The sequence below is a fragment of the Planococcus citri genome, chromosome 4, assembly GCF_950023065.1.
Source record: "Planococcus citri chromosome 4, ihPlaCitr1.1, whole genome shotgun sequence".
Taxonomy (NCBI): Eukaryota; Metazoa; Arthropoda; class Insecta; order Hemiptera; family Pseudococcidae; genus Planococcus; species Planococcus citri.
This window is the reverse complement of record NC_088680.1, coordinates 5,071,022-5,139,025: the sequence shown is the minus strand read 5'-3', so window position 1 is coordinate 5,139,025 and position 68,004 is coordinate 5,071,022. Positions and strand designations below refer to the sequence as shown.

The 68,004-nt window shown below is 35.6% G+C and overlaps 5 protein-coding genes across 15 annotated transcripts in view; 2 read left to right on the top strand and 3 right to left on the bottom strand.

Moving 5' to 3' along the window:
* Window positions 1-826, bottom strand: part of VhaSFD (V-type proton ATPase subunit VhaSFD) — a 3,800-nt gene extending 2,974 nt beyond the window's left edge. The window contains exons 1-2 of the mRNA XM_065360596.1: window positions 664-826; window positions 69-150 (exon numbers count right to left, since the gene is read on the bottom strand). Coding sequence (XP_065216668.1) covers window positions 69-150; window positions 664-709 — 128 coding nt within the window. The 5' untranslated portion in view covers window positions 710-826. The remainder of the gene's footprint in view (window positions 1-68; window positions 151-663) is intronic.
* Window positions 827-5,432: 4,606 nt separating this feature from the next.
* LOC135843496 (zinc finger protein 717-like) lies at window positions 5,433-8,052 on the bottom strand. Of its 3 annotated transcripts, none has more exons than XM_065361413.1 (7): window positions 7,870-8,052; window positions 7,468-7,741; window positions 7,132-7,284; window positions 6,783-7,043; window positions 6,535-6,710; window positions 6,231-6,455; window positions 5,433-6,146 (listed from the first exon to the last, which is right to left on the bottom strand). In XM_065361413.1, exons 3-7 carry the CDS (start codon window positions 7,252-7,254, stop codon window positions 5,921-5,923), a joined length of 1,011 nt encoding a protein of 336 aa, XP_065217485.1. In that variant the 5' UTR covers window positions 7,255-7,284; window positions 7,468-7,741; window positions 7,870-8,052; the 3' UTR covers window positions 5,433-5,920. The 3 variants fall into 3 exon arrangements, with proteins under 3 accessions (XP_065217485.1, XP_065217484.1, XP_065217486.1); XM_065361412.1 differs by having other exon boundaries at window positions 7,511-7,741; XM_065361414.1 differs by lacking the exon at window positions 7,870-8,052 and having other exon boundaries at window positions 7,511-7,842.
* A 407-nt stretch (window positions 8,053-8,459) lies between these two features.
* On the top strand, window positions 8,460-22,095 carry LOC135844600 (microprocessor complex subunit DGCR8-like). Of its 7 annotated transcripts, none has more exons than XM_065362840.1 (8): window positions 8,460-10,697; window positions 10,868-11,050; window positions 11,127-12,244; window positions 15,649-15,818; window positions 16,594-17,845; window positions 18,334-18,457; window positions 20,865-21,018; window positions 21,516-22,095. In XM_065362840.1, exon 1 carries the CDS (start codon window positions 8,593-8,595, stop codon window positions 10,120-10,122), a length of 1,530 nt encoding a protein of 509 aa, XP_065218912.1. In that variant the 5' UTR covers window positions 8,460-8,592; the 3' UTR covers window positions 10,123-10,697; window positions 10,868-11,050; window positions 11,127-12,244; window positions 15,649-15,818; window positions 16,594-17,845; window positions 18,334-18,457; window positions 20,865-21,018; window positions 21,516-22,095. The 7 variants fall into 7 exon arrangements, with proteins under 7 accessions (XP_065218912.1, XP_065218907.1, XP_065218908.1 ...); XM_065362835.1 differs by having other exon boundaries at window positions 10,868-12,244; window positions 16,594-17,626; window positions 17,711-17,845; XM_065362836.1 differs by having other exon boundaries at window positions 10,868-12,138.
* Window positions 22,096-29,076: 6,981 nt separating this feature from the next.
* On the bottom strand, window positions 29,077-31,929 carry LOC135844599 (lysine--tRNA ligase-like). The gene is made up of 9 exons (XM_065362833.1): window positions 31,570-31,929; window positions 31,420-31,498; window positions 31,179-31,344; window positions 30,823-31,103; window positions 30,503-30,748; window positions 30,262-30,424; window positions 29,920-30,182; window positions 29,621-29,833; window positions 29,077-29,539 (listed from the first exon to the last, which is right to left on the bottom strand). The coding sequence occupies exons 1-9, from the start codon at window positions 31,665-31,667 to the stop codon at window positions 29,291-29,293; spliced, it is 1,758 nt and encodes a 585-aa protein (XP_065218905.1). The 5' UTR covers window positions 31,668-31,929; the 3' UTR covers window positions 29,077-29,290.
* A 1,024-nt stretch (window positions 31,930-32,953) lies between these two features.
* Med (Smad/Smad4 homolog Medea) lies at window positions 32,954-56,688 on the top strand. Of its 3 annotated transcripts, XM_065362830.1 has the most exons (12): window positions 32,955-33,251; window positions 33,460-33,599; window positions 33,705-33,809; window positions 33,876-34,050; window positions 34,129-34,293; window positions 34,527-34,706; window positions 43,737-43,952; window positions 50,828-51,071; window positions 51,174-51,342; window positions 51,458-51,599; window positions 55,019-55,140; window positions 55,236-56,688. In XM_065362830.1, the coding sequence occupies exons 1-12, from the start codon at window positions 33,200-33,202 to the stop codon at window positions 55,311-55,313; spliced, it is 1,788 nt and encodes a 595-aa protein (XP_065218902.1). In that variant the 5' UTR covers window positions 32,955-33,199; the 3' UTR covers window positions 55,314-56,688. The 3 variants fall into 3 exon arrangements, with proteins under 3 accessions (XP_065218903.1, XP_065218902.1, XP_065218904.1); XM_065362831.1 differs by lacking the exon at window positions 34,527-34,706 and having other exon boundaries at window positions 32,954-33,251; XM_065362832.1 differs by lacking the exon at window positions 43,737-43,952 and having other exon boundaries at window positions 32,956-33,251.
* The last annotated feature ends 11,316 nt before the right edge of the window (window positions 56,689-68,004 follow it).

The following is a 68,004-nucleotide window of genomic DNA, read 5'->3' as shown; positions in this document are numbered from 1 at the left end:
AAACGCCCAAATTCGCCATTATCGTCGTATAATATACGATTCTCGAAGTGAATAAAGTGTCAACTTACTTTGCATAAGATTGCCAATTAGGTTTCTGAGTTCTGATCTCAGTGACTTGCTGTTGAAGTACGCTGGTAGCCGCCAACATATCTGCGAAACAGGATAAATTACGTGTGATGAGTGTCGAATGTGATGAGAGAATTGTACAAGGCGTGATTTTAGAACCGAATTAACAATATGATTGATACAATCGAGTCGACCTTTACTCCCATTGATTATTCCATTATTATCGGTTCGTGATAAACACTTTAGGGTACCTATTCTAATAAACGGTGTTTGCATTGTTCAAACGTGTTCGAGAATCCATGTGATGGATGGAATTTTGAATTTTTTGGTCGAAATTTGGGAAAATGAACGCCCCAAAGTGACATTATTGTGAGTTGGCTCGTCAGTGTCGATGTTGGTGTGTTTATTATCGGAATAGGGGAATTTTTTAGGATGATGGTTGGTTTGGTTTGGATTTAGAACTGTGTTTGGAAGATAATCCATCGTAATTAAGGGCGATTTAGCGAAATATGGGGTAATTTAGCGTCAAGGGTGGATGTAAAATTTTCCTCGGTGGTTACGCCCTTTGCTAATTCGTTCGATTGTCGTCCAACTTACCGATATTTTCCTCCGGCAGGTTTGGTAGTATTTCCTTCATTGTCATAATTTAATTAAAACGTTATAAAACAAATAATATATTCACTAATTAAAATAAATTTAAAATTTTTATTCAATTTGAGCTCGTTATCAATGAATAATTTTGCTGCGAAACATTTTCCTTCCTATCGATTTTCGCGCTGCGTTTTGATTGGTCGAAGCCGATAGGTAGGTGAAATGAAGGCGACCAATCAACGCGTTGCTTGGTTTTCGTAATTCTCGGTAATTACCGTAAAATTTTGAATTGCTGTTTTTCTTCGGCGAAATTTTTTTCTGAGGGGAAATTTTTTGCGTTGAGATTTTTTTTTGATGTAACTTTGTTGAAAGTGTTGTAACCGGTTTGAGACGTTTTTCAGATGAATATTTCATGAAATGAGATCTAATTTATTTATTTGTTGGGAACTTTGGAAATTTCGACTTCGAGCGATTTAATTTAATTTCCTGGTTTATTATTGACCAATGATTTTGAATAATTTTTGACGACGACGTGATATGATATGAATTGATCAAAAGTGAAAGAGACTGAAATTCAACGATTGCAACTTTTGAGTTGAAAAGTCGTCTCTTTCCCCTGAATGAATTTTTTCCCAAAAAAGCAAAAACTTACATAATTTGATCATGTATTTTCCAAGTACATATAAGAATTTCTTGGAATTTTTTAACGAAAACAACACTGAGGCAATTTTGAATTTTGGTATGAAACGAGTAAGGAGTCTTCCCTGCAATTTTCAATTTTTAATGAAAAGATAAGAGACAGGACTACCGTAATAATTTTGCAATTTTGGCAAATAAAATAAGACTATTAGGTAGCCTTTTTAGTTTTTTAGGCAAATTATGACTAGAAAAAAATAGATCTTTCTGAAATGTTGGTTTAAAAAAAGTGAGCGAATTTGATCAAAAAAGAAATGGCCTCTTTGGCAATTCCGATGTTAAAAATAGAATTTTTTGGCAGTTTTGGCGAAAAAAATTTCTCGCGACAAAAAAGGCATAACTTTTAGGAATTTTTGACTAAAAAAAAGTATTTTATGGAATTTTGGTTTTGGTTTTGGCAAAAAAAAACTAAAAGCTTTTTTCACCGTTTTTACATAATCTTTTGCAAATTATGGCTGAAAAAAAGTGATTTTTTGCATTTTTGGTGATTTTTATAAAACTTAAATTTTTTTCCTTGCACTTTTTGACACAAAAAAGCATATTTTTTGGGGACAAAAAGCAATATTTTTGAGAAATTTGAACAAAAAAAAATTTTTATGCAATTATTATTTTTGGCAAAAACGAAACTTTTGCAAATTGATCCAAAAAAATCAGATTTTTGGCGACAAAGCACAAAACTTTTACGAAATTTTGGCACGAAAATAGGGTTTGTTCTGCAATTTTAGCAAAAAACAAGACGTTTTGGAAACTTTAATATAGAAACGATTTTTTATGTCAATTTTGTCAAAATTTGGTCATTGTTAGAATTTTTTTTACAACAATGGGAATTTTTTTGCAATTTTGTCACAGAAGTAAATTTTTTCAGTTTTGTCAAAGAAAGAAAGATTAATAAAAATCTGATTTGGGGGGGGGATTTTTTACAAAAACCCTTCTGGAAATCGTGACGAAAAAAATATAGAGTTTCTGCATTATTTTGGCTGAAAAAACTCAACACTTTTTAGCAATTTTGAGAAAAAAAGAATTTTTTGCCAATTTTAACCTAAAATGTGTTCTTTCTCATAGTTTTTACGATAAAATGAAATATTACGAAATTTTGGTCAAAAAAGTTGAATTTTTTGATAATTTTGATAAAACATCGATTTTTTTTCTTGCAATATTTTGACACGAAAAGCAGATTTTTGGCGCCAAAAAAGCAATACTTCTGGAAATTTTGACAAAAATATACTTTTTTTGAAATATTTTTTACAATAATGTAAGATTTCTTGTAATTTTGAAAAAGAGGCGGGATTTTTTTTGGTAATTTTGATAGAAAATTAATTTTTTGCAATTTTCACCAAAAGAAAGTAAAACTTGAGATTTTGATCCAAAAGAAATTTTTTTCTGCAATTCTGGCGATAAACGAGGTTTTTTGGGCAATTTTGATGAAGAAAAAATACCAGCCAGTTATTTTGATGATTATTCTGAAAATTGTTCTTGAAATATTCATTCTGCTTTTTTTCAACAATTTTTTATGAATTTGGGCAAATTTCATAGAAATTTTAGCAGTTTGGTAATTTTGAATGATTTTAATGTTTTTTGAAGCATTTTATTATTGTTTTGGCGCACTTTCAGTAACCTTTTCTTGCATTTTGAGAAAATGTTACTGAATAATTTTTCGTGATTTTGATCTAATTTCAGTGTTGTTACAGAATTTTCAAGTGTTTTCAATATTTTTTCATTTTTTTTTGTAATTTTTAAAAATTTTTATCAATATTTTACCGTTTTTTGGTAATTTTTAGTGATTTACAATTTTTTTAGTACTTTTTTTTTATTATTTTAGCTCATTTTCATGTCTTTTTGCATTTGAGAAAATTTTATCAAAATTTCGTAATGTTTATTTCGAAATTTTAGTAGTTTTTGGTCATTTTTAACAATTTTAATACCTTTTCGAATGATTTTACTTGATTTTAAGGAGTTTGCAGCACTTTTTCATGGCACTTCTAGATCTCCTTCCTGATGCACATGCCTAGTTTTAGTTTCTTCAGTCAATTTGGAGGAGAGGGTGGCGTGACGAAAATTTTCAAGGTGAAAAACAAACACGAAAAAACTTGTTTTTTCCTCTGGGTCATTCCATGTCAATTCGACCAACGTTTTTGAGTCATGTCTTTCGATTTCGCTCAAATTTTTTTTACAATATCTACCCACCCAGTAAGTAAGAAACCCGCAGCCCGCAATCAGTTCGGTCCCAGCCCCCTCAGGGGGTGGGTAGGGGGGCTTCCATTATTTTCACATTGTCTCGAGGTACTCAACTTCAGCAGCGCATTCCTCCAAAACTATGATATTTTGATCAAAACTGATTTCACAGTTCAAAAGGGTATTGAATTTTGAACTTTTTAAGCATTTTGAAATTTTCAAAATTTGAAAGTTGAACTTTCAAATTATAAGTTCAAATTTCAAAATGGCGCTGTAAGTGGGAGCTGCCATTTAAAATTCTGAAAAAATTTCCATAGATGTACCTTTTGATGCTCTTTCGAAATATTTAATTTTCAAGAAGAGATCTTTCAATGGTAGGGAGCACCCCCACCCCCAATTTTGAGCAAAACTTTCAAAAAAAAATCTGGGGCATGTGATATATCGAATTGTATGTTTTTGGTAACGCTGAACACGAATATGACGTTAGATTTTCGATTGGACCCCATCCACGGCCCCCAGCACCTACCCAAATGTGGTAAAAGTTCAAAATTGGGTTTTTTCGTGCGACACATCCAATAGTATGTCTTTGGCGACGCTGAATACGAATATGACGCCAGATTTTTTATTGGACCCATCCACGGCCCCCAGCACCTCCCGGGGGGGGGGGGGGTAACCTAAAAAAAAAATAGTTTCGATCGTGTGACACATGAAATAGTATGTTTTCGATATCGCTGAACACGAATATAGCCTTAGTTTTTTAAATTAACCTCACCCATGGCTCCGAGAACCTCCCCCAATAGGTAAAAGTCCAAAAAAATTGTTGGAGGCCCCGTAGATGGGGTCCAACCAAAAATCTGACGTCATATTCGTGTTCAGCGTCACCAAAAACATACTATTTGATGTGTCGCACGAAAAAAACCCTGTTTTGAACTTTTACCCCATTTGGGGAGGTGCTGGGGGCCGTGGATGGGACCCAATCAAAAATCCAACGTCATATTCGTGTTCAGCGTTACCAAAAACATACAATTCGATATATCACATGCCCCAGATTTTTTTTTGAAAGTTTTGCCCAAAATTGGGGGTGGGGGCGGGGGTGCTCCCCCTCCATTAAGAGATCCCATCTCGAAACTTGAATATTTCTAAAAAGCATCAAAAGGTACATCTATGGAAATTTTTTCAGAATTTTAAATGGTAGCTCCCACTTACAGTGCCATTTTCAAATTTGAACTTTCAAATTGAAAGTTCAACTTTCGAATTTTGAAAATTTTAAAATGCTTAAAAAGTTCAAAATTCAATACCCTTTTGAACTGTGAAATCAGTTTTGATCAAAGTATCATAGTTTTGGAGGAATGCGCTGCCTGAAGTTGAGTACCTCGAGACAATGTGAAAATAATCGAAGCCCCCCCCCACCCACCCGCTGAGGGGGCTGGAACTAAATTGATTGCGGGTTTCTTACTTACTGGGTGGGTAGATATTGTAAACAAAATTTGAGCGAAATCGAAGGACATGACTTTCAAAATCGCACTTTTTGGTCGAATTGATATGGAATGACCTCTCTCCTAATTTTGCTCTCGGAGGCTGATTTTTGGATATATTTAATGTTATACAATTTTTGATCTTCTTTCAATTATGTAGTTCTTCAACTCCACCATCTCCCAAAAATTTAGACAACACGAATTTTGGGTCAAGGTCATCCCCACTCCAATCCCCTGCAACTTAATACCGAATTAGAGTGGATTTCGTTGAAGCTCCTCCGGCTGAGATATTTTTCTATTATGGTCTGGGAAGGAAAAAATCCGATTTTTGAAAAAAAATGCCTTACATTTTTTGTATTTGATGTTTTTTTTTTTTTTAAATAAGGAATAACTAAAAATCCCAACTCGATCAATGAAAAAAAAATACAACGCTTTCACGAAAAATATTTATTGCTCGAAGCGATTACACAATAGAAAAAAAAACCACATTATCACAAAAATTCAACAGAGCTACTCAACACACGCAATTCACTGCTTTATAATAATTATTACAACATCGTCGGGGAGGCAAAAACTATAACCTAAGCAAAGCGATAAACAAAACAAACGCAGTTTGAATGGATCAGTATACTTATAGATCAAAAGCGTCAAAAAATCTTACACCCTACGAAGAAGCGATACTATAATTTACACAAATGTTCGGTTCGTGTTCGTCGTCGTGATAAATCAACGTATTAATTATTTCTCTTTTAAGCATATTACACGAGATCATATAGATTAAATAGAGGTTATAGTATAAAAATAAACAATAAAAATGAATTTGAAAAATTACAATACAAAAACTACAATATGCTAAGGGTAGGTAATATTAGGATGATTTTTTTTTCTCAAAAAAAAACAAACCAATGTCAAGCTGAAAGTTACAGTTTGGCTAACTGATTCGACGAACTTTGCACGTACGATTCGATACTTTCTCTAATCACCGGTGAAATGGAAGGCATAGATACTAGACTCGAAGCGTTGACGAGTTTACGTATAATCCTCGGTTTTTCTTCTTTGATCTCGGTCATCGGGGTGCTGACTCGGGTGGCCGGAGAATGCACATCGTATTCCTCTTTTTTATCTAAAGAATCGTCTGATACATACCTATCGATCAAATACGAGTTACGATGGATAAAGGTAAGGGGTGGGGGGATACACGATTATCGAAAAATGTATTTATAGACTTACACCGGGTGAAAACTCAGATCGGGAATCGAGTGATTGTCGCCATTACCGTGTACTTTAATTTGGTGTCTGATTAGATAACTATCCTTGGTAAAAGTACGACCGCACGGGCATTCGTAAGCCAACGATGTCGAATGAGATCGCATATGCAATACGTATTGACTTCTCGAATTGAATGGTATTTTGCATTTTTCGCACGATAGCGGTTTCTCGAATATATGAGTCCATCTAGAAAAGCGAGTCAGATTACAAGATTGTAAAGAATAAAAGAAACGTCTACGAAGCATTTTCCAATTCCATTACCAACCTGTGAGCGTCGACGTAACTCTTGACTGCGAATTTTTTATCACAGATGTCGCAAGAATAAGGTCGTTCTCCGGTATGCGCTCTTTTGTGTATATTTAAACTACTCTTTTGAGTGAATCGTTTCAAGCAGACGGCGCATTGAAACGGTCTTTCACCGGTATGTGTTCGCATATGGACCTGAGGTGGAAGAACTCAGTATGAGAAACGATGCTAGGAATTAGCTCGAAGATGCTGGTACTCGGTACTCACCTCTAAGTAAGGTTTACGACAGAAACTGACGTCGCACATTGGACAATGATAGGGTTTATGACCCGAATGTTGTTTCATATGAACGTAATAAGAAGATGTGGAAGATAGAACTTTACCACAAACGTAACACGAATGAGTTTTGTACTCGTTGGTCGTCTTTTTCACCGGTTTCGTTGTACTAGATGCGGGAGGAGCCGGTAGACTATTCAGTATACTTTTATCAGTCATCGTAGATTTATCTTCTATATGAAATAATGGTATCTGCGAAAGAGAAAAACGTATCGTTAACGTGAAGTATCGTGTTTCTAGCTCGAGCACCGAATACTACTTCGTATAGAAGAACACTTACTTCCGGTTTGATTTCGTATTGACGATCCAAATGTTGGGTTAAAAATTCCATAGAACGATATGTATTCAACGATGCGAATCCAATAGGCATTTGAAGTATAGAATTGTGGAATTGTGATTCCATTTTTATCCTACTACGAAACGACCGAACAGCCTGCAAATGCAAAACACGATAGTGAAAGTAAAACCAATCGACGTACACGAGATTTAATTTCGTCGTCTACGAATAAATTAATAATCATTTTCTAAAAACCGAACACTAATCTCGATTGAATAGATTAATGTTTTCGTACGAGTGAGAAAAAAAATAATAAACTCGAAAAAATTCCCAACTTACTGGTATTGGAACAGAAAACAACGATTTTATCAAACGCACGTACCTTCGTCAAACATGTTACATATTGTTCTGGCGATTTTCATGCTTATGTGTTTCAGTCTCAGTCCATTATGCAAGTCATATATATATAGGTATAATTTATCGATATGAAATTATTAGCGGCTGATGGAACAACAATACCGAACGAAGCACGAAGGAATGGTAACTATTGTAGCAGTTGATCGGTCCACCGCTCGATGATATTAACGTCGAGTGCAGGGTTTTTCAAAATACACTGAAAATTTACGTTCTAATTAAGTACAGTTTTGTTATTGGAAATGAAATATTAAATCAATGTCGTTTCAGGAAGAAGGGTAGGGTAATTAGGGAAATGCATTGATAGAGACAGATTTAACCACAGACCTATTTCGACATCGTCGATAACTATTCATCCGTTTATTGGCCTATTACGGTGTTATGTAATCGAAAGCACTTATTTTTAGGTTAATAGAATACACTGGCGCGATTTAATCGTAGATATTGGCCGATTTTTAGATCAATTTTGGCTACAGAACGTCGATTTTTATCAATTTTTGTGATTTTTTTGGATCGGCCATTATCGGTGATAAAAAAAATGAATTTTGGTGATTTGTATTCGGTAGTTAGCGCTCCAAGTGGCGTTTTAGTGAAACATTACAAGGAAAATTGAAAATCAGTGTTGCCACGTTCATAATAATAAAAGGAATACGAATTTTTTTTGCGAAAAATAAAAATCACGAAATTTAAAATTCTTCAAAATTAAGTTAGATTTATATTATTATTATTAATTACTCTGTCAATACTTATCAGAGTGGGATTTAACACACCATGAATAATGAATATTCAGAATATTCTATTTATTTTCCATTTGATGAAATTTGAAATGGATCCAAAATTATTTTCTACTAAATATTTTGGTTGGTCACAGTGATTGATAATAACGAAAGCACATGATTGGTTGTTGAACTGATTCGATAACATTCCACCAATCACATGCATCTATTTCACGCACCCAGTCTCAACCTGTATTTATTTTTTAAAGACCAAGTTACTCGATATTTTGAATATTATTTGAATTGATAATCTTACAAATGCCCTGGAACCAATATGTCTGAAGATGGTAGACATCAAGAAGACCAGTTCGACTTCGACGATTCTAAAGATGAAGAACTACACGCTTCCAGCAAGCCTTCCTCCTGCGTAACTTCGAAGCAAGTAAACCACTACTACATAGTAAGCGATAGTGAAAAAGATACCTCTTACGTCGACGAACCTCCTTATATTTACGAACAAGAATGTAAAGATAATCCCGAACCTGGCGAAGAAACCATCGAATGTCAGGTTACCGAACCACCCGAAGAATTAAACGAAAACAGCCCTTTACCGGCGGGTTGGAAGCAGATATTCCACGAAAGCGGTCTACCTGTATACGTACACATCGAAACAAACGTATGTTCTCTATCTCGACCGTATTGCATCTATAAAAAAGGTACAAAATCTCATCTCCTACCCGAATCAGCTGTACCTTGCTTGTACGAGAAAAGCGTAAAAAATCCGGACTCTTTCAACGAAGAATATTCCGGCGACGCTGCTCAAGCTAGTCAAAGCGACACTACGATCACCAGACGTCCGAAACAAACGAAAATATCTAACTATTGCGAACGTTTGTTTAAATTCAAGAAAGTCAAGATTTTGAAATTCCGTTCGTGGGGCGTTCGTCGGACTCATTTACGTACTTTGCGAAACGAACGAAACCATCGCAAACGACTATTTTCTAATAAAAATAAACTCATCACGTTTCCTATAATCAAGAAAAACGAACACGGTAAAATAATATCGAGTAAACAATGGGTGATTAACCGTCGAGGTAAAAGTTACGTAGCCATATTGCACGAGTATCTGCAGCAGTTATTGAAAACCGCACCAGTGTACACGTTTAGCGAAGTAGATAATACCAGAACACCTTACGCAGCTACGGTAATGGTGAACGGTGACGAATACGGTAGCGGAGTAGGTATTAGTAAACGAGAAGCTAAAATCGCAGCAGCCAAAGCTACTTTATTAGTACTTCTACCGAAGCTGAAAAAATCCTTAATGAAGGCCTGCGAAAAACGAAAGAAAACTGTCACCGAACAATCAGACTCTGAAGAAGAGGAACAAAATATCGCCTCGGTTTTCGACGATATTGAAATAACAGATCCTAGAGTGAGCGAGTTATCAAAGGAGACGACCGAACCGACACCTTATGAATTGCTGATGAAATGCGTTCAGCGTAGATCGGATTCTGCAGATTGTGATTCGCAACAGGTGGAAATAAATTACGACGTTGAATCGAACGAGTATACGATGAGTTTGGGTGATCATTCGGTCACAGTGAAATGTACGAATAAGAGAGATGGGAAACAACAAGCTTCGCAGGCTCTTTTACAAGCTCTGCATCCGTATATTAATAATTGGGGTTCGTTGCTAAGGCTTTATTGTAATCGTACCACAGATCATTACCGATTCGGTCCTCGTAATGGTACCGAAGATGCTGCAGATATCGAAGAAATCAAGCAGCGTTCGCCTGATACGAGTTTATTGAATACGTTACGAGAGAGAATGTTAAGATTGTGGGAAACAGAAAAAGATGTCTGAGTCCTCGACGAAGAAAACAATTAGTCAGTGTAAACGTGTTCAGATTTATTATTTTATGTTTTTTTATTTTTTGTACGTGTTTTTTTTCGAATGATTCTTTTTTATGTACTTAATTCGAACAAATATTATACATTTTACATTAATTAGTAACGATGAGTTTTCTTTTACTCAATGAATCTACAATGCAAAGATAAATTTAGTATTTACACTAAAAAAAACAAATTATTAAATTTCAACTTTTAAATTACTTTTGCTGGTTTCCAATCAATCAATCATCAATTTATAAGCGAGCCTTTAATTCATTTTTAATTTAAAAATATCAGAGGTACTTGTAGATAAATACAATAATCGCTCGATCAGCTGATGTTGTTGATATCCCTGAACTTTTTGCTGCTTCTTTTCCGCCAACGAACGTATACGTAGACTTACTATCTATTAGTGCCTTTTCAAATTCTTCTTCAAGATTTCGAATAGTGGAAAACAGTATACCTGAAAGTGAAACACGATGAGAATTTCTGGTGTGTATTTCTTCGTTTTGTGCGTTGCAGTATTTGTTTTATTGAGCCGCAGTGAGGGTGAGTCCACTATTACAAAATACTTAATGCATAACCCCTCCCTTTATAAAAAAAATTCTGATGCTTTTCAGTTCATGGTAAAATTAAAAATATCCCAGTAGACGATAATGTATAGGATAAGATTCGTCGCCTGATTCAAGTTCGAGTACCTATATACCTACATGTTTCAGACTCTCCTGCTGGAGTAAAAATTCGATGGGATTTTCAGTGCCAAAAGGAAGGAGAATGCATAATTGAAAGCCCGGATTATAACGTTAAACGAAGTCCTGGATTACATGGTTATCAGTCATATTAGAACCGTTGAATTTGTCAAAAGATGATATTATACTCGTTTAATTTTATTAGTTGAAGTGGTACAGCATTCGCAGACTAGGAAATATTTGCATAAGTCTTACTAACGTATTAGTGAATACAACGAAATTGTTTCAGGGGTGTTACCCTTTGTTGATCTAGATCATGATCAATGTCCCAAATGGCCTCACTTTGATTCAAGTGAAGTACGAGTAGATGGAAATAAGAAAATATAACTAAAGCTATAGCATCATTCCTTATTTGTACGTAGATTACCGATTACCTACTTGAGTTATAAAATTTCTGTAGTGTCTTTTGATTGAATAAATATATGTATAGATTTTTTTCACAAAGTTTTTTTCTCTGGATAAATTTACTTAATCCAAATTGGAAAGTGAATCATTTCGGAGACTTTCTGGTGCCGCATTGTCTCTTACTGTTTTGTAAAACTCTGGTTATTTACAAAAAGTTGTTAAGAAGTCTTACTTTTTAAAGCTTTTTAAACAAAAATTGCTGAAAAGTAAGTTGCTTGTGGGCAGAAACTGAAAAAATATCCTTTTTTCAAAATTGCTAGAAGGTCTGAATTTTTTTACCAGAAATTGCCATATAGTTTTACTTTCTTGCAAAAACACGTCTTCTATGTCCTAGAATTGTCATAGCATTGTGTGCAGCCAAAAATAGCAGAAAGTCGCCATTTGTCAAATTTGTCATGAAGTATTAGGTATAAATAAGTATCGTTTAAAAATTGCAAATTAGGTACCTATTTCAGAAAGTTGCGAAAAAGTACCACTTTTCAAAATAATAATATTGTAAAAATACATCTCTGTTTCGCCATTAATTGCCAGAAAGTCCTGCTTTCTGTTAATTATCAAAGTCCTAATCAAGTTTTGTTATTAAATGTTAATTAAAATGTTTGTTTCGAAGTTTTTTTGATGTAGGTAGTTAGGTACATAATTTTTTTTTCATTATCTATAGGCCTACTTGTAGATAAATACTGTAATCGCTTGATTAGAATTTAGATGTCCTTGTTGAAATGATATCTTCAACTTTTTGCTGCTTGTTTTCCGCTAAGGAGCATATACATATAGACATACCACCTATTAGTGCCTTTTCAAATTCTTCCAGATGCTAGAGTAGAAAGTAGAAACCAGTAGGTATCAGAAAGTAAAGTATGATGAGAATTTCTGCTTTGTACTATTTCTTCTTATTGTGCTGTGCACTATTTGTTTTAATGACCTGCGGTGTGGATGAGAAGGGTGAGTCCACTATTTTATAATTACATATAATTTGGGTACAAAATTACAAATATCACCCCTTGTGAGGCCACTGAGGCTATTGTTAGCATTCATCATCATCATCATCATCAACGTCATAGTCGCAAGCGACTAGTGTGCCCCCAACAACAACCGCCACTCCTCTCTGTCTTGAGCTAGTGTGGCCCCATCCGCAACTGAGCCAACTTTCCAGACTATATCAGTCAACCTTGTTCCAGATCTTTCTCTCCCTCGTGTTCCAAGGACCTTGCCAAAGAGAATTCCTTTTTCGATGTTTTCTGGTCCTCTTCTGGCTATGTGTCCAAAATAACTCATTATCATGGTTTCACATATTTTATTTACCCAGGTTGGTTCTTGCAATTGTTCCACAATTGATGCATTTGTTCAGTGGGCAGTGTATACATCCTGCGCCATACCCACATTTCAAAGACATCAATTCTTCTTCGATCATCTTGCTTCAATGTCCAGGTCTCTGCTCCGTATAAGAAAACTGGAAAAACTAGCGTCCTGATTAGTCTCTTCCTTGTTTTTATGGAGATTTTCCAGTTGGTGATGACTTTTCTCAACCGAGACATTGCTGCTTTTCCAAGATCTATTCTTCTTCTAATTTCCTCAGCTGATCCTCCATCAGCATCCACAAGTGAACTCAAATTATAGAGCCCTGAGCCAATGATGAAATGATTGGCAGCAGTTACAGCAAGTACAACACCGTGGCTGGTGGCAGAGCCGATTCCAGCAGACGTTTTTGGCAGGCAGGCAGGCTGCAAAAATTTTACTTTGCAGTGGCTCAGCCAGCTACAAAACTGAAATTTTGCAGTAATTTTTTGTAAATTACCTTATGAAAAATTAAATTCAACTTCTCAGTCTCAAAATAGAAAATACGCATTCTTTTCTGAGCTGAGAAGAGAGACCTTTTTTGATTTTTGTAGTATATGGCAATACTGAAAAATGTTTTCCACTTGAAAAAATCAAAATACACAGAAAATCACCCTGAAAAGTGAAATTTATCATTTGAGTGAGTTAAGCCGGCTGAGCCGAACAGATTACTCAGTGGCGGGTGAAGGAATTTTTTTTTAAAAGGGCGGCAGCAGGGTAAAAAATATTTGATAAATTGGAGGGCTCTTCCAAATAAATAAATAAGTTCACTTTTTCAAATTCATTCAAGGTTTCAGATTCTGGTCAGTATCCAGCTCTATCAACTGACATGACCTTGGTTTTCCCCACATGTATGAGGAGTCCCATGTCCTCACTGACCATCCTGACCCTCTTGATCAGTTCTGTCAGTTCCTCTTCACATGCAGCTATTAAGGTGGTATCATCAGCATAACAGAGATTGGAGATTCTTCTTTCTCCTATCTTGATGCCGCCTTCCCAGTTCTCCAAGGCTTTTCGCATTTCACATGATGTACTCGCCATAGATGTTGAACAGCAGAGGCGAGAGTATGCAGCTCTGTGTTACTCCCCATTCTGACTGAAATGGGTTTGACTCTTCTCCACCTACTCTCACCATCATCTTGTTCTTGTCATACAGCAATTAGATCAGCTGAATTAGGTGCTCTGGAACTCCCATCTCGCGTAGTATCTCACATAGGTAGCTTTGTCCAATTGACACAGTCAAAGGCCTTTACAATTACATATGTAATTTTGTGTGCTTCTCACACATTTAGAAAAGCTGTGAGTGTGACTCAATACTTTGCAAATGGAGTCAGTTCACGGGGTCGATGATAATCTTCTTGGTTCTTGCTCTAGGTCTAGATCCTTTTATTCTACCTTGCACAAATATTGTCTCCATAGCACCCACTCTTATGACCCATTTAAAGTTGAACTTTGAAGTAATTAAGTATCCAGTCAAGAACTAAGACAGATAGTTGTTTTGTCACACCATCCAATTTCTCTGAGTATCGAAGCATTAGTTGTTACTGTTGTTAATTCTGTTGTTGTCCAAGGGACTCTCAGCAGCAGCCTCCAGCACCACATTTCCATTAGATTGATGTGTTGACTGATCCCTTTTGTGAATGGTCCAAGTCTCTGATGCGCATAGGAACACTAATAGTCGTTTCAAACAAGTTATGGCAGAGTTTTCCATCTGCCAGTATTCTCAATGATGGATCTGAGGTAGGAGAATTGCTTCATAACTTTGATTGTGCATGTTGACCTCTTGGGGTTCTGGCAAGTTGTTGGTTGGCCCGTCAATTATCATCATTTTTAATGTTGTCCTGTTGATCAGTAAGCTGTATCTTGCCCTGACTTCCTCCATGCACTTGAGCAGCACACTCCACAGACGTGTATTCCACACTTGAGGCAGTTGAGGCTGCCAAAGTTATGCCATCAATATTCCAGAGGTTGGTGGTCCATCAGCTACCTATCAGGAAGGTAGGAAGGACACCTTCTTGCCATTCATCAGCTCCATTTGAGTCATCTATGATCTAAAGACAAAGAGAGTTACTCATTTGGCATTTTGGCCCCTAGAATTAGATTTTTTCAATTGAAGAAAATTATGTTTGATTTCTTCATTTGTTTTGTCAATGTGGTAATTAAAATTACAAATTAGATCACCAAAATTTTGTTGCCTGATTTTCCAAAGTGTGTAGTTAACGTTAACCCGCCTCCCCAACTTACAAAAATGTCATTGACTAATAAATTTTCCTGCGCCAGTACGAAATATGGTATGGCATTGGGATATCCAGAGGGGGTGTATAGAGGTTGCACCATTAATTTCTCATGTTGAGCATTTTGCCTACTTTTTCATTTTAAGGGGCAAACATTTTTTTTAAATTTGTAATTTCCACATTTATCGATTCTTTATTTTTTTAAATTTTTTTTATAAATTAAAAACCGGTGGAATCATTTCAACTCCTCACTGACAATTGTGTGTCCTTGTCCAACTTGCTCATGCACAGCAGTTTGCCTATCCTTTTAATTTAAATTATTCAAGGGGGGAAAAAATTTCGAGCTTCTGGCCTGTACAAATTAAAAAAAAAAAAATTCTGCCCCTTAAAATAAAAAAGTAGGCAACCTTCTCCACACGCAAATGAACGGTAGAGCATACACGTATGTGTACCAGGAGTCGTTACTACCCTATCACTTGTTCCTGCGGAGCGATCGCATGAAGAAACCGGTTTGTGACAATTGTCACCATGTTGGGGTCGCCGGGTTAAGGGTCAGACAGACTCAGTCAGAGAACTGTGCTAAAATTAACGCCGAACGTTCCCCTCATGCGCACCCAGGAAAAAGCTTGTAATGGCGAAAAATATTTTTTTCTGGTGCTTTTCAGTTCGTGTTAAGAATAAATTGATAAAATTAAAAAATTTTCCAGTACTTAGACAAAAATGTGTAGGATTAAATTCTTTACCTACCTAATAATTCGAGTTACCTTCATGTTTCAGATCTTGATGCAGAAAACCCCACCAGTGTTCCGGAATTCTCTGAAGAGTCGAACAAAATTTACAATGCCCTCCCCGAAGATTTACAACTCACTTATTTTAAACAAAAATCAAAAGCGGCCAAGGAGTTGGATACAGCAAAACAGGAGGAAAAAGATGCAATCGCTTTAAAAGTGAGTATGATAGCGAAATTAGCTCTAATGTTAGAAATTATAGGTACTGGTAATAGGTATGTTTTACATGAGTACTAGTGTACCTTATTTTGCAAGTTAAAATCTTCCACCTCCCACTACCTCCCAAAGTTGTTACGTCGGGTGAGAAAACAATTCCTCATTTTTTATTTTTCCCCTATCTGCAAAAAAACGGTGCCGGTAACCCTCCCCCCCCTTGAAAAAAATGAAAAAAGTTCAATTTATCAAAATGTTTTGTTTCTGAGTCAAAACTTTTCTAAATAGTTCCCTTTTCAAGAATAAATTTTCCCCGGCCCTTCAAATGATATTGGCCCCCAATTAAGGAGCCCTCAAAATTGAAAAAAATCAGAAAAAATGAGAATAAGTCGAAAATTTAAAATCAGGGGAAATTTATTGATTCTTTTCAAGTAAAAACCTTCTGTGCACAATTGACGAATTATGGGGCCGTGAAGTCATTTAGAGTTACCCCCACTCCAAAAGTTACATTGACATTTTTTCTCTCAAAAAGTACCCGTGCGACCTATCAAAATGTATTAAAATTTCGCGTAGAATCCGAATATACCATTAATTTTGAATTCCAACCCTTCTGTGCCCCTCCCCTCCGCCCTAAAGTGTAGTTCGACAACTTGTTCATGAATATTCCCAAGTGTGTTTTTTCCTAAACATTCGATTCTTTATCTTTACAAAAAATACTTTTTCGGTATTGCAAATTTTTGGATTCAAGAATGCTGATATTAAAATTGTGGAATTTTTACAGACTTTTCTCATGTTCAAATGTGCAACTTCAAATATGAAATCGGATTGCGAAGAATTTTACCCAAAATTTGTGGGTGAAGGTGGAAAATCTCAAAACGCAAATGTTAGAGAATTCGTTAAATCATTTATGCGAGATATCAAGACTGATTTTAACATCACAATCGAACTTGGGGATATGATTAACAATTTTTCATTAACAGACGCATACTATGGTGTTGATGAACGATTTCAGGCTAAAACAAAAATGACTACCTAATTATTTTTACGATATATGCGCGTACCTGTGGAGATATAACAAACCGAGATATAGAGACTATTTGACAGATGATTCTTACGAAAACGCTAAAGCCCTTATGTGTAAAATCATCAAACCGGAGTTTAACGAAATAGATCAGAAGAACGAAATTATCAAATTTGCAACATTTTATGCCCGCATACGTCATTGGTCCAACCATTTTGCACACAATTGCGATGGTATTTTCAATACGAAAAGCGTGGAATTAGCCAAAAAGAAAGGACGGGATGTAACATTATATGAAGTACTGGATTACATGCGCATGTTAAAACCATTGAATTTTTCTAAACATGATATAACAATTTTAAATTTATTAGTTGAGGTAGTACATAATTCGCAGACTAGAAAATATTTTCATAAGTCTTACCAACATGTAAATTTATTCGATGAAAAAATTCAAGGAGTGTTACCCTTCGTTGATCTAGATCATGATCAATGTCCCAAGTGGCCTTACTTTGATTCAAGTCAAGTAGGTACCTAGATGGAAATAAGAAAACATAACTAAAGCTATAGCATCATTCCTTATTTGTAGATTACCTAAACTTGGGGTATAAAATTTCTGTATTGTCTTTTGAATAAATCTATAGAATGATTTTTTTTTCAAAGTTGTTTTCTCTGGATAAATTTACTTAATCCAAATTGGACTGGTGCCGCATTGTCTCTCACTGTTTTGCAAAACTCTGATTATTTACAAAAGATTGCTAAGAAGGCTTGCTTTTTAAACAAAACTTGCTGATAAGTAAGTTTCTCACTTTTTTGCTTGTAGGCAGAACTGAAAAATATCCTTTTTTCAAAATTGCTAAAAGGTCTGAATTTTTTATAGGTACATACCAGAAATTGCTATTGTGCAATACTTTCTTGCAAAAACACCTCTTCTACTAGAATTGTCATAGCCTTGTGTCCAGCTAAAAATAGCAGAAAGTCTCGCCATTTGTCAAATTTGCAATGAAGTACCTAGGTAAATATAGTTTAATAAAAATTCCTAGTTTTTTGCAAATTAGGTACCTCTACCTATTCCAAAAAGTTGCGAAAAAGTATCACTTTTTAAAGTAATAATTGTAAAAATGCATCTCTGTTTTGCCATTAATTGCCAGAAAGTCCTGCTTTCTGTTGAAATTCTCAAAATCCGAATCAAGTTTTGTTATTAAATTTTAATCAAAATTATTAATGTTCTGTTTTGTAATTTTCTGAAATTCTCAAAATCCGAATCAGTTTTGTTATTAAATTTTAATTAAAATTAATGTTCTGTTTTGTAATTTTTTTGATATAGGTATTAGGTACATATTTTTTTCCATATTATCTATATTTGTATAGATAACGATAATCGCTTGATTAGAATTTAGATGTTTTTGTTGATATGATATCCTCAACTTCATGCTGCTAGTTTTCCACTAAGCAGCATATTATAGACCTACCACTTATTAGTGCCTTTTCAAACTCTTCCAGATGCTAGAGTAGAAACCAGTAGGTACCAGAAAGTAAAGCATGATGAGAATTTCCGCTTTGTACTATTTCTTCTTATTGTGCTGTGCACTATTCGTTTTAATGACCTGCAGTGTGGGTGAGAAGGGTGAGTCCACTATTTTATAATTACATATACTTTGGGTACAAAATTACAAATATCACCCCTTGTGAGGGTATTGTTAACATTCATCATCACCATCACCACCATCATCAACGTCATAGTTGCAAGTGACTAGTGTGATCCCAACAACAACAACTGCCACTCCTCTCTGTCTTGAGCTAGTGTGGCACCATTTGTAACTGAACCAACTATTTGCTGGACTGTATCAGTCTACCTTGTTGGAGATCTTCCTCTCCATTGTGTTCCAGGGACCTTGCCAGAGAGAATTCCTGTTTTTATGTTTTCTGGTCGTCTTCTGGCTATGTGTCCAAAATAGCTCATTATCCTGGTTTCACATACTTATTTTATTTAGCCTGGTTGGTGTTCTTGCAGTTGTTCCACAATTGCTGCATTTGTTTGGTGCACAGTGTATGGTATCTTCAACATCCTGCGCCATACCTACATTTCAAAGCCATCAATTCTTCTTTGATCATTGCTTCAATGTCCAGGTCTTGACTCCATAATAAGAAAAAGAAACTGGGGCTGGCGGCAGAGCCAATTCCAGCCGAAATTTTTGGCAGCTGCAAAAATTTTACTCAGTGGTGGCTCAGCCGGCTAGAAAACTGAAATTTTGCAGTAATTTTTTGTAAATTACCCCAACGCAAAATGCGAATTTTAATGAAAAATTTAAATTCAACTTCTCAGTCTCAAAATAGAAATAGGTATTCTTTTCCGAGCTGAGAAGAGAGACCTTTCTTGATCTTTGTAATGCACTTGTGTGGCAATATTGAAGAATTTTTGCCACTTGAAAAAATCAAAATATGCAAAAATCACCATGAAAGTCATTTGAGCGAGTAAAGCCGGCTGAGCCGAGCCAAACAGATTACTTGGCAGCTGCTGAAGGAATTTTCAATTTTTTAAACAGCAGCAGCGGCATAAATAATGTTTGAAAAATTGGTGGCGGGGCAGGGCTCCACCTAAATAAATACATGAGAGTTCACTTTTTCAAATTCATTCAAGGCTTTGGATTCTGGTAAGTATCCAGCTCTATCAACTACCATGACCTTGGTCTTCTCCAATTTTATGAGGAGTCCCATGACCTCACTAACCATCCTCATTCTGACCCGCTTGATCAGTTCTGTCAGTTCTTCTTCACTTGCGGCTATTAAGGTGGTATCATCAGTGTAAGGGAGATTGAAGATTTTTCTTCCTACTATCTTGAATCTTGATGCCACCTTCCCAGTTCTCCAAGGCTTTTCGCATGATGTACATGCCATAGATGTTGAACAGCAGAGGCGAGAGTATGCAGCCCTGCCTTACTCCCTATTCTGACTGAAACAGGGTTGACTCTTCTCCGCCTACTCTCACCTCACCATCATCTTGTTCATGTCATACAGCAATTTGATCAGCTCAATTAGGTGCTCTGGAACTCCCATCTCGCGTAGTATCTCACATAGGTAGCATTGTCCAATTGACACAGTCAAAGGCCTTGTAATTCTGTGCGATTCTCACACATTCAGCAAAGCTGTGGCTCATTGCTTTGCAAAGATTGATGTGTTGGACTGATCCTTTTCGTGAATGGTCCAAGTCTCTGATGCGCATAAGAACACTGAGAAGACTAGCACATTTACCTTTCAAATTTTGAAAAAACTGCTCATTCCCAAATCGCTCCATAGTCATTTCAAACGAGTTATGGCAGGTTTAGTAAGCTGGCAGCAGTGATGTATCTTGGTTTCCCATCTGCCAGTGTTCTCAATGATGGATACGAGTTAGGAGAATTGCTTCATAACTTTGATTGTGTCGACTTCCTGGATTTCTGGTAAGTTGTTGGTTGGCCTGTTTTTGTCCTGTTGATCAGTAAGTTGTATCTTGCCCTGACTTCCTCCTAGCACTTGAGGCAGTTGAGGCTTCCAAAGTTGTGTCATCAGCATTCCAGAGGTTGGTGATCCATTAGCTACCTATCAGGAAGGACACCTCTTGGCCATTCACCAGCTCCATTTGAGTCATCTATGATCTAAAGACAAAGCGAGTTATTCATTTGGCATTTTGGCCCCTAGAATTAAATTTTTTCAATTAAAGAAAATGATGTTTGATTTCGTTGTTTTTTTTCGTCAATGTGGTAATCAAAATTAGATCACCAAAATTTTGTTGCCTGATTTTTCAAAGTGTGTGGTTAAGTGTCAGACTCAGTCAGGGAACTGTGCTAAAATTGTAACGCCAAACGTTCCCTTCATGAACGCCCAGGGAAAAGCTTGTAATGGCGAAAAATAGTTGTTTCTGGTGCTTTTCAGTCCCTGTTCAGAATAAATTGATAAAATTGAAAATGTTCCAGTAGATGAAACAAAAATGTATGAGATTAAACTTGTAGGTTTGTTGCCTATTTTACTTTAATTTATGTATGTACATGTTTCAGATCCTCCTCTTCCTGAAAAAAGCGAGCCCTCGAAGCTAGATAACCGTGAAATACTTTCTGCAGGGTCGAAAATTTTTTACGACGCCCTCCCCAAACAGTTACAACCCAGTTTTATAGATCTATACAAAAACAAAGACGGAGGAAACTGGAAAAAGTGAGTGTGGTAGAAATATATTAGCTCCAACGTTGGAAATTAGGGTACCTACTACCTAATTAGCCATCTTAGCTTAGCTTTTGGCATTTGGCAGATTAGAATCCACGAGAATCCGCTAGGGTAGTAGGTTTTGAAAATGGATTTTGAATTTTACTTAGAAAAAGAAGACTTTTATGGTTTTGCGTTTTGCCAGTTGATGAATGGAATCTGAAAAGTGCTTAAAAAAGAGGTTTTCAAAAACATCCAACATTCTGATTCTCAAAAATCTGCCAAAAAATCAAAATCCGTGTAAAAAACACATCTATCAACTATTATTATCATTCACTGTGACTAACAGAAACAATAATTGGTTAAAAAAACTTTTTTGTTCAATTTCTGTACACCCACATACCTACAAAAATCTACGTCTGCCATTCTACCCACCGCCGGTTAATATTATGAAATCGACCTGAATATATTTGTACCAAGCTGACACTAAAATTGTGAAATTTTTACAGATTCTTCTCATGTTTGCATGCGAAACTTCACACATGAAATCGGATACTGAGAAATTCTACCCAAAATTCGTGGGTGAAGAAGATACGAAATATCATAAAAAGGCAGCTAAAATATAGCTTATAGTTTATTGATGCAGGGTGTCAAGGAGGAGTTCAGGATTCCAATCGAACTCAGGATTTAATTAAGGATTTTGCTGGAGAAGAGCCGCAGTTTGATGGTGAACCACAATTTGTGGCAAAAGTTAAGATGATAAATTATTTTTACGATATGTGCGGTTATTTATCGAGATATACTGATGAAAAAGTTATACCATATTAATTTGACGGTGCGATAGAATTTTCAATGCGGAAAGCGAGGAATATACCAAATTGAAATGCTGGAATGTAATGTTGAACGAAGTACGATTAATGTCCCAAATGGTCTCACTTTGATTCAAGTGAAGTACCTAAATGGAAATAAGAAAACATAACTAAAGCTGTAGCATCATTCCTCGTTAGTTGTTTGTAGTGTAGATTACCTACCTACTTAGGTTATAAAATTTCTGTAGTGCCTTTTGAATAAATCTATAGATTTTTTTTCTCCAAGTTTTTTCCTCTGGATAACGCAGTGGCATAGGCATTCGCCTCACCCTGTTAGGGTACCACAAAAATGCGGTTTCTAATGTCCTGCAACGTTCAAGAAACCACAACAACAACAAAATTTAATCCAAATTGGAAAGTGAATCTTTTGAGAGACTTTCTGCATGGTGTCGCATTGTCTCTCACTGTTTTGCAAAACCTTGGTTAGGTATTTACAAAAGGTTGCTAAGAAGTCTTGTTTTTTAAACAAAAATTGCTGAAAAGTAAGTTTCTTACTGTTTTGCTTGTTGGCAAAACCTGAAAAACATCCTTTTTTCAAAATTGCTAAAAGGTCTGAATTTTTTTATCAGAAATTGTCATAGTTTTACTTTCTTGGAAAAACACATCTACTATGAATTGCCATAGACTCGTGTCCAGCCAAAAATAGCAGAAAGTCTAGCCATTTGTCAAATTTGTCATGAAGTAGGTAAATATCGTTTAAAAATTCTTATGTTTTTTGCAAATTAGGTAGTAGGTACCTATTCCAAAAAGTTGCAAAAAAAGTAAGTATCACTTTTTATAATAATAATTGTAAAAATGCATCACTATTTTGCCATTAATTGCCAGAGGCAGAAAGTCTTGCTTTCTGTTGAAATTCTCAAAGTCCTGATCAAGTTTTGTTATTAAATTTTAATTAAAATATGTATTATGTTTCGTAATTTTTTGATATGGGTATTGGGTATAGGTACATATTTTTTTCCATATTATCTATACTTGTAGATAAATACGATAATCGCTTGATTAGAATTTAGATGTCCTTGTTGATACCCTCAAATTTTTTCTGCTTGTTTTCCGCTATAAGCAGCATAATATACACCTACCACCTATTAGTGCCTTTTAAAATTCTTCCAGATGCTAGAGTAGAAACCAGTAGGTACCAGAAAGTAAAGCATGATGAGAATTTCCACTTTATATTTCTTCTTATTGTGCTGTGCACTATTTGTTTTAATGACCTGCAGTGTGGGTGAGAAGGGTGAGTCCACTATTTTATAATTACACATAATTTGGGTACAAATATCACCCCTTGTGAGGATATTGTTAGCATTCATCATCATCATCAACGTCATCGCAAGCGACTAGTGTGCCCCCAACAACTAGTGTGTCCTCATTTGCAACTGAGCCAACTATTTTCCAGACTGTATCCTGTATCAGTCCACCTTGTTGGAGATCTTCCTCTCCCTTGTGTTCCCAGGACCTTGCCAAAGAGAATTCCTTTCTCTATGTTTTCCAGTCCTCTTCTGGCTATGTGTCCAAAATAACTCAGTATCCTGGTTTCACATACTTATTTTATTTAGCCTGGTTGGTTCTTGCAGTTGTTCCACAATGGATGCTTCAATGTCCAGGTCTCTGCTCAGTATGAGAAAACTGGAAAAACTAGCATCCTGATTAATAGTCTCTTCCTTGTTTTTAAGGAGATTTTCCAGTTGGTAGTGACTGTTCTCAACCTAGACATCACTGCTTTTCCAAGAGATATTCTTCTTCTAATTTCCTTGGCTGATCCTCCATCAGCATTCACAATAGAACTCAAATAATAGAGCCCTGCGCTGACAACAAAATGATCAGTGGCGGCCATGGCAAGTACGGCATTGTGGCTGGCGGCAGAGCCGAATCCAGCAGCCATTTTTGGCATATGCAAAAAGTTTACTTGGTGGCAGCTCAGCCGGCTAAAAAACTGAAATTTTGCAGTAGGTAATTTAATTTTTTGTAAATTTCCCCAAAATACAAATTTTTATTAAAAATTAAACTCAACTTCTCATTGTCAGTCTCAAAATAGAAATACGTATTCTTTTCCGAGCTGAGAAGAGAGGCCCTTCTGATTTCCATAGTGTATGTATGGCATACTGAAAAATTTTTGCCACTTGAAAAAAATCAAAAAATACGCAAAAAAAAACACCTTGAAATTTATTTTTTGAGTGAGTTAAGCTGGCTGAGCCAAACAGATTACTTGCTGGCAGCAATGTGAAAAATGTTTGAAAAATTGGTGGCAGTGTGGCGGCGCAACTGCGCAAGGCTCTACCAAATAAATAAATGAGTTCACTTTTTCAAATTCATTCAAGTCTTTGGATTCTGGTAAGTAAAGTATCCAGCTCTATCAACTACCATAACCTTGGTTTTCTCCACATTTATGAGGAGTCCCATGTCCTCACTGACCATCCTGACCCGCTTGATCAGTTCTGTCAGTTCCTCTTCACTTGCAGCTATTAAGGTGGTATCATCAGCATAATGGAGATTGGAGATTCTTCTTCCGCCTATCTTGATGCTGCCTTCCCAGTTCTCCAAGGCTTTTTGCATTATGTACTCGCCATAGATGTTGAACAGCAGAGACGAGAGTATGCAGCCCTGCCTTACTCCCCGTTCTGACTAAAATGGGTTCAACTCTTCTCCACCTACTCTCACCATCCTCTCGTTCTTGTCATACAGCAATTTGATCAGCTCAATTAGGTGCTTTGGAACTCCCACCTCGTGTAGTATCTCATATAGGTATCTCATAGGTAGCTTTGTCCAATTGACATAGTCAAAGGCCTTTACAATTATGTAATTCTGTGTGCTTCTCACACATTCAGCAAAGCTGTGACTCAATGCTTTGCAAATAGAGTCAGTCCACCGGGTTGATGATAATCTTCTTGCTCTAGCTCCTTTTATTCTTCCTTGCACAAATATTGTCTCCATAGCACCCATTCTTGTTGTCTTGTGAGTTGTGATCCATCTGAAGTACTTAATTATCCAGTCAAGAACCAAGACTGATAGTATAGTTGTTTTGTCACACCATCCAATTTCTCTGAGCATTGAGGCATTAGTTGTTAGTTCTGTTTGCTGTCCAAGGGACTCTCAGCAGCAGCCTCTATAGCACCACATTTCCATTAGATTGGTGTGTTAGACTGATCCCGTTCATGAATGGTCCAAGTCTCTGATGCGCATAGGAACATTGAGAAGACCAGCACATTTACCATTCAAATTTTGAAGGAACTGCTTATTGCCAAATTGCTCCATACCATGGTCGTTTCAAACGAGTTATGGCAGGTCTAGCGAGCTGGCAGCAGTGATGTACCTCAGTTTCCCATCTGCCAGTGTTCTCAATGATGGATCTGAGGTAGGAGAATTGCGTCAGAACTTTGATTGTGTTGACTTCCTGGATTTCTGGCAAGTTGTTGGATGGCCTGTCAATTATCATCATTTTTGTTTTTGTCCCGTTGATCAGTAAGCTGTATCTTGCCCTGATTTCCTCCACTCCACTCATCCTCCAGGCACTTGAGCAGCACACTGCATAAATGTGTATTCCACAGTTGAGGCTGCCAAAGTCGTGTCCTTGAGTGTCATCAGCATTCCAGAGGTTGGTGATCCTTCAGGTATCTATCAGGAAAGTAGGAAGGACACCCCTTGCCATTCATCAGCTCCATTTGAGTCATCTACGATGTAAAGAGGGTTATTCATTTTGTCCTCTAGAATTCGATTTTTTTTCAATTAAAGAAAATGATGTTTGATTTCGTCGTTTGTTTTGTCAATGTAGTAATCCAAATCCAAATTAGATCACCAACATTTTGTCGCCTGATTTTTCAAAGTGTGTAACGCCGAACCTTCCCTTTATGAGCGCCCAGGAAAAAGCTTGTAATGGTGAAAAATGGTTTTTTCTGGTGCTTTTCAGTCGTTGTTCAGAATAAATTGATAAATTTAAAAATGTTGCAGTAGACGAAACGAAAATGTGTAAGATTATAGGTTCGTTGCCTATTTTAATTTATGTACATGTTTCAGACACTTCTCCTCCTAAACAATGCGAATCTTTGAAGCTAGATAACAATGAACTACTTTCTGAAGAGTCGAAAAAGATTTACGATGCCATCCCCATACAGTATCAACAAATTTTTGTTGACCGATTCATAAAAACGACCACCACTACCACCAGGAATTCGGAGATAACGAAAAAGGAGGATACAAGAAATGTGAGTGTGGTAGCAATATTAGCATTAGCTCCAATGCTGGAAATTAGGGTACATAATTAGCATGTGCTATCATTAGACGTGTTCTCTTACGCGGATTTTGGCTTTTGGCAGATTTAGAATCCACGAGAATCCGCTAGGGAAAAAGAAGTCCTTTAAGGTTTTGAATGTGAGTGTATTTGTACCAAGCTGACACTAAAATTTTGGAATTTTTACAGATTTTTTCCATGTTTGAATGTGCAACTTTTCATATGAAATCGGATAGCGAGAAATTCTACCCAAAATTCGTGGGTGCAGATTCGAAACATCATAAAAAGACAGCTAAAAAAGGTTATAGCTTATTGATGCAGGGCGTCAAGGAGGAGTTTAAGATTCCAATCGAACTTGAGGATATGATTAAGGATTTTGCTGCAGCAGAGGCGCAGTGTGATGTTAAACCACAATTTCAGGCAAAAGTTAAGATGAGAGATTATTTTTACGATATATGCGGTTATTTATCGAGATATGCCGATGAGAAAGTTAAACCATTTTTGACGGATAAATCTTACCATAACGCTGAGGTCCTTATGAGAAAAATCATCAAACCGGGGTTCAATGACGCTCAGAAGAAAACTGCAATTATAGAATTTGCGAAATTTTATGCCCGCATACGTCATTGGTCTAACCGTTTTGTATACAATTGCATTGCGATTTACTTTCAGAAAGGTGCAGAATTAGCGAAAAAAAAGGGCCGAAAGGTAGCGGTATACGAAGTACTGGATGATATTAAAATGTTAACACCACTGCGTTTTTCAGAGAATGATGTTAATCGTTTAAATTTACTAGTGGAAATAATGTATCATTCGCAGACTGAGAAGTACTTTCATAAGTCTTACGAATACCTTGATTTACACAAAAAAACTATTACAGAGCTGATACCCCTTATTGTTAATTTAGATGAATGTCCGTTAGAAGGATGGGCCTGACTCTTCAAGTGAAAAATAAGCAGATGAAAATTTAAAAACCTTAATAAAGTAATGTACATAGTAATAGCATCATTCCTTGTTGATTTCGTATTTAGATAATAAAATTTTTGTAACGTGTTTTGAATAAATTTATATAGGTAAAGGTATAATATGTATTGTTTATTTTTTTTTAGAAAGTTTTTTTCTCTGCATCAAGTTTAGTCTAACAAGGGAACCTCTTGAGATGTCACACTCCGATTTGAACGGGACCGCGATTTTTGAAAAGAGCATAGTCTAAAACCCCCAAAACCAAATTCTCAGCTGCCCAAGTTCATTTTTCGATTCTTGGCGAATTTTTGAAAATTCCAAAATGACTGTTTTTGGCGATTTATGCTTTTTTTTGAAAGGTACGTACTTGATCAATAACAATGGTCAAAATGAGCCCCAAAACTAATATTAATTACCCAAATCCATATTTCAAAATTTCCAGCCATTCTGGAGCCTCCAGCGCGATTTTTCGATTTCTCCAGAATTTTGAATTTGCTCCAGAAGGCATGAATATGAAGGTAGGCAGCTAAAAATCGAGTTGTACATTACACTCAACCTGTTTAACGAGTTTATCCACATTTGAGCCGACTTTGAGAATAACACCTCAAAAGTGGCTTTTGACCAGATTTGTTCAAAATTAAAAAATCCAAAAAATCCAGTTTACTCCCAAAAACGGCTCAAATGTGGATAAACTCGTTAAACAGGTTGAGTGTAATGTACAACTCGATTTTTAGCTGCCTACCTTCATATTCATGCCTTCTGGAGCAAATTCAAAATTCTGGAGAAGTTGAAAAATCGCGCTGGAGGCTCCAGAATGGCTGGAAATGGTGAAATTGGGATTTGGGGAGTTATTTATGGACAAAAAACAGCGATTTGCGTGGATTTCAAAAGTTTCCACACAAACGGGAAACTTTTGGTTTTTTGGATTTTTTAATTTTGAAAAAATCTGGTCAAAAAGCCACTTTCGAGGTATCACCCTCAAAATCGGCTCAAATGTGGCTAAACTCGTTAAACAGGCCGAGTATAATCCACAACTCGATTTTTAGCAGCCCAACTGCGTATTCACGCCTTTTCTGGAGCAAATTCAAAATTCCGGGGAAATTGAAAAATCGCGTCGGAGGCTCCAGAATGGCTGGAAATGGTGAAATTTGGATTTGGATAATTAATATCAGTTTTGGGACTTATTTTGACCATTTTTATTGATCAAGTAGGGTACTTTTCAAAAAAAAAACATAAATCGCCAAAAACATAGTCAATTTTGAATTTTCAAAAATTCGCCAAAAATCGAAAAATGAACTTGGGCAGCTGAAAATTCGATTTTGGGGGTTTTAGACTGTGCTCTTTCCAAAAATCGCGGTCCCGTTCAAATCGGAGTGTGACACGTCAAGAAGTTCCCTTTTGAGTTAAAAAGTGAATCCATTAGCAAATTTTGCTATAAAGTCTCTTTTTTTCCTGAATTTTGCTGATTATTCCGAAAAGTGCCCCTTTTTAAAATAAAAATTGTCAAAATGTAATGTTAACCAGCCGATTAAAGAAAGACCTGCTTTCTGTTAAAATTAAAAATTCCACAAGTCCAGATCATTTAATTAAATATTTTGTTTTGTCATTTTTTCAGGTACAGTGTAAGATTTTTGGTCACTGTCAATTTTTTTATTTATAATTTTCCCCTCAATATCATCAGTTTAATTTTTTTCTAATCAGGTGAGAAATTTTATCTGATGCTTTGATTTTTTGTTTCGTTAATTGTGGTTCTGAAACCCTTTTTTCTTTTTGGAATAATTCCTAAGAGCTTTTAAAAAAACATTGATTTTTAAAACTTCACGTTTCTCCATTTTTTTTTCTATTCAATTTTGGAAAGTGCCTAATTTCAAAAATCTAGTTCGAGTTTGAAAATTATTTTTCCACCCGTTATAATGATTTTAATATTTTATATGTATTCAAATACATTCGAAATATTAATAATTAATTGCCTATCATTTTTGAAAGTATTCAACACAAATAAATTGATCAACAGAACAGAATGACAACAAAATTTATATTCTTCTCTGATTTCTAATTGAAATATTTGAAACAAAATGCCATAATTGTGCATCGAAGACGACTTTTCAACTCAAACTTTTACGATATAAAATGATACAAATCAACCGGATCGATAAATTATTTTTTAAAACAATTCTTCACAGACTTGTAATCGTTTTCATAATAATAAACATTGATATCAATCACATCGTCACGAAATCTGTTCAGATTCAGATTCAGATTCATCATTTTTCGAAGAATTCTCAACATTTTTTCTTTCAGCTTCCGGCTCAACGAGAGGGAAAAATATAACTTCCTTAATATTATTCGAATCACTTAAAAACATGGCTAATCTATCGATACCAATGCCCCATCCGGCTGTAGGAGGTAAACCGTACTCTAAAGCAGTACAGAACTCTTCGTCGATAGTCTGAGCTTCGGTGTCTCCAGCTTGTTTGTCCTGTTGATCAGAAAGTTCACCAAATCCATATAAATATTCAGTTAATTGGATCGAACTAATAAATGGATATCTAAAACAAACCTTGGCCTGTTGCTGAAAACACTGCCTTTGTAAAATAGGATCATTTAGTTCGGTATACGCGTTACATATTTCACGTTTCATGATCATCAATTCGAAACGTTCGGTTAAACCTGGTTCTGAACGGTGCCATTTAGCTAAAGGGGACATAATTTGAGGGTAGTCGCAAATAAACGTAGGATTCACGCATTTTTGAACGATGAACTTCTCCACCAACTACAAAAAAAAAATGTCGATAAATGATTATTGAATATTTGGATATATTTTGTGTTACAGATCATTCGAAGAAAAGATTCACGTACTTTATCTAGTAATCTGGACGTAGTCTGCGGCTCTGGACAATCTACCTCGTGCTGTGTACACAACTCTTTGAGGAACTGATTAGCTTCGGGCGTTTCTAAATCCGCAGCTTTGGGTAATTTCACATTTAACGCTTCTTCCAAAGCAGGTAACATTCGAACTTTCTTAAACGGTGGCGTGAAATCAATCGTTACTAATTCGTTATTCAATCTACTACCCACATGATAAGGCACTTGGTAAGAACCGTGTATACTTTTCACCATTCCTGCGAACAGATGAACCGAACAGATGGATTACGAAGCTGAAAAAAGATCATCGTGGAATCACGTACGAGAAAATCGTACCTGAAAGTAAGTCTTCGGTCATTTTCATGAGATCGTTGTAATCGGCGTAAGCCATGTAGAATTCGCAGGTGGTAAATTCCGGATTATGGTTCGTATCTGCTCCTTCGTTTCGAAACTGGCGGCCGATTTCGTATATTTTGTTGATACCGCCGATTATTAGCATCTAAACAAATGAATTAATAAAAAAATGTGAGAAGAAATTCGGCTGATGTAATATTTTGAGAAATCGAGTGATATATACTTTATGATACAGTTCGGGCGATACTCTCATAAATAAATCTTGATGCAAATCATTATGATGAGTAACGAACGGTTTGGCAGAAGCTCCGCCGACAGATTTACTCATAATGGGTGTTTCTACCTCGAGAAAACCCAACGAGTCTAAGTATTTACGAATGTACGAAGTTATCTGAGCACGAATGATGAATTTCAATACAGTTTCATCGTTGATCATCAAATCTAAATACCTTTGACGGTATCGTGGTTTCTGCAAATGAAAAAAAAAATCAATCGATTAACCTAGAATATGAAAATTGACCGAGAGATCGAATCACAACGTACTTTTTCTGCTATACCGTAATACTGATTAGGTAAACCATGCAGACAAGGCGCCAGTAATGTGATCTTGTTCGGAATGACGGATAATTCTCCCATCTTGGTTTTCGCAGGTATGCCTTCGACTCCGACGATATCGCCTCGTTTGAATCTATCAGCATCTGTTTTGAATTCCTCTACTGACGAGTATAATCTGGCATCCATCATGATCTGGATTTTTACACCATCTCCGTGTATATCGTAAAAGATCAGCTTCTTCGATTGGATTCGGTAAGTAGTTATACGACCTAGAATAATACTCGAATTAATGAACCATACGTATCATTATCATCGTGTTGAGAAATAAATATCGTAGGATTTACCAGCAACGCGAACTTTATCATGAGGTATTTTCTGACCAGGTACAATGTTATCGTACTTGGCGATGATATCTTGCAACGTGTGAGTGGTTTCGTATTTATGAGGATACGGATTTAAACCATTGTTTTTCCATTCTTCGATCTTATTTAAACGCATTTGATGGTATTCCTGTACATTAAAGTGAAGCTATTATATTACAGGGAGACCATCGTGATGGTTAGAAGGTCGAAAAATATTGCTCACATGAGGCTTTGGATCCTTCGATGATTCGTTGCTGGTGGAGTCAGTCTTCTCGTGGTCCGGTTTCAAGTTCTCGAGACCTCTGTGAAACGATAGAAGCGATTAATTCGATGGAATTAGAGTAACGAGTTACAGGTAATTGAAGTTTGGTACCGTAGATGAATGGATTGCGATAGGAATCGTATGTTTTTCGTTCTGCAGACGTGGGTTTGAATCAAGGGGTATAGTTTAGAAATATTTTTAAGGATCATGATGAAAGAATATGATCTGAATTGAGCTCTAAGTGCTTTAAAAATCGAACCGGGTTAAAGAGTATTTGGAGTAATACGTTCGTTCGCAATGTACATTTTTTAAAGAAAAAGTTACTCTGACATTTTAGTGTACTGCTCAGATAGTGGAAAAAGGTCTGAAGAAAGAAAAAGTAACGTAGAATATATTTTAAATAAGATGAAATACGGCGTTTTATTTCGAAAAATTCAAGAAAATTGATTGATAACGTTATCAGAACTTTTAAAAAAAGAAAAAAATTGAAAATTTTAAAAGTTTGATTTAAGGCAACACTGATTTTCGTATTTGTTCGTTTAAAAATTTTGAAGTTTGATTCAAGGCAACACTGATTTCCGGTTTGTTGCATTTAAGCATTCCTTACATACATTTCAGCAACGCTAAATTTTTCTCCACTCCGATTGGCTCTCGCGTTCTCGCACGATCCCACCCACCGAACTCTTATCATCGTTATCAATTTTGAACTTGGAAAATTTTTTAAGTTTCATGCGAACCTGTATCTAGCTTTCAATACACAGACAATTTACGATCTAAATGACCATATTTTATTATGCAAAAGGTACAAAAACAAAAAAAATTATCGAATACATATGCCTTAGTGGCTTAGCTTAGTTAGATTAACCAACAAAATGAAATATTTTATAGTTATAATGCTTTTGGTAGCTTTTGGTTTTGCTCTCATTAGTCATTACAGTACAGTAAACAGTAACTTCATTCACTTAGGTACGAAATTTCATAAAATAATGACTCAGATTTACAACATAAACTAAATAATCACCAAAGTGACCAAAATCAACAAATAAAATATATTCCTTATCCTTTATCGCGCATCGAATTTCGCATACATTAACAACATTGGAAACGATAACACTATTGGGCGGTAAAAGGTAAATCACCGGTTTTAATTTTGTGGCTGAAATATAATGGGCTCCATTTCTGCATTGTCTATTTCCGATGTAATTTGCGATAATCCGAAGGGTGCACAATGCTGCAGTTTCGATGTGAGCTTGAAAATTTTTGTAAGTTCAAAAATGGCAATGATGATAAGGAGTTCGGCAGGTGTCGGGCGAGATCGTGCATGAACGCGAGAGCCAATCAGAGTGGAGAAAAATTTAGCGTTGCTGAAATGTATGTAAGGAATGCTTAAATGCGGATTGGTTTGTTTACCTACTTAAAATACCTACCTAAATATTATGTCCGATCCGTTTCGTTTGTTCTGTGCCCACGCAATCTGAGAAAAAAAAATCACAGTAGACAATCCATGTGATAGGCTCAGTCTATGCGTTGTACTTGTACAAAACAAAAATTTTTTGTTATTTCCACCATTATAAGGCCTATGCTTATTATATATGGGTAAATTTATGTGAAAAAGTTGTAATTAAAGGTGCAATATCGCGTTAGTGTCGATTAATTATGGTTTATTCGATATTCTTACGAACGCTTTGACACATTTGTTTAGTATTTTCAACTTGTGGATTTGTGCTCGGTTACATATGAGATGGACGAATCGCGTAATAACAATACGCACTACATAACTCAAACACAATCAGGTATTCATCTTTTACAAACGCTTAAATTCTGCGTACATATATTCTCTTTGTTTTACACGATATTATTCGTAAACTGTGCGGATTTCGAGTGGAGAAAAACATCAGCCGAACACGTGACTCGAATTGACGTCGGGTTCAATGTTCTATTATTGTATGTTGGTTAACATTGCATTATCAATAATGATGATTATTGTTGTTTGTTTCGCAGTACGAGAGCTGGGCACAACTATGCCAACCTCTGCTGATGCGTGTTTGAGTATTGTTCACAGTCTGATGTGTCATAGACAAGGATGGGAAACGGAAGGATTCGCGAAACGAGCCATCGAAAGTTTGGTGAAAAAGCTAAAGGTATGTGACTCGATCAGTGTTGATCTGTTCGGTCGTATGTAGGATTGTAGGTGTTTATTCGACGACTACGACGATTGTGACGATGTGTTGTGTTTTCTTGTACAGGAAAAACGAGACGAATTAGATAGTCTTATAACAGCGATCACTACCAGTGGATCACATCAAACGAAATGCGTTACTATACAGAGAACACTCGATGGCAGATTACAAGTGAGTAATCCGAGTAGATATTTTTATCGTTAGGATGTTCCTTGACTCGTGTGTTTTATGTCCTAGGTCGCTGGTAAAAAGGGATTTCCTCACGTTATATACGCTAAGATTTGGAGATGGCCGGATTTACATAAAAATGAACTAAAGCACCTTAAATTTTGCCAGTACGCGTTCGATTTGAAACAAGATTCGGTCTGTGTAAACCCATATCATTACGAAAGAGTGGTTTCTCCCGGAATAGGTGAGCGTTTTATCCTGTCGCGTAATAAATTATTTTTTGGAGCTTTCGGCTACTAAGCTAACGATCGAAAAATTGTAGATTTCAGCGGGTTAAGCTTGCAACCCGGTAACTCGAGCGTTATTAAGGACGAATACTCGGCTACCTCTGGATCCGCATCCACCGGTAGTGCGAGTGGCATTGAAGTCGATAGTCAAGCTGGGACTCCGCCGCAATACGCCATTACCTCATCTCAGCCTGTTGGTGGTATGTGAACGATGCTTGTGTTATTCGTAAATCGCTATTTTATGTATATTGTTTAGTTGAGAAGGCTTGTTTTACTTTTTCGTTTGCTAGTAGTGCAGCGATGCTTTATTATTTTTTTGGAAGGGTGGTAAGATTTGCAAACTCGTATAGGACGAAATTGTAAAACTAGTCTTGAAAAGGTGCGAATTAACGAGTGTAAAAGTAAATTGCAACGCGATGTATTTTGTATATAGTCGAAGGTGTACCATCTCAAAGGCCAGTATCGCCTAATCATAGCCATAAAAACGGGTTCGCCGGTAGCGCTGTCGATAACGCTGCGCACGCAGTCAATTGGATGCCCAACAACGATGTTAAGTACAATCGCATGATTTCCGGCCCTGGTCCGGGTCCGGGTCCAGGTCATCCTAATTACGGTGCGTTTTTTTTTTGCTTTTTATTTCGAGTAGATATTAAGCATTTTTATTTTTTATTTTACGTTATTAGGTACATTATTATTTTTTTTAGTTTATTTTTCGACTATGAGATTATGTGTACTCTATTAGCCTATTTTGTGTTCTCGTGTATTGTTGTTGCTGCATGCGTTTCTTGTCTCTCTCATTCTGTTTTTTTTTTTCATTCTCTCTCTCTCTCTTTCTCTGTGTCGTTAATGCATTTTAGCCTCACACACGTCTTCAGTGTCAACGATCTACCCGAGACAGGATTTCGGCCTTCGGGGAAACGTTGAAAGGAAACCGAGGGTAGCTAGACATAGTCGTGTATGGACGAATGGTTGGGTCGGCGCGGGCGCGCGATAATCGTGTAAAATACCGCGAATTCGATGGTCTAGTCGAAGAACTACTCCAGTATGTGGTTGGATATTGCGTTGTGTTCGTTTCGTTTGCTTTCTAGAGTCTCTGTTCTGTTCGCTTCGTCCCTGAAGCCTGTGAAGGTGTACTTTTGTTGGAAATGACATTATTGTGTTTGGGTTCGGAGTTGCATTTCGAACGCTTGATAAATCATCCCTTTGTCTGACTCGCCCACACCGCGTACCCGCCCACCTACCGCGATCCCAGTCAAGACGACAGTCTGGCGGATTGTTGTATTATTGTTGGCATTGTCGACGCGCTAGACATATCGAAGACCGCGTATCCGGTATTGTTATACGGTCAGTTTTTAGGTAAAAACCTCGGGAAACAAAGGAGAAGTCGTAAAAATTCGAAGCGCTGGTATGGGTTTCTTCTCGTACGCTGATGGTGAGTAGTGTTGAATGTGAATACGAAATCATTGATAGGATACCTTTGCATGGAATTAGGCGAATGTTCGCGGATGGTTTTTTTTTTTCGAAAACGTGACCTGCTGGAATTATCTCTTTTCACTGCCAATCCCATTGATCAGTTTCAAAAATGTTTGCATTTCTCGACTCGTAAATCTCGATTAAGGTTTAATTTGGAGGAATAGGGTTAATTTGGGAGCTGGATTTGACCTTTGATGAAAAGGAGAGTCGTAATAGGGTCCAAAGTGGGTGAAAATTGTTCAAAACGAAACTGTTGAGAGAAGTACTTTCATTGTGACCAACATATTCAAATTTCAGAATTCTAGGCCAACTTCATAGTCTGCCAATTGACAATAGGAGTAATTGCACCCCTCCCCCCGCCGATCCTCCGGGGCAACTTTTTTCTTAAAGGGAACATCCTAAGGAACATTTTAAAGCAAACTTGCCCAAAAAAAAGTTGGCCTTACTTACAAAATGGCGGTCAGTTTGATTGATAGGTCAGCCGAAATCGCAGATTTTGCGTTTCAACATAGGACTTGCACGAAATTTTTCAAACCTTACAAAGGTAGATCGAAAGATCATGCAAAAATTTATCACCTGTCAAAATTTCAAGTGCTAAAGTGCGTTTTTCGATTTTCGGTGAATTTTTAAAAATCCAATTTAGGCCAAAAATGAGAGAAAAAAATCAAAATTTTACCAAATTGACCAAGAAAGCTGAAATTTGGGATATACCCTGTTTTCGACATGCCAAATCGATTGGAAACGGTTTCAACTTGTTTTGAGCAGTTCTGGAGCCTCCAGCGGATTTTTTCAACTCGAAATACCCACAAAATTCCATCAAATTGGAGTTGTAAAGCTGAAATTTATTCTAAAAACTAATTTCAATACGCTACGAAGTACTGCAGGTGAATTTCAAGTCGTTTTGGAGCTTCCAGCGACTTTTAGAAAATTCCTGAAGCCTCCAGCAGATTTTTGAAACTTTAAATTTCCCCAAAATTTCATCAAACTGAGATTGGTAGTCGAAATTTATTCTGCGAACTAATCTCAGTACGCTACAAAGTTGACTGCTGGTGGATTTTAAGTCGTTTTGGAGCCTCCAGTGACTTTTTGAAAGGTTATATGGCGTTTTTATTGAAAATTGAAATTTCCTAAAAGTAGTTGGAAGCTTCAAAACCATTTGAAACCACCATGTAGTCTCCGAAGTAAATTTCAGCTTGCCAACTCCATTTGATAAATTAATGTTGCGGGAATTTCAAGTTTCAAAATTCTACTGGAGGCTCTAAAATGACTTGAACCCACTTGAAGTCGTTTTCAGAGGGTGTTAAAATTGGAGTGTAGAGTAATTTCGGCTTTCCAACTCAATTTGATGAAATTTTGTGGGAATTTCGAGTTTCAAAAATCTGCTGTGGGCTCCAGTAATTTTCAAAAAGTCGCTGGAGGCTCCAAAATGATTTGAAATCTACCTGCAGTTGGCTTCGCAGCGTATTGAAATTAGTTAGCAGATTAAATTCCGGCTTCCCAACTCCATTTCATAAAATATTGTGAGAATTTCAAATTTCAAAAATCTGGTGGAGACTCCAGTAACTTTCAAAAAGTCGCTGGAGGCTCCAAAATGACTTGAACCAACCTGAAGTCGTCTTCAGAGAGTGTTAAAATTGGAGTGTAGAGTAAATTTCAGCTTTCCATCTCCATTTGATGAAATTTTGTGAAAATTTAAAGTTTCAAAAATCTGTTGGAGGCTTTAGGAATTTTCAAAAAGTCGCTGGAGGCTCCAAAATGACTTGAAATTCATCTGCAGTACTTCGTAGCGTATTGAAATTAGTTTTTAGAATAAATTTCAGCTTTACAACTCCAATTTGATAGAATTTTGTGGGAATTTCGAGTTTAAAAAAATCTGCTGGAGGCTCCAGAACTGCTCGAAACGGGTTGAAACCGTTTCCAATCGATTTGGCATGTCGAAAATAGGGTATATCCCAAATTTCAGCTTTCTCGGTCAATTTGGTAAAATTTTGATTTTTCCCTCATTTTTGGCCTAAATTCGATTTTCAAAAATTCACCAAAAATCGAGAAACACACTTTAGCACTTGAAATTTTGACAGGTGATAAATTTTTGCATGATCTTTCGGTCTATCCTTGTAAGGTTTGAAAAATTTCGTGCAAGTTCTATGTTGAAACGCAAAATCTGCGATTTCTGCTGACCTATCAATCAAAATGGCCGCCATTTTGTAAGTAAGGCCAACTTTTTTTTGGGCACGTTTGCTTTAAAATGTTCCTTAGGATGTCCCCTTTAGGAAAAAATTTGTCCCTGAGGATCGGTTGGGGGGGGGGGGTGCAATTACTCTTACTGTCATATGCCAGACTATCAGCCCGTTTGCGATGGAAAAGTCTTCGTTTTGTGGTCATTTTTGACCCCACTCTTATCTCAAAATTTGTCACGTGGAATGAGAAGGGGTCACAAAAGTGCCTTTAGCGGGTTTTGATCTTCCTAATCTGATTTGGCCCCTTTCCAGAATCGAAGATGTTTATTTTTGTACAATTTTTACATTTCATGGCTTCCAAATTGGTCTGCAGCCTCCCTTAATTGACGTAGGTGGTCCAAATTTGACATTTAGGTTGGCAAAGGAGTCTCAGGTGTGTTTTTTGCAGCTTTCATTCAACTTTTCAACCCTATTGGGTTCCTCTTCAGGATCGAGAAACGATTTTTGAGCTATTTTTTTCTTTTTTTATGACTTTTAGACGAGCCTTCTGCTGCCCTTGATTGACTTAGGAGGTCCAAATTTTGCACGTACGATGAAAATATGTCAGAAATTGGTTGAAAGTCAATTTTTGAAACTTTTTTTCTTATTTCATGAACCCCAGACGAGCCCTCTGCTTTCCCTAATTGACCTAGATCGTCAAAATTTGGCATATGCGATGGAAAGGTAACACACGTGTGGTTTTTGCATTTTGCTGTTTTCATTCGACTTTCCAACTCTGTTTGACCCCTCTCTAAGGTTCAGTATCGATTTTTGAGTCATTTTTCACATTTCATGACCTCGAGACCAGTCTGCAGCTTTTCTCAATTGACGTAGTAGGTCCTGATTCGGCACGTATCTTGGGAAGGTTCCATAAATATGGGTTTTGTTACTTTCATTCGACCTTTCACCCATATTGAATCCTTTTCCGAGGTTTAAAATCGGCCCTTGAGTCATTTTTCATAATTCTTAGGCTAGCCACAGCCTCCTCTAACTGTCCTAAGAGGTCCAAATTTGACACGTTCAATGGAAAGGAGCTCCCTTCGCTAATTCGAGCCCCAGGACGAGATGATCTGAACTCTGAAGTGATTTTTGTGAACCTTTTTGTAAGATGAAGATGAAGGAAGCAGGAGGGGTCCATTTTCGTCATTTTTATGAAGTTGTTTTGCTTTTTTTAAAAAAAAATCGATCATCCGAGATAAAATTCACACCTGTAGGGGAGGCATCGTTTCGATCTGTAAATCAAAAAACCCACTTAAGGAATCGTCGAAGCACAGTTAAGAGCATTTTATTTCGCACCACATCGTATGTACTAGTAGTTTTTTTAGCACACAAATACAGCCACACGAGTATTGTTGTTGTAAACAACCCCTTGGATTTTTTTGGCAGCTTTTTCTCTTTATCGTTCGCTATAATGTTTTAATTGGGCTACGCGACGCAAGCTTTTTACGTACTGTATTTTTCGCCTGCCGGAATTTTACCTATACATATTTATGTAGCCTACCTATATATTTTTAATCGTCAACGTCAAGTCAGTTCGGCGTACTCAAAATGGAGGAAAATGTTCGATTATACGAGTAGTCTTCGAACACGTGAATAATGCGGATAGGATACGTCACCGTGTGACACATCACACATCCTGTTTCGATTTCGAAGAAGAGGACTATTTTACGAGCATGTGAAGTGTGAACCAGATTTGAATTCGATGCTCGATTGTCTCGAGTCGTACTCGTAGGTACGATGTGTTTTTTTTTTACGACGACAAGATCAGCAAATAATGTACAGTACGAAACGTGCCTATTGCTGTATTTCTGCTGGGTATTTTTTTCCATCTACTACGTACCTATCTGCGAATACGCAAAATCCATTTTGAGAACGTCGGACTGATTTGAAATTTTTGGGAAAGTAGCCAGCAGGAAGGGGAGAGAGATGTACCCTGTGTTCTGTTGAAGATTACGATTAATTTGGTCGACAGTGTAGCCTATTTGAACACTTGTGTTTACTGTGGGTTGTTGTACATATTTGTGTGAAACTTATGGAGTAATTTTTCAGATTTTTGAACTTGGATAGGGAAATAAGAACTAGCTGAAGTGCTTGGCTCCGATTTTTACGAAAGTTGGGTCAGAAGAAGGAAAGAGAAATCGAAAATTTCTGCTGCTTAGAATGGATTTTTCAAAAGAAAGATTTACCTAGACATGTGTTCAGAGAGAGGGGAGGGGGGAGATTAGGTTTTCGAAAATGAGTTCTGATTTTTGGAAAAAAATCAAGTAAAAAAATAATGTAGAGTTGAAGAAGACTTTTTTTTTTGAATATTTAGAAATTGCACGTTTTGAGACCTAATGGGTTATTTCGAGTTTTGAGAGCATTTTTTTGAAAAAAATTGGTGCCAAGAATACACACAGCCCTCCAGTTGCAAATTTGGAGATTTGGGGGAGTTTTTTTGAGAAAGATTAGGAACCAAAAATATACGTAGCCGTTCAGTTGCAAAGTTTGAGTCTGGAAGATTTTTTGTTTTTCAATTCAGATCTTCGGGTGTTTAGTTCTTTTTTTTTTTGAAAAAATTGGACCAATGAGGTAAAAAATACTTGAAAGTTCTCAAGTCCACATTTGGGGAGACGAAGGTCTTTAATATGTAGTAAAATTGGATAAAAACGAACGCAGCAGCTGAATTTTGCACGTGAAATTTTGGTCCACGAAATATGTTTTTGAAAAAAGTTTGATGCGAAAAATACCCCGACAGGTGGTCACTTGAAAATTTGAGACTTGATGGTCTTTTTTTGATGAAAACTGAAGTCCAAAGTAATCCACAGTTCCCATTTTACAGATTTCAAGACCTGAAAACAATTTTTTTTCCAGATGCTTTGGTCTGAGAAATGTACGTGACTGTCCAATGGCACATTTTTTGAGTTTGATTGTCATTTTTTTTTTTGAAAAAAATTTTGGGGGCCAAAAATATCCAAAGGAGTTGTATTGCAAATTTGAGAACTTAAGAGTCTTTGTTTTTTTTGGTGGAGGGGAAGGGGCCAAAAAATATACTTGCAGGTGTTCAATTTCATGTTTGGGGACTTGAGTGTTTGTGTGTGTGTGTGTGTGTGTGGGGGGGGGGGGGGGGGTAAACATATTGCACGTTTCGAGCCCTGAAAAAATGTTGGTCCAAAAAATACATGTAGCAGGCCAATTGTTTATTTCAACTCTTAGATGAGTTTTGAAAGGTTTTTTTTTTATTGGAAATAAAAATGGGGCCAAAAATATTTGCAGGTGCCTAATTGTTCTTAAATATAGAGAATTGGGGACCTTCTTTTGAGAAGAAAATAAGGTCAGAAATACATTTAGCTGTATAATTGCAAATTTCAAGAATAGGAAACTTTTTTTTTTGAGAAAATCTGAGTCCAAGAAAATAATTTTTTTTCGAAAAAATTGGGTCCAAAAAATCCATATATGTAGCTGGCCAATTGTTTACTTTAACTCTTAGGCGAGTTTTGAGAGCGGTTTTTAGAAATGAAAATGGAGCTAAAAATATCCGCAGGTGCCCAAATGTTCATTTAGAGAATTGAGAGTCTTTTTTTTTTTTGAGGAAAAAATGGGGTCAGAAATATACTTAGCATTAGCTGTATAATTGCACATTTCAAAAATTGAAAACTTTTTTTTTTTTGAGAAAATCTGAGTCCAAGAAAGACATTTTTTTCGAAAAAATTGGGTCCAAAAAATCCATGTAGCTGGCCAATTATTTATTTCAACTCTTAGGTGAGTTTTGAGAGCGGTTTTTAGAAATAAAAAATGGGGCCAAAAATATTCGCAGGTGCCCAACTGTTCATTTAGATGATTGAGGGTCTTTTTTTGAGAAAAAAATGGGGTCAGAAATATACTCAACTGTATATTATGTAATTTCAAATTTCAAGACTGGAATACTTTTTTTTTTTTGGAGAAAATTAGAGTCCAAGAAAGGCATTTTTCGAAAAAATTGGATTCCAAAGCTAGAAAACATTTTTTTGGAGAAAATTTGAGTATAGACTGTTTTGGTGTTTCTGTTTTTTGTTTTTTTTTTTGATTTGGCCCAAAAATGCTCACAGATGCCTTATTGTACATTTTGGAGACTTGAGCGAGTCCTATTTTGAGAAATCAATAGGGCCAAAAGTACACGCAGCCGCCGAATCGATCAGTTCAAGACTTGAGAACATTTTGTTTGAAAAAATTTAGCTGGTGTAATTAATTCACTTACCTGTCCAATTGACCATTTCGATTTTTGTGAGCATAATTGCACTTTTAGAAACTTGAGGGTCTTTTTTAAAAGAAAGTTGGGTCCAAGAATACCTGTAGCCGCCCCATCACTCATTTCATGACTTGAAAATATTTTTGGGTTTAAGAAAATGTTGATAGTAGACCAATCGCACATTTTCGAGTTTTAAGATCATTTTTTTAAAAAAAAGTTCTGGCATAAATTAAAGCATCTGCAAATTTTGAGAGGAGAATTTTTTTTTTGAAAAAAAATTGGGATCAAATACCCGCAGGTACCTTTTTATAAAAAAATGTTGGCCTGAAAATGCACTAAAATGGTTGCCTACTAATTGCACATTTCAAATTTTGTGAATTTTTTTTTCAAATTTCGGGCGCCAAAAATACCCGTTTTAGATAGGTATGTATTTGAAGATAGGTATTTTCAAAAAAAAAAAAATGTGGGTCAAAAATACTCGCTCAATTAAATGTTTGAAGACGGGGGGGGGGTATTTTTTGAAAAAATAAAATGGGACCAAAATACACGTTAGCAGCCCAACTGCACATTTTTCAGCATTTGAAAATATTTTTTTTGAAGAAAATTTAGTTCGAAAAAAATGCACATAGCTGCTAAAAAATTACCTATTTCAATTGAGAACTTTGTTTTTGGATGGAAATATGCTGCCCAAATGATTCACAGTTGCCAAATTGCGCATTTGGACACTCGAAGGATTTTTTTAAAAAAATTTTATTCCAAAAAATGCACGTAGCTATCTAATTGCGCATTTTGAGAATCAAGTGTAATTTTTTGAAAATCTTTTACAACAAAAAAAAAATCAAAAAATTTGCTAGAAGCTCTTAAATGGCTCTGAATATTTTATCAATGAATTTGAAAGTTGAAAATAAGATCTACATCAAATATCAGCGTTTGTATTTCAATTTCATCAAATTTTGATTTTTCAAAAAAAAAAAAAAAATTACCAAAAATTTCAGAATTGATTCAGCACCTGAAATTTGGTTTGTTGGTGTATTTTGTGTGCCCTTCAGATTTTTGTTTAGTCCACAAAATTTTCTGCTTATTGCAATGCATCTCTAAAAAAAAAAAAAAAGTTCGCCTGGAGCAGAAAATGCTCAAACTCGATCCTGATAAGTTGAATGGGGGGAGGGGGGTATTTTCTCTCAAAATTTGAAAGAGCAGTTGGCATTAAATTCATTTTTCTAGATATTTTATGGTCTCATGAACTTTTTCAGATTTAAAATTGAACATCGTAGACCCTCGAACCTTGTAACCCTCCTAAGAAAAGGTATGACCTCAGCCTGGAAGAAGGGTTGAATATTTAAAAACCACGAAAATTCACTGAATTTAAGAATCCTTTGGTTAGTAAGTTGAAACGATCTGAGGAGAAAAGTGAGAAGGGGTGGGAGGGGAGTATTGGTGTTCCAAAAAATATGTTGAAAATCAGTGTACATTTCCATGTTTGAATATATTCAGCGAATAAAATTATGATCCTATAGGCAAATTATTCAGACTCTTCAACAGAACACTCGCTACAGATTCAAGAGAACCATCATCTGCCCCAAAAGAGTGAAACGAAAGAAAAAAATACACCTTATCCATGAAAAATCACTACCTACACCTACCACCTACCTACACACAAACACACGAAAGATACCTACCTATGGAAAAAAAATTGCTTTAAAAAAATGTTACGTCTACAATGATACGTGTCGTGTGTATTTTCTAGTTAACGGCGTGCAAACATCGGCACCTGTTTCGCCATCCGCTAATGTCAACCAAAACGGCTTCGCTCCGACGATTAACACTAACGCCGCGAATCCTAATTCACCTTCTAATCATTCTCCGTCCAGCCAGCAAGGAAATAATCTTCCGCAGCGCAACTGGACTGGTAGCAGTACGTTAATCTATACGCGTCTAATGCAGCCAAATCAGTCTAATTATTGTACGTTTTATACCATACTACTACCTACATACCATACGTTGTTGTGTTATCGCTCTCTTTTGTTCATGTTTTTATTGTTGCTGTCTATAGTTTTCTCCTTTCTTTTTTTTTAAAGTTTTTTTTTTTTTTTTTTTTTTTTTTTTTTAAGATTTTGTATAAATACTCGAAAACACAGCGCGTATTCCCCGCTGTGTTTTCTTATTATTCGCGGATTAGCCGCGACGCTTTCTAATTATCGCGAATGTGTTCCCCCTCCTCGTTGGATTTGGTTGTGTGAAGTTGCGAAGGTGGTCGAAGGACAACGTGGAATTCGACGAATGTGGAATGTATCGTATTGGTGGTGAAAGAATGTGGTTTTAGTGTTTCGAAAACTGTTATTGATGCTGGCAGGGGTTTTTGGTGTGGAGGAGTGTGCCCGATGCAGGCACCTTCTTATTATGAGATTGGAAAAAGTGAAAATTTCCAACATAGTAGGAATATAATTACTGCCTCCCCTCTCCCCCCGAGAGATCCTCTCAAAATTGAGCTTTTTTGGGCCAAATTCTGAGATTTTACTCTACGAAAAAACGTTGAAATCACGTTTTCATGATTTCAACGATAAAAAATCTCTCTCAGAATTTGGTTCAAAAAAGCTCAATTTTGAAAGTTACTGGTAAAATCCAGTGAAAAATTATCGAGCTCTTGCTAGTGTGTTCCAAATGTAAATTCTTCGATTTATTTGAAAAAATATGCATAACTAGTGGACCCGTGTAGGCTCGTGTGGAACTGGATAGTAGTGGATATTTTTGAAAAATTTAAGGTAGTGTGCGAAGTGTGGTAGTGGGTAGTGGCCTAGTGGCCCCTGTATGTAGAGTACTCAAGCAACTAACTACTTAGTAAGAGAGGGCTGTTACATTGATTTTATTTTTTTCAATGGCTCTTATGTTAAATTAATTGAATTCATAAATTGCAGCAATTTTGAATTTACTCGATGGTTAAATAGTTCATACGTTCAGAGTGTTTTTGTGATGCAAAATGTCTCGTCAATTTTTTGAGCACTGAGCGGTGAGAGCACTGTTCAAGTGTTCATCTCGAAAATTTAGAACACAAAGTTTCAGCTAAACTAACTAAGTATGTACGCAGCATGAAGAGGACTTTATATAGATTTCCAGTCATTTTAGAGCCTCCAGTCCAGTTCCCTTTTGGAAATTACTGGAGCCTCCAGCACGTTTTTCAGTACTTGAAATTTCCATAAAATTTTCCCAAATTAAGAGTTGGAAATTCAAAATTCACTATGCACACCAATTTTAACGGGATATCAAATCTACCGCAGGTGAGTTCAAGTAATTTTGGAGCCTCCAGCGATTTCTTGAAAATTCCTAGAGCCTCCAGCAAATTTTAGAAACTTGAAATTTCCACAAAAGTTCATCAAAATAGAGTTTGAAAGTCGAAACTCAAAATTCACTCTGCAAACCAATTTCAATACGCTTTAAAGTCGACTGCACATGGTTTTCAAGTCGTTTTGAAGCTTCAAGCTACCAATCCGTTTTATTTGTAACCTCAAAAAGCTGTTAAAAAACAAACAATTTTTCAACAAAAAAAACGCCACAAAATTCGTCCGAAATAGGTAACTACCTAAGTACCTACTGTATGATTTGATTTTATGTCAAATTTGCATTTCAAATCTTCAGCAGAGCAAAAATAGCAACATTGAATCGCAAATCACGATTTTTAAATTGTGAGTCTATTGAATTCGATTCTGAATCGTCGGATTCATTTGAAAATTGAATCGCTGATTTTGAATTGGATTCAATTTTCTGGGTAAATCGCGCCATTTGAATCGGGGTCATTTTTTTTTTTTGTGAATTTCCCGATCTCTGGCACCTAATTTTACAGTCAACACAGTTTTTCCCCTTAAATCAAATCAAACATCAGAATTTTTGAAAATCATCTCATCTCACGCTCAAACACAAATTCTAATATGTAGGTAATTATTCAGTTTTGAAAATCATCTCATCTGACTCAGTATAATATTTCCCCATCAAATCAAAAAATCTAACTACCAATCCTGAAAACATTAATTCACAGTAAGTCTCTCCCTTCCACAAAACCCTCAAAAACCCTTACAATCAATTTTTGAAAATCATTCTACTGAGTTACTTCCCTATCAAATCAAAAAAACAATCTGGTAATTAATTTGTAAAAATCATCTCATCTCATCTCATCTCATCTCATTCCACACTCCACGTCCACACCCCACACCAATCACCATACTTAGTTATAGTTAATTTTTTTCCCCATCAGATCAAACTCGAATCCTGATCACTAATAATTTTTAAAAACCATCACATTTCACTCAACCCCCGTCAACGCCAAATTCTCAAAAACTGTTTTTTTCGGACGTTTTTTAAATCCCTTTTTTGAACACTTTTTACGCATTTAAGTGAACTCAGTAAAATCTAAAATCCAGTTTCAGAAGCTACTACCCTAGTATCTGCTAAGTATCTGCCAAAATCCATGTAAAAAAATCTACTGACTAATTTTTAAAAAAAATCTACTGACTAATTAAAAAAAAAAATCCGTGTTTGTTAGCGCATCCGCCTACACTCACTTCAGTACCTAGCTACCTACTACCTACCAAAGGTTACAAACGAAACGAACCAATCGTAGTGAGGCTACTCTGTTATCTATAACAAAAAAACTGGATCGCGTCCTACAGGCTACAACGGTGAAAAAGTCAAAAAATTAATCAATCTCTTCTACTGGGGAAGTGGATTTTCTATTAATTAGATCGCCTTTTTCAGGGGCGTCCAAAATGGGGGGCTCTAGAAAAATGGTTCAAAATTACGAATATACAGGGAGCTTAGTCGAACTTTTTCACCTAGGTAATTGAATATATGCCTCGAAACGTTACGTTTGGCGCAAATCGCAGGTTTCCAGCTATTCAGGGGTTCCCAAAAAATTCAAATTACAAAAAATGGGAAATTTGGATTTTTGAGTAGCAGCGAAAAATTTTATTGAGCTCAAAATTTGGTAGGATGGAGGTCTTTCAGATATCTACTAATAAACTGTAAAAAGCTTTTTAGCGGGGTTCAAAGGGGTAGGTTCAAAATGGTGGTTAACATTTTTTTCAAAAATTAACCCCCCCCCCAATTTCTGCCCCCGAGGGTCAAAAATATAAAAATTGCCTCGTATAATGTTTAACGGGGTCAAACAGATATTTTACGATGAAAAAGTTTTTGAAAATATTGCTCAGTGATTCCAAAAATTATTTTTTTGTTCGCAACTTTGGGGACCCCTGGAGCTTGAAAAATTGTCATTTTGGTTTAACTAACCACGGATTCGTATTTGGGGCATTCATTACAACATTTTAAGAGTGGTTCAGTCGATAACTGTCTGGTGCCAAAAAATGGCCTTATTAATACTCCTCTTTCCTCAAGAGTTCGTGGTGAGTTTAAGTCATTTTGGAGCCTGCAGCAATTCTGTAAAAATTCTTAGAGCCTCCAGCAAAGTGAATTTTGGATTTTCAACTCCATTTTGATGAAATTTCATGAGAATTTCAAGTTTCAAAAATCTGGCGGAGTTTCCAGTAGTTTCCAAAAAGTCGCTGGAGGATCCAAAATCCAAATCGACTTGTAATCCACCTGCAATCGACTTCATGGCATATTGAAATTAGTTTGCAGAGTGAATTTCGGCTTTATGACTTCATTAGTTTTAAAAAGGTGCTGAACGCTTAAAAAATTTCCAAAAAGTCGCTGGAAGCTCAAAAATAATTGGAACTCGCTAGCAGTCGACTTAAATAACGTGTTTTATTCAGTGTGCAGCGTAAATTTCGGATTTCCAACTTCATTTTGATGAAATTTTGTGAAAATTTCAAAATTCAAAGGTCTGCTGGAGGCTCCAGAACGGCCTTCAACCATGTCCAGTCGACTTGGCGTGTGAAAAATGGAGTCGAAAAGGAATTTGGAATTTTTGGGCCCAACACCAGGCACGAGGATCGTGAATTTTTCAAATTTCCAGTGGTTAAATCGCTGGAGAAATGCACGGTTTTGAACTGGCAGAAATTGTTCAACTTTCAACAGTCTGCTGGAGGCTCCGGAATTGCTCTAAACGACGATTTAAAACCGTTTTCATTATATTCGGAAGGGGGGGGGGTCGAAAATTGGGTTCCTACTAAATTTATAAATGTAAGTTTTGGGTCAATTCAGTTGAAATTTTGAATTTTTCCCATTTTTGACTGGAATTTGATTTTTGAAAATTTACTAAAAATAAAAAAAAAATGCTCAGAGAAATGAGTGCATACTCAGAAAAAATTATTGAAATTTGTCTCGCAACAGATATCACCTTCCTCCCCCATTCGACAAATTTTCACATTTTTTGGTCATTCAGGAGCCTCCAGCATGACTTTCGAATTCTCCAGAAGACGTGGAAATTAATTTGGCCTGTTGAAAATCGAAAGGATTGAGTTTGTTGAATAGGCCGAGCATTTTTACAGAATAAGCATGCATTTTTTTTCAAATCAAAATATTTGCCAACGTCAATTTTGAACTCTCAAAAAAAACATTTTGTCAGGGAAGCTGAAATTTTGATTGTGGAAGTTTATTAAGATCGTGCTAATTCCAAAAATTGTGTTCACGTTCAAAAATCGAAGGCAGATACCTGAAGAGGTTCTCAAAGTTGAAGATTCAATAGTGGAGAAAAAATTGGAAAATTTACCTGATTGGCCTGAAAAGCAGAAATTTGGTACTAAGCCTGCTTTCGACATCCCTTCCTCCCCCCCCCCCACCACCGAATCAATTGGCAATGGTTTCAGACCGTTTTGCGCCGTTCTGGCGTTTCCAGCATATTTTTGTGAGATGGAAATTTTCAAAAAAAATGCCCCCCCCCCCGCTTCCGCTGTATATTCCAATTTTCCCCCTCCCCAAAAAAATGCATAAACATCTGTCTAATTGAACTTTTTGGCCCATCGAAAAATACACTTGGCTCTGAAATTTTTGCTCGTGATATTTTTTTGGACGCTTTTTCGATTCAGTTTCGAGTTCTCTTCGATACTCGTGTGTAAAAAATTACTGACGCGTCCATCGTGACCCCCTAGGGGAGGGGAGGGGGGATTGTAATTTTCTCACATTCGCGATTTATTGGGAAAAAACTGTCGAATAGCTTCTAAGAACAAGGACACAAGATTTTTAAAATTAGTAATTGAAATTTGAAGCTCTTCAAACAGAACTTTCAAGGCAAAAGCTCAACTTTTCAATCGTGATGAATACCAAAATTGAAAGCAACCGTTTGGAAATTTAAAAAAATCTTGGCGAAGACTCCTTTTTACCATTTTTATCGAATCGATTTTAAAAATGAAACTTTGCTCCCTCCCCCCTCCACAGTTTTATTCAAATTTCAAAAAAGAAGTCGAAGTGGTCAAATCAGAGTTAATTGATTTTTGAACTTTTTTTTTTTTTTTTTTTTTTTTTTTGTTAGTTAGAGGAGAAATATGGGAGATTAATTGAAGACTTGGGACAGTTTAAAATACACGGTGGAATCACTGAAATAGGAAAAGAGTGACACGATTTCCTTCTCCTCCCCCCCCCCCCCCCCGATTCCTAAATAATTTTCCAATTTTGAAAGAGGAATTTTGAGTAATCGATTGATTTTTGATGAATTGATTTGAAGATTTTGAGGAGTATTTTTCGGATCTTTTTCAAAACTTCGAACGTGTTTTAAGTAGAAAATATCACCAGCGAAAATTTCAGGTCGTGAAGTGCATTTTTGATTTTTGGTGGATTTTTGAGAATCGATGAGGGGGGAGGCAATCTTACCAAATTGACCTGGGTAGCTGAAATTTAGTTTGTACTCTATTTTCGAAACCCGTTGAATTGATTGAGAACGATTTTAATCCTGCGGGCTCTTTTTACAAATTTCAACTTTCAAAAGGCAGGTTATGGGCTCAAAATGCAATGTTTATTCAAATTATTTGTCTGAAAATGCGTTTTGAAAAGTATTTTAAAAACTTCGATGTTGAGTTTTTCGACTTTGAAAGACTTTTCTCCCCCTACCCTGTTTTTCTGTGGGCTCTTTTTTCAGATTTCGACTTTCCAAAGGCTGGTTATGGCCCCAAAATGCAATGTTTATCCAAATTGTTTTTCTGAAAATGCGTTTTGAAAATGATTTTATAATTTCGATATTGAGTTTTTCGACTTTGGAAGATTTTTCTCCCCTACCCTGTTTTTCTGTGGGCTCTTTTTTCAGATTTCATTTTTCCAAAGGCTGGTTATGGGCCCAAAATGCAGTATTTATCCAAATTGTTTTTTTGTGCCCCTCGTTTTTCTCAAAAAATCCAACTTTATCACTCCCAATTCGATGAATTTTTAGTTCGGTTCGACTTGAATTTTACCAGCAAAACGATCAGACTGTCGTATTAGAAATACTGCGTTGTCTTTTTCATTTCGATGCATTGAGAAGGTACAGCTACTCCCCCCCCCCCCCAGCATTCAGAAAAATCTGTTTTACCAATTGTCCAGCCAAACTTGGAGCATTTAATTTTTTTGCCGGAGTAAAAATTTCTGTGGTATGTTGTGACTTGAAATTTCAAGTTTTGAATTTGAAATTCAAAAGGTAGCAAATTTGAACTCGATTGAAGCAATTTGCAAAGCGAGAAAACCCAAAGGAAAGAGAGAGAGACGGAGTATTAGAATGTTTCTGTCATTTCAATATGATTGTGTTCCTTGTTACGTGTATATGTACTTTCAAAGCTTCCGAATACGTGTAAATTAACCCTTTTTTTTACGATTAACGTTTATTTTAATACGTACGAGTACCTGTAGCTCGAAGACGATTACGTTCGATATTTAATCGAATAATTTATAATTTGGATTTTTGCTTGTATCTTTCTCGTAATACAGGGACGCATAATATGCCGCAAGATATGAACGCGCCCGGAGGCCTGATATCGAATCAACCGGCGCCGGAGCACTGGTGCTCGATAGCGTACTTCGAATTGGATACCCAAGTCGGCGAAACGTTCAAAGTTCCTTCTTCTTTACCAAACGTTACCGTGGACGGATATGTCGATCCTTCCGGCGGCAATCGGTTCTGTTTGGGCGCACTCAGCAACGTTCACAGGACGGAGCAGAGCGAAAAAGCGAGGTAATTTGAATTTCGAGGTCGCAATTTTTTTTCCTTGTACACGAAGTGTGGTAGAAGTGATAATTAATTATATTCGTTTTGTTTGGGAATGTTTTTTTTTAGATTACACATCGGCAAAGGCATTCGATTGGATTTACGAGGCGAAGGAGATGTGTGGTTAAGTTGCCTAAGCGAGCACGCCGTATTCGTGCAATCCTATTATTTAGACCGAGAAGCCGGACGAGCTCCGGGCGACGCCGTTCATAAGATTTATCCGGCAGCTAATATCAAGGTATGTGGTTCGGTTATTTTTCGAGAAGAGCGAATCATTTGTGAACGGTTTCGAATTATTGAAGATGTAGTTTTTGGACCTATTGTTTTAATGAGTTGAAATATTTTTTTCGCAGGTGTTTGATTTGAGACAGTGTTACCGTCAAATGCAGCAACAAGCTTTGACAGCGCAAGCGGCAGCTGTAGCTCAGGCAGCAGCGGTCTCCGGCCAGATTCCGGGCGCTCCCAGTGTAGGCGGTATTGCTGCGACCACCTATAGTACGTTTTTTGTAGCTTTTGAAATCTTTACAATGTTGTTGTTGTTGTTTTTTTTGTTTGGAAAAAGCATATCGTAAATTTTAAAAAAAGAACAGTAGCGAGAGGTTGGAGAGGGGATGAACTTGGCCCAAAATTCGCGTTTGCTTGGATTTTGTTGTAGGATGAGCTATGAGGAGGAGAGGACGTCTTGTTTGTTTTTGACAATTTGAAAGAATTTTCTGAAAGTCTCATTTTTAATTTTTAAAAAAGATCTAATTTTTGTCAAAAATTTCCAAGAAATTTTTTTCACCAAAACGTACAAAAAGGAATAGATTTTTTTGTCATGTCTAAAAATTCCTGTTTTTTTGAATGTTTTTTAAATTGTTCCATTTTTTCACAATAGTTTTTACAAACTTATTCAATTTTCCTCAAATTTTGCACAAATTTATTCAGCTTATTTTTTCCCATTTTCATTAAATTTTACAATAAGTTTTCAACTTTTCTCTAATTTTACTTACACAAATTTTTTCTATTATAGTAAATTTCACACAAATTTTTTCAAACTTTTAACAAATTATTCTGTTTTTTGAAACCTTTAAACAGCTTTTTTTTCGTTCTATCTTACAACTTTTCTTACTCTATGTTTTCTTTTAATACTTTTTTAATTTTTTCAACGTTTCTTAAACATTTTTTTCTTTTTTTTTCACATTTTCAAGTTTTTTTCATTGTTTGAAACGAGTTAATTTTTTTTCCAGTATGTTCAATTCAAACTTCTTGAAATTTTTTCAATAACAAACTGTTGAACTTAAAACTTTTTTTAAAAATTTTTTTCGAACTTTCAACAATTTTTTTCTCGAATTCTACCCAAGAATTTTTGTTGTTTTTTGTTTCACATTTTAATCAATTTTTTCACGTTTTCCGAGTTTTAGGTATATAAATTTTTTCCAAAGCTTTATACAGACTATTTTGAATTTTCTAAAACTTTACACAATTCTTGTCAACTGTTCGGAAAATTTCCAATTTTTTCCAGTTTTTCTTACTTTTAAATTGTTTTAATTTTTATTCTCTTCAGAAATTTTCCAATTTAACGTAAACGTTTTCAAATTCTCAAATTTTTCTTTCAGCTTTTCCAAAAAACTTCGATCTTTTTCAAATTTATCTACGTATTTCATTTTTTCATGTTCTCAAAAGTGTTTAATTTTTTTTCAAGCCCGTTTTAAAAAGTACCTACTGTGGCTTGATAAAAATGCAAAAACAAAAAATCATAATTTTTGACTAAATTTCCAACAAAAAAAAGTGACTAATCTTCTGTGAAAATTTACAAAAAAAAGTACGTTCTTGTCCAACTATTTTTTTCCAAAATTTTATTAATAGTCTTGTACGTTTTGTCTTTGTTTTGTCAAAAGCTATGTTTGTTTCTTTTTCAAAATTTCCAAAATGATGGCCAATGTTTTTCTAAAATTGTCTTGTTCAAAATTTTAAGAAAGTAGTCATAATTGTAGAAAAAAGATGCTAATTTTTTCCAAAAAAGCTATGTTTTTCCAAAATTTCCCGATAGTCTTGTTTTTTGTCTAAATTGCCATAAAGATGGGAGTTTTTTTTGTCGAAATTTTCAGAAAGTCCTGTTTAGAAAAATTGGCGTAAAATCCAATTTTTTGCAAAATTGTCGAAAGCCCTAATTTTTGCCAAAGTTGTCAAAAAGTCCTGTTTTTATCTAAATTTCCAAAAAAAAAAAAAAACTATTTTTCCGCCAAAATCATGAAAAAAATCCTCGTTTTTGTGAAGATTGCCAGTGAGAATCATTCTTGCCAAAATTGACCCAAAATCATCAATAAGATTATACTTGGTTTTTGTCAGAATTGTCAGAAAGTTTCATTTTTTGGCCTGATTGTCTGAAAGTCGTCATTTTTTCTCAAAGCATAAAAAAGTCACCTTTTTACTGAAAATTGTTAGAAAGGTCGTACTTTTTGTTAGAATTGTCAGAAACGAACCCAATTTTTGTTTGACTAAATTTATCAACCCGTCGTAATTTTTGCTGAAATAGTTCGGAAATTCTTGTTTTTTTTTGGGGGGGGGGGGACAAAATATCCAATAAACATTGATTTTTGGCTCAGCTGCCCATAAATTTCTCGTTTTATTTGTAAATTGCCAAATAAAAAGTTCTGTATTGCCAAAATTGCTGCAAAGTTTTCTCTTCTTGCCTAAATTGCCCCCTCCCCCTCCCCAAAAAAAGTTCTCAGAACTGTCAAAAAAAGTTCTTGTTTTGCTAAAATTTTCAAAAATTCATTTTCCTAAAAAGGATCAGTTTTTTTCTGCAAAATTGATAAAGGTCTCACTTTTTGCAAAATTGTTTGAAAATTCTTCTCGTTTTCTGTCACAATATCGGTGAGTTTTATTTTTTGGCTTGATTTTAAAAAGGTCCTCATTTTTTGTGGAAACGTCTTGAATTACATTTTTGCTAAAATTGTTGAAAATTTGTAAAATTGCCAAAAAAAAAAACAAATTGTTTTCAAAATATTTTCTATTAATAATTTAAGTTTTTTTGTCAGAATTGCCAGAAAGTTCCTGATTTGCTATAAGAAATTGTCAAAAATTTCTGTTTTCCCCAAAATTTTCGAAAAAGGCCACATTTTTGTCAAAATTGACAGAAAGTCACATTTTTTATCAAATTGCCCAAAATTAGGTAGGTACTGCTGTATGTCAAAATTATTAAAACCTTTTTGTTTTTTGTCTAAATTTATTGTTACCTAACAAGTTTAATTTTTTGGAAAAATTGTCTCAAAGTCCCAATTTTTTTTTCATTTTTTTCTGTCACATTTTTGCTAAAATTGTCGAAAACGTTCTGTTTTTTTTTTTTTTTTTTTTTTTGTCAAAATTGTCAAAAAGTAATTTTTTATAAAATTGTCACACAGAGGAAATTTTCGCCAAAACTGCCAAGAAAGTCTTCCTTTTTAAAAAATTTTCATTTATTGCCAAAATATTCCGAAAGCTTTGATTTTTGACTTCTTAAAAGCTTCCTTTTCGTTGTCGAAATTGCCAAAAGGAATGTTCATTTCATGTCAAAACTGTCGAAAGAGATCCTGATCCTATTTTCTTGTTAAAATTGTGAGAATTATTTCATTTGTTTTTTCCAACATGGAAAATTTATATGGTATTTACTTTTCCTACATTCTCCATCTTTTGTTTTGCAGAAATAGTCATGATAAAATTCCGTTGTTTTTTTTTTGTGAAAAATGTCATATTATTATAAATTTTGTTTTTGCCATTTCTTCAATTTCATCTTGTAATTTTTAATTTAGGTCTACTGTTCAACTTTGAATTTTTTTCACCTTTTTCCATTTTTTTTTTTTTTTTTTTTTTTTGAAAATGAAAACATTTTTTTTATAAAATGTTTATCCCTCCTTATACTATTATTGATTTTTATTAATTTTTGTTTACAGGTAATAGCTCCATTAGTGTCGATGACTTGAGACGCCAGTGCATATTGAGGCTGAGTTTTGTCAAAGGCTGGGGCCCCGATTACCCCAGAGCTAGTATCAAGTTTACGCCATGTTGGATTGAAGTAAGAAAGCATTCCGTTGTTTTTTCAGTTTCATTGGTAAGAATAATGTCCTATATGTATTAATTGTATCGTTTGCTTCTGCCGCTGCTCTCTAGGTACATCTTCATCGTGCTTTACAAATATTAGACGAAGTTTTACACGCCGTACCTTTGGACGGTACCAGAACGATATAAATTTCGCAACCGTGTACTTCTACTTACCCCTACTCGGTGTACAAAAAGTCATTATTAAAGATACTCGAGGATTTCAAAAAAGGCAGCTGTCAAGCTGGAGTGGAGAAAACGTCATTCAATCCAGCCAACGTCGAACGAACTCGCCGAATATTACTTATTTATTTTATTAATGTGTATTTTTTTGTGTTTCGTTTTATTATTTTTTTAATAAGCCTGTTTGTTGTAGTATGCTTTTGAATTTTTACGTCGTCGTGTGGTTGTTGTGTGAGTGTGTGTGAGTGTGGGTTTGTGTGATTAGGTGTTTTTTTTTCTCGAATGTATGACTATTGACTTACCTACTCTTAGGAGGACGTGTAATTATTTTTCTTTTTTTTGTCTGTACGACATTATAATAAGTTGTCGTTACCGGTAGAATTTTAGAAACAGAGTGTTGCAAATGAGTCGAATCCATTACAGCGATTGTATGTAGTGTCGATTGGAAAAAATGTAATAATTGGGCAATATTCGCCTTAAGGTATGAAAGTTTTTCACTTTTAAGAATGCCTGGTATTTGTTCTTCGGGCTTGTTTATCGTAGAATTACCTACGTATATATTTTTTTTTGGTGAAAAGTGAAAAAATTACCACCATTACCGCAGAAGAACGTGATATTTAATTTGAATTCCTTTATCGACCGTGTCGATATAGAAATCTGAGGTTGAGATTTCGTATCCCCGCCTTCTTCTGTGGTTCTAAGTAATGATTTGGTGGTACAAATATCGTTCGAGGGCATTTTTCAAGAAAATCTCCGGCAATAAATAAAAGCCCAGATGCTATTTTGTGTGTTAGTTTTTATTGGAATTACGTATTTATACATATTGTATAATTTGTGTGTTTTTATTCTATTATTATTATTTTCATTTTATTGTTGATCTTACGTCTTTTGAGAATGTATATTTTTGTGACTCTTTATTATTTACGTTGTAATGTTTCGTGTTTTTCTTTTTTGCCCCTTTCTTTTCTTATATTTTGTTGTCGATTCGTATTTCGTACGAATCGCCGATAACGACCATTTTTTAATGTCCTGTTTAACATTTTTTTTTCTTTTTGCGAATCGGTTCCCCTTCTCTTTGGTCCGGTGGCCGGGAGGGTATTTTTCTATATATTTTTTTTCTTTTTTTTTTGGAAAGTAGAAATGGATTTTGCTCACCATTATGTTAGATTAGTGATGTGTGTAATTTTTTCGACGAATCGCATCGTTTTACTTATTTTTGTTTTTACTTTTTTTTTCTTTCAATTTTTTTTTCATGTAATAATACCATTTGTACTATAAAGTTTTGTTACGCGAGTTATTGATGAATGTATAAATTTTTATTAAAGTTGCTTTTTTTAGTTCAGAGTGAGTTTTATTTGGTTTTTTTTTTTTTAATAATTATTGTTAGCAAAATTAAGATTTTTTTTATGCGAAAAATTATTGAAATTATTGTTTTTCTGTGTTTTATATTTTAGTCAAGTCAACTACATGTGAACTATCATTATAATTTTTTGATTTTAAAACCGATGAATAATCAAATTCAATGACCTATGTTCAAAAAAAAAAAAATTTTAATGAAAAAATTAAAAAATTGTGAAAAAATTTCTTATAGCGCTCCTATCGAAAAAAACATGAAACTTTGCTTTGTTTACTTTCTGAAATATCCGGGCCTGAATGAACCAGGAGCGCTGGCAGATGTCGGTGGTGCGCTCTGGCGCGCGCAGCTCAGTTGGTGTTTTGAGCTCATGGAGTGAACATGTCTTCTCTCGCGTTTTTTTAAAAATATGAAGTGTTTTATTATTCAGTGCAAATTTTAATTTTTATTATTTTTTAATAATATTGTCTTTTGATACTAGTGTAATTTAATATTGTGGTGGAACATGATTGTGCTTCAATGAAGTCAGTTTTAGCCTGTTTTGGGTAAGTGATTTGAAGTTGAATTAATTATTTTGTCTGTCGTTAGAGCTTTTGTTTTATTTTAACAGGATTCTTTGCCTAATCAGTTCAAAATTTGCTTGTGCATGCTAGAAATTGATTTTAATTTCATTACATAACCATAAGTTTAGCTGCAATTTCAATAATATTCAAAATTCTGGGGAAATTGAAAATTATGCTGGAGAGTGCAGAATGGCCGGAAATGACAAAATGTGGATTTGGGAGGGTTGATACTGGTTTCAGAACTTATCATTCTTACTGATCAAGTACTATCTACTTTTTTAAAAAAAGAAACATCTTAAATCACTGCAAATAGTTGATTTTGAATTTTCAAACGTTTGTACGAAATCGAGAAATCGAAAAATGATTTAGGGCAGCTGAACTTTCAATCATGTGGGGTTTTATTAGGGAGATTTATTCTTGATTTTTTTTTCAGGGTTTGTCAAAGACCTCATTAAGAGTTCAATTTTCAATTTAGTTTTTAGTGTTTGTTTTTCCCCATCCATTCTGAAATTTTCATCACTTTTTCAAGCATTTTTGGAAAATTTTATCAGTTTTTTTTTTAATTTTTTGCCAATTTTTAGTGAGTTAATTTCTTTAAAATGGTGTTTTAACACAGTTTTGTAATATTTTTGAATGCTATTTTTATGCATTTTTGATTTTTTTTGGCAAATTTTACCAATACCTACATTTTATTGTTTTGCTAAATATCATCAGTGAATTTCATCCTTTTTATTCAAGTGTTTTTACATATTATGTTGAGAACTTTTCTTCAGCATTTTCATGCAGTTTTGGCTTTGCAAATCTCATTGGGTTTTAGTCATTTTTAGTGATTTGTTGGGGTTTTTTTTCATGTTTTTTGTATCATTTCAGTGTTTTTACATTTGTTGAGAACTTTTCAGCATTTTCATGCAGTTTTGGCAAATCTCATTGGGTTTTAGTCATTTTCAGTGATTTGTTTGGGTTTTTTCATGTTTTTTGTAAGTATTTTTTTAAAGCATTTTTGACAAATTTTTCAAAAACTATATAATTTTACGCTGACTTTTAATTATTATAATCCTTTTTGTGTAGTATTTTTTACACATTATGTCAAGATTTTTAAACTCTTGTTCATGCATTTTTGGTAGATCTCATGTTATGGTCATTTTTAGTGATTTTTTTTTATGCCTCTTCTAGTGTGATTTTTTTAGGAGTTTTTTAATTTTTTGTTTTGAAACATTTTTGACAAATTTTTCAAAAATTTTGTAATTTTTTGCTGATTTTTAGTTATTTTTCATCTTTTTCAAGTGTTTTTACACTACAGAGTGGCTAAAAAGTCAGTACATATTCTGATTTAGTATTCTGATTTTCTTATTTCAAAAAGTTCTAATTTTTTGTAAAAAAAAAAAAATCAAAAACTAAGCATCCTAGAGAAAAACTAATGACATGTTGATTGGAAGTTTAATTCTCTGTGATTTTCCTCAACGTCATTTGGTCATTTCATCATTTGTAGCAATTTTTTATGCTGTTCTAATAAGTAGCGTGATTTTTTAGAGTTTTTTCATGTTTTTCTTTTTTGTATTTTTTAAAACATTTTTGACTAATTTTTTGCTGATTTTTGTTAGGTGCCTAATTCAATATTTCAATCTTCTTTTTTTAGTGTTTTTACAACATGTAGTTACATATGTCATATGTGAAGATTTTAAACTCTCCTTCATGCATTTTTTGGTAGATCTCTTCACATTTTGGTCATTTTTAGCGGTTTTTTTTTCAAGCTTTCTGGTGTTCTTTTGTTACTTCAATGCATTTTAAATATTTTTTCATTCGTGTTTCAGAATTTCATTGCATTGATTGCATTTTGGGAAGTTTGGTAAATTTTGGTATCTTAATGTTTGAAGTTTTTGAACATGATTTTCGCAACTTTGTTTAATTTTTTTATGGTTTTACATTATTTTGTTTTTTTTTAGCTTTTGTTTTGCATTTCTGGCTTTTGTTGTTTGATTTCTTTTAAATGGTCTTACATTATTTTGGTTTTTTGCTCTTTTTTTTGTGAATTTTTGGCTAATACCACCATACTTTCAGTAATTTCAGTCTTTTCTTCTGCGTTTTACACTTTTTTAAGTATGTACTTACATTTTTGGGAAATTTATTCACATTTAGGTACTTAGTTCTGAATGGTTTTAAATGACTTTTTCATGTGTTTTAACATTCGTTTCAACTGTTTCAAGAGTCCAATCTGGTCTCCAAAGGTCATTGACCTATCTGTCCAGGTTTTGAAGGCGGTCTAGCGTTTAGCTTCCTGAAGCCATTGACCGATCTGTCTGACTTCTGAAGGTCACGAGGTGTCCTCTCTGGCCTTTGAAGGTTATTATATTTTCACCACCTGGGTGGCTTGTGAAGACTGTTTGGCCTTCATAAGTCATATAGCGTCCTTTCTGACCTCCCAAGGTCATTGACCCAACTGATTGGCTCTTGAGAGCCATTTGGGGTCATGTCTGGTTTCCAAACGTCATTCCCCTGTTTGCCCAGCTTCTGAAGGATGCCTGGCACTTCAAGGTCATTGACTTGTTTGACTGGCTTGTGAATGTGATCTGGGGCACTGGGTCTGTTTTTCAAAGGTCATTGACTTGTCTGTCCACTGTCTGGCCTTTAAAGGTCATCTAGCGTCCTTTCTGACCTCCTAAGGTCATTGACCCGACTGTCCGGCTCTTGAGAGCCATCTGGGGTCATGTCTGGTCTCCAAACGTCATTCCCCTGTCTGCCCAGCTTCTGAAGGATGCCTGGCACTTCAAGGTCATTGACTTGTTTGTATGGCTTGTGAAGGTGATCTGGTACCTGGTCTGTTTTTCAAAGGTCATTGACCTGTCTGTCCACTGTCTGGCCTTTAAAGGTCATCTAGCGTCCTTTCTGACCTCCTAAGGTCATTGACCCAACTGTCCGGCTCTTGAGAGCCATCTGGGGTCATGTCTGGTCTCCAAAAGTCATTGTCCTGTCTGCCCAGCTTCTGAAGGCTGCCTGACACTTGAAGGTCATTGACTTGTTTGTCTGGCTTGTGAAGGTGATCTGGCACCTGCCTGGTCTGTTTTTCAAAGGTCATTGACCTGTCTGTCCACTGTCTGGCCTTTAAAGGTCATCTAGCGTACTTTCTGACCTCCTAAGGTCATTGACCCGACTGACCGGCTCTTGAGGGCCATCTGGGGTCATGTCTGGTCTCCAAACGTCATTCCCCTGTCTGCTCAGCTTCTGAAGGGTGCCTGGCACTTCAAGGTCATTGACTTGTTTGTCTGGCTTTTGTAGGTGATCTGGCACCCAGTCTGGGTTTCAAAAGTCATTGACCTGTCTGTCCAGCTTCTGAAGACTTTCCGGCTTCACACAGTCATTGGCCCATTCTATGTAGTCATTCAAGACCTAACTTTTCATGGCTTATTTTATTTGTGTACCCAAAAATTGCCCATTCTGTGGAGAGGGAGGTGTGGTGATGGGTAAGGTAATCTGACACTAGAAATGAATTTGCCAACTTAAAACCCTCCCAGGTCAAAATTTCTCGCAATTGTAACACTTTCATGCCTTGATAATGCTTTGTAGTTCTAGCTCCACCCTTTTCAAGATAGGGTTAGTAGCTGTTCCTGCTCCTGCTCCTGCTCTCACCCTTCTACATCGTCATTGGGGGTGTGTAGCTGTACATTGATTCTTCAAGTATTTAACATTTGTGCAACACTGACTGTGAATACCAAATGGTCTGGTTTAGGCTCCACCCCTTCCAAGGTAGGGGAAGCAGCTGCTCTTGCCCTTCTACCTACTGCAAAAATAGCAAATAGCTTCAGTCTTGTGTTGGCCGCGCTCCGAGTAGGTCGTTGCCTGTTTTTACTCCCAATTTCGCGTTTTGTTTAATTGTATGATCATTTTTTTCGTGACTTTTTTTTTCTATTCTGTTGCGGATTCGTGTTTTTTTAAAAAAAATTGAATTGAATTGTGTGTTGTGACCAGTAAATGTTCAAAGTTTATTTCATCTTCGCTTCCTGAGCTGGTGAGTTATTTATGGTTTTACATTGTATGACATAATCAAGGGAAACATTTCATTGGGATTTCAAAGAGGGAGGCCAGGTCCATCTAGAAATAATTGTTTGTTTATAGATTATCAAAACAGATTGAATTTCATTTTTTTAATTATATTTTTTTTAAAGTTTGTTACTTGACTCAAATTAGTCTAATTTTTAAAATTATTCTCCAAAAAAAATCACAAAATTTAGGAATTTGGATTTGGTAATTTCTTTAACTCCTTCCCACCCCCCCCCCCCCCAAAAAAAATTATGTTTTCAAAAAAAAAATCATTCTTCAATAAAAATCACAGAATTTAGAAATTTGGTAATTTTTTTAGCTCCTTTCCCCCCCCCAAAAAATTATGTTTTCAAAAAAAAAGTCAATGCCTGTTTCTATAAAATATCAAGTATGTTAGATTCGAAGAAAATACTAAAAATTTGAAAAAAAATAACATCAGAAAGGGTTGCTTTCCTTCCCCTCCCTCCGCCTTTTCTCGGAAATCATTTGAAAAATATTCACAGTTAGGTTCATCTTTTCAATTAATTTTATGAAATCATGGGATTTATAATTTTACTTCTCATTAAAAATAGGATTTACAGCTCATTTTTTTTTTTTGGTTCCATTTTTGGTTTTGAACCTACAATAAAAATTTCAAACATTTTTTAACCATTTTTGTATCATTTTTAATTTTCCCAAAAATCAGTGCATTTATAACCTTACTTTTATTAAAAATCTTTTCTTTTTGATCAGATTTAAAAACTAATCTTTTTTTTTACCCAATTTGTCATAAGATTTATAAATATGTATTGCAAATAATTTACTTTCCCTAACCTCAAAAAAAATTACTTTTTCAATTTTTTGAGAAATTGGGTATATTAACAGATTTGTAAATTATATTTTTTGTCATGAAAAATTAATTCATAAATAACTCAGTAGGAAATATTATTCACTGAAAAAACAATTTAAAAATTACGTAACTCTTGATGGGAAGGTATGGGAGGGAAAGCATCCAATACTTAACACCATATCATTACGTATTTACGGCAAACTGGTTAGGCAATTCATTTTACATGCTCATTTTTAAGTTTGAATTTTCACGGCGAACTGAGTAGGCAACTTATTTAACACCATACTATTTTTAGAAAGCTTTTTTTTTTTGGTCTTCCTGTACCTGTGGGAAGGATCAAATTTGTGATCGTATTTGTCATATGTTCATTGATTCCTATTGATTGAATTTTAGTAAAAAAATGTTTAAATGAAATTTTTACAATTTTTTGTCATCGGTCTTATGCAGTCTTTTCTAATGATAATGAAAAATTGATATAAAAAATTATTTGGTTGAGCAATAATGTAACGTTCTGCAACTGTTTTGGTCTATGTTTAATTGTTTATGTTTTCTCGTGTTTTGGGGTCATCTTTGAATACAATTTCTCCCCCTCCCCCCTCCCCCAAAGTGATTGACCTGTGATGACTCTGCAATTTTTTTCATTTTTGTCTTTTCTTGCTTTTTGCAACCATCTTTGAATAATTATAATTTTCATAGTAGGCAGATTCAATTCCTCCCCCTCTCCAAAATTTGATTGACCAACTTTTTTTCAAATATCCAATTTTTGTTACATTTTTCAATAGTTTGACCATATTCCAGTTCTTTTCTAGTTTTAGGACCTTCTGTAAAAAAATTTTCAGTGTTATACATTTTTCTTGCTTCTTAGAATTTTGATATAAAAGTTATTTTTTTCACATTTTTCTTACGTCTTGAAATTTTGATTTCTAAAGTTTTTTTTCTACCTCCCCCCTTCCCCATCCTCAAGTTTGAGTTTTGTGTGGCGGAATCATTACTTCATTAGTTTCAGTTTCATATTTTTCAGAGCTAGGTTGAAATTTCTTTCTCAAACAAATTGTATTTGTATATATAATTTTTGTTTGTTTGTTTTTCTTCAACTTTCAGGCTGTGTGAAATAGAAATAATACCCAATACAAATTTGTTGAGCTGCTCCAATAGGTGAAGTGTGGTACTTACTTGTAGCTGATTTGCTGATCCAGATCTGGTAAGTGATTTATAATTTCAGTACCTAAATAATAACAGTTTGATTCGGTGCTTTTTTCAAACCAATAGATAAACAGTTGAATTCTTGTGCTTTTTTTAAAGCAATAAACTGCTCTATTCGGTGTTCTTTTTTAAATTTCAAATTCTTGAAATTTCATGTTCATTTTTGGATACCTATAGATATGACCGAAGCTTATCTGGTTAAAAAAATATTTTTGTTAAATGATTTCATAGATGTTGTGTTTTTCAGGTTTATTGTGCCTCAGGAATATGCCTTACCTGTGATAAGTGCATCAAATAATCAAAGGTGATCGCAGTGTTGGAAGTTTTGATATATTTTTTCGATATTTTCTGCGGATGGAGGAGACGAATGGGTGAGTGCATTTTTTTAAATTACAATTTTTTTTGTTAATATGTAGGGTTAGTTGCTTCAAAGATATTTTTATGGCTTCTTTTTTTATTATTGAAAATGATTAAATGGAGTGTGTGAGATGGGGACACATCTGACATCACGTATGTCTGTGATGGTTATTTAAAAGGTTTGTGATAAATTGGTGTGAATTTCAGGTGAGATTGGGAGAGATTAGGATCTCCAGAGTCAGACCAGATTGTTGGAGACCCATCTGATGGGGTACAAATTTTGACATTTTGGATATTCTTGAAAGTAAGTAGTACACTTTAGATGCATGAATTTATTATTTTAATTTTAATAATATATGTACTTCAACATACAAATTGACATTTTGGATATTTTTGAAAGTATGTAAGTAGTAAAGTACACTTATGCATGAATTTATTACTTTTATTTTTAATTTACTTAAACATGGGCTTTCATTATGATTAATTAATGCCAATACACATTTTACCCTGATTTTATTTGTTTGTTGTATAGGTATCTATAGCAGCAGCTTCCACCATCAGTAACCCTGAAAGCAGTTTGTTTTGATAATGATTCAGCCAAGGTAAGTAAAGATTGATGTACCTATTTTCAATTTGGTGTGTCCAAATTTTCATTTTCATTTTTTATTGTGTGTTACAGGTTCTTTCAGCGGAAGATTGCAAGAACCCAGCTTGGAATTGCTCCTTTGCTTGAAAGCTTCAGCTTCAACTTGGATATCAGCTGAATCACAGAAGCATGGAAATTGAAAAGGGTGTGACTGCACACAAAAATTTGACATGTGAGTAAACCATTTTTTTTTTGACTGAGGCGTCCTCTATCGGACTTGAATGCTCAACAAAAAAAACCTGAGCACACCTCAGGCCAAAAAAAACAACTGTTCTCACAAGTATCAAATTTCTATGTGAAGTTGTGCCATTTTCAATTTCCATGCTTCAATGAAAACGTCAATAATTTATGCATGTAGATTTATATGGCCCCTAAATGGGAGCAGGATCCGTTTCCTGCTCCAACTCCTAGTCGCACGTCCACGTCGTGGGGGCTGGGACCTCGTCGAACTTGAGAGTTCGGCGTGCAGACGCGACAGGGGGGCGTGGTTAGCACGCTTATTTTTTGGTCTCGTTTAAAAATTCATCTTTGTTTTATTTATTTATTTATTTTTTATTACAAAATTTCATGCTTCTGGACTTCTAAATTACTCGCGAGTTAGGCTGTCTTGGTGTGTGTTGTCTTCTCACATACTTGTGTGTGAGATTGCAACACATCACAAACGTCTGCAATGTGATTCGAGTTTCGAGGCAACGATTCTCGTTGTTTCGTAGCTCCTTTCACCTTGCACGATAAGGGAAAAGTCTTGGTTAGTTAGGATGTTCCCGCAAGATGCCACTTTCAATGTAGATGGATTCATCATTTACATTGTAATGCTTCTTGTGATGGTTGCCTGGGGGACTTGATGCTGAAAACTGAGGATGTCGGTCCCCATACCTGCCGCAGGTTTCAGCATCTCGAACTTCCAGGGTATCAGGCACGTTGGCCCAAAAGTCTGCTCATTTTTCTTGTTTTTGTGCTGCTATCTTTGGAGCCAGGTAGGACTGCACGAGCGGTTTTAATACCTCGGCTCTGGAGATGGCGGAGGGTGGAAAATGGTTCCTACCGGACGCTCTTTTTAGTACCTGAAAAATTTTATGAAAATCGATAAAAACCACTAGATAAGCATTATCGATCTTTTATTCGATTTATCGATTGTTTATTATCGATAAATCGAGTCGAATATTCGAATAAATAATCGATAATTTTTTATCAATTTTCATAAAATTTTCCAGGTACTAAAAAGAGCGTCCGGTAGGAACCATTTTCAACCCTCCGCCATCTCCAGAGCCGAGGTATTAAAACCGCTCGTGCAGTCCTACCTGGCTCCAAAGATGGCAGCACAAATACAAGAAACTAAGCAGACTTTTGGGTCAACGTGCCTGATACCCTGGAAGTTCGAGATGCTGAAACCTGCGGCAGGTATGGGGACCGACATCCTCAGTTTTCAGCATCAAGTCCACCAGGCAACCATCACAAGAAGCATTACAATGTAGATGAGAAATCCATCTACATTGAAAGTGGCATCTTGCGGGGACATCCTAACTAACCAAGACTTTTCCCTCGTCGTACAAGGTGAAAGGAGCTACGAAACAACGAGAATCGTTGCCTCGCAACTCGAATCACATTGCAGACATTTGTGATGTGTTGCAATCTCACACACAAGTAGGTATGTGAGAAGACAACACACACCAAGACAGCCTACCTCGTGAATAATTTTGATGTCCAGAAGTATGAAATTTTGTAATTAAAAAAAATAAATAAATAAAACAAAGATGAATTTTTAAATGAGATCAAGAAATAAGCGTGCCAACCACGCCCCCCTGTCGCGTCTGCACGCCGAACTCTCAAGTTCGACGAGGTCCCAGCCCCCACGACGTGGACGTGCGACTAGGAGTTGAAGCAGGAAACGGATCCTGCTCCCATTTAGGGGCCATGTAATTTAAGAACCTACTCCAGAGTCCATGGTATCCTGGTCCGCCATTTTCTTGTGAGAGCAAATTTTCAAAAAGTTTAAAACTATGACATTTACAAAAAATTTTACAGGACTCATTTTTTGTATAGAATGAAAAAATATGACCACAGTGTTGTAAATGTCATGGTTTGAAAATTTGCTTTTACAATGAAAATGGTGGACCAGCATACCCCCTGTTGTAGAGTCCTTATCACCAATGGTTAATCAGTATGGTGGTCCACTGTTTTCTTTCTTTAAAACATTAGCCTTGAATCTCATTCTGAAAAGCTATGCACACGGGAATTCAATCATGTCCAACACATTACAACCTTTATGCAGCTTTGTGGAACAATATTTCACAAGTGTATGGTTTAAATGAAGAAAATGGCGGACCAGCATACTCCCTCATCCCTGTTATGTTATGGTATCCAATTTGGGTGAAAATAACATCACATGGTACAACCACAGAATGGTCACAAAGCATGGTGGAACCAAACCATTGCTCCACCTTTTAATTTCATGACCATGTTGTCTTCTCATAATGAGATGACACTACAGCAACATACCTGAGCTGCCCTAATTCAAGTAGTCTTGCACTAAAGGAGAGGAGTCAAAGCTCTACTCAATATCCTTTATTGCAAAATACAAGAATGCTCCCTAAGTCTCTTCTGACTACCTAGCCTATAAGAGGATATATCTACTCTTTAGGTAGCCAGAAGAGATGATTTAATGTGTCACCTTTGATGACATACCTTCAATTCACCTGAATTAGAAAATTTAGAAATTGTGAACATAAAACTTTTTAAGAAAAATTTTATTGAAACATTTTCTAAAAATTTTGATTGACCTAAAATCATAAAATTTAACATGCCAAACAAAAGCGTACACAATCACGGCCCAGCTGTCACATTAGCACACTTGACAATGAGGTACTAACCCCATCAATGTGGATATGTGACTAGGAGTTGGAGCAGGAAACTGATCCTGCTCCCATTTAGGGGATGTGTAATCCACAGGTATACTGCAGCATACAGAGTTCACAAAACCAAATGATCACTGGAAGTGTTTCCAAACTAATGTTTGACCATTTGAATTAGTGTACCAAACATAGTGTGATGGTCTGCCATTTTATTCCTTTAAAGGGTCCCCTGAAAGTTGAATCTCATCGACAAAGCTACATGGAGTTTTCCAAACCTATTACATTGAGTCTTCTATGCAGCTTTGTAGGACAAGATTTCAAGCTAGGGCATTTCAAAGAAAGAAGATGGCAAACCAGCATACCTCTTGTATTCTTTTTGAATGAGCACAACATCTCATGGAGAGAGCCTAAACAATAGAAGACATTTTGCCTTGAACTAAAAAAGGTCACAAAGAGCAATAGCAGCACCATTCCTTTGTAACACAATTTAAATTGAAGACAATTCCACGACTGTATTGTCTTCGCATACACTTATGTACATTGAAAATGTATGAGATGAGACATTTTGCCTTGAACTAAAAAAGGTCACAAAGAGCAATAGCAGCACCATTCCTTTGTAACACAATTTAAATTGAAGACAATTCCACGACTGTATTGTCTTCGCATACACTTATGTACATTGAAAATGTATGAGATGAGACATTTTGCCTTGAACTAAAAAAGGTCACAAAGAGCAATAGCAGCACCATTCCTTTGTAACACAATTTAAATTGAAGACAATTCCACGACTGTATTGTCTTCGCATACACTTATGTACAT

Coding starts and splice junctions, on each gene's coding strand:
- LOC135844599 (XM_065362833.1), bottom strand. CDS start 31,667: ATGATCCTTAAAAATATTTCTAAACTATACCCCTTGATTCAAACCCAC. Junction 31,499..31,569: donor TCGCAATCCATTCATCTACG/GTACCAAACTTC, acceptor ATCGTTTCACAG/AGGTCTCGAGAACTTGAAAC. Junction 29,834..29,919: donor CGTCCAGATTACTAGATAAA/GTACGTGAATCT, acceptor TTTTTTTTGTAG/TTGGTGGAGAAGTTCATCGT.
- LOC135844600 (XM_065362840.1), top strand. CDS start 8,593: ATGTCTGAAGATGGTAGACATCAAGAAGACCAGTTCGACTTCGACGAT.
- Med (XM_065362830.1), top strand. CDS start 33,200: ATGGACGAATCGCGTAATAACAATACGCACTACATAACTCAAACACAA. Junction 33,252..33,459: donor CATAACTCAAACACAATCAG/GTATTCATCTTT, acceptor TTTGTTTCGCAG/TACGAGAGCTGGGCACAACT. Junction 34,051..34,128: donor AGTGGTTTCTCCCGGAATAG/GTGAGCGTTTTA, acceptor GAAAAATTGTAG/ATTTCAGCGGGTTAAGCTTG.
- LOC135843496 (XM_065361413.1), bottom strand. CDS start 7,254: ATGGAATCACAATTCCACAATTCTATACTTCAAATGCCTATTGGATTC. Junction 7,044..7,131: donor AATACGAAATCAAACCGGAA/GTAAGTGTTCTT, acceptor TCTCTTTCGCAG/ATACCATTATTTCATATAGA. Junction 6,147..6,230: donor GATCTGAGTTTTCACCCGGT/GTAAGTCTATAA, acceptor TTTGATCGATAG/GTATGTATCAGACGATTCTT.